At 39.3% G+C, this 72,089-nt stretch overlaps 1 protein-coding gene across 3 annotated transcripts; it reads left to right on the top strand.

Annotated features, from left to right (window-relative positions):
- Positions 1–22,177: 22,177 nt before the first annotated feature.
- On the top strand, positions 22,178–53,787 carry SCCPDH (saccharopine dehydrogenase (putative); the record flags this gene model as incomplete). 3 transcript variants are annotated; one of them, XM_080699459.1, is made up of 12 exons in its annotated part: positions 22,178–22,367; positions 24,622–24,734; positions 33,515–33,595; positions 35,980–36,109; positions 38,730–38,779; positions 41,160–41,290; positions 42,259–42,376; positions 43,584–43,703; positions 43,802–43,858; positions 48,588–48,699; positions 52,117–52,198; positions 53,682–53,787. In XM_080699459.1, the coding sequence occupies 12 exons, from the start codon at positions 22,178–22,180 to the stop codon at positions 53,785–53,787; spliced, it is 1,290 nt and encodes a 429-aa protein (XP_080555585.1). The 3 variants fall into 3 exon arrangements, with proteins under 3 accessions (XP_080555585.1, XP_080555586.1, XP_080555587.1); XM_080699460.1 differs by lacking the exon at positions 43,802–43,858; XM_080699461.1 differs by lacking the exons at positions 43,584–43,703; positions 43,802–43,858.
- Between the last annotated feature and the right edge of the window lie 18,302 nt (positions 53,788–72,089).

A 72,089-nucleotide genomic window follows, 5' to 3' on the forward strand; every position in this document is an offset into this window, starting at 1 on the left:
CTAATCCCAATACTTCACAATTTGTTCCAGGAAATTGAAAGAGATGGAATTTTCCCAAATTCCTTCTACAATGCCAGTATCACATTAATACCAAAACCAAATAAACATACATCAAGAAAAGAAAATTAAAGACTAAAAGCATTGTTGAAATTAGATGTAAAAATTCTAAACAAAATATTAGATATACACATTCAAAACTATATCAAGAGAATTGTACACCACAACCAAGTTGCATTCATCCCAGAAAAGCAAGGCTAGTTAAACATATGCAAACCAATACATGGTATTCACCACATAAATATAACTGGGAAAAAAACCCACATGATCATATCAATAGATGTTAAAAAAGCATTTGAAAAATCCAACACCATTCATGTTAAAAACACTACAGAAAATTGGAATAGAAGAAACATATTTTGATATCATTAAGGCAACAATAAACCCAAAGCCAACATCATATTGAATGGGGAAAAACTGCAAGAATTTTTTCTAAAAACAGGAACAGAACTTCCAGAAAGATGGCGCCCAAGAAAAGCAGTGTTTCCAAATCCTGCTAACACTCGATCTCTATTGCCACAAAATCAGCACTTTTCATAGCCAGAAAACATTACCAGCAGAGAAATAAAAACTGTAAATACAAGGGACAGAGAAAAAGAAGACTAGAAGAACAACCAGAGACCAGAAAAGAAACCAGCCGCATTGCAGCAGAAGATGCCACACCTGCACCATCTTCCCTCACTGTGCCAGGCTCCTGAGAAGAAAGGTAAACAAGGAACTGAAGTGAGCAGCTGCAGATCATTCGGGTGTAATTTAGCAGTTTTTTCAGCGCAAAGAATGTCTAAAACTCCCAGAGGCTACGCTCATGACACCCTCCAGGGACTCAGAACAGAGCTCAAAAACAGAAAAGAAATACGCCAGCCTCATGCCTAAGGTCGTGGCAGCAGTGCCATATTGCAAGTGGCAGCAGCAAGTTCTCCATGCCCATGACAGCTCTAGATCAGCACACGCAACAACCATAAGTGAAATTCCAGCCCCTAAAGGAGAAATCCCAGCACTGCACCCCCAGGGACTTGCACAGCTTTGATAATTTCCCTGAGTCTGAGATTTGCAGTCCAGCCCAGTGAAGGAGTAGCATAGGCAGAGATACCACACCCTCGTCAAAGCTCCCCAAGTGAAAATACCCAGCCTGGCACACACACATGTCTCGAGCAGCCTTGATTAACTCCCTAAGTCTAAGACCAAATGGACCTGTTGGACACATATAGAATATTTCACCCAACTACAGAGGAGTTTACATTTTTCTCAGCTGCTCGCGGAACCTTCTCCAAAATAGATCACATCCTGGGATATAAAATGAGAACTAGCAAATTCAAAAAATATTACATACTATCCTGTGTGTGTCATTTCAGACCATAATAGAATGAAACTAGAAATCAACTATAAGAAGACCCAGAGAAACAACATAAACATGTGGAGACTGAACACCACACTTCTGAATGAAGAATGGGTCATAGAAGGTGTAAGAGGTGGAATCAATATTCTCTGGTAAGAAAGAAAGCAAAAAGAAATATTGAAATGTTATCTTTAAGTCATCAAAAGCTTGGTATCAGACAAATGAAACTGTTATGTGAGATTATCATTTTTAATTTTGGATAAATTGCTATAATACTAGATGTCAACCACTAAGCCAAGCAGGGGAAGGAGGAATGGGGAGAGAATGGGGTGGGGATCGGGTGGGGGCTGACTGGGCGATGTGTGCATGTATGTCTACTAAAGTTTGTATCCCACTATGATGTATGAATACAGTGCACCAATAAAAAAAAGAATTTTTTAGAAACAAATGAAAATAAAGATACAACATATCAAAACCTCTGGGACACTTTGAAGGCAGTATCGAGAGGAAAATTTATAGCACTGAGTGCTCACATAAGAAAAACAGAAAATCTTTAAATAAATAACCTAACGACTCTTCAGTTTCTGTGACTGCCTAATCTCACTTAGCATAGTGTTCTCCAGATCCATGAATTTTCCTACAAATGACATTATTTTGTTCTTTTTTATGGCTGAGTATAATTCCATTGTGTGTGTGTGTGTATATATATATATATATGGTCTCATAAGTTGTAGAGGGCCTCACTGAGTATCTGAGGCTGGCCACAAACCTGCAATCCTATCTCAGCCTACCAAGTACTGGGATTACAAGCGTGTGCCACCACACCCAGCTTGTTTGACTTCTTGATGATTACCATTCCGTTTGTGATTAGATGGAATCTCAGTGTAGTTTTGATTTACATCTCCCTGACTGCTAATGATGTTGAACAATTTTTGATGTATTTATTGGCCATTTCTGTCTCTTCTTTTGAGAAGTGTCTATTTAGTTCAATTGCCCATTTCTTGATTGGATTGTTTCTTGTTTGTTTTGTTTGTTTTTAGTGCTGAGTCTTTCTTTTTTTTTTTTTTTTTTTTTTTTGGTGGTACTGGGGTTCCTAAAAACCCTTCTACCTCCGGGTTACAATCCCAGACTTTTTTTTTTTTTTTTTTTTTTGAAACAGGGTCTCTTAGGCCAGCGTGGCTAGCTTCGAACCTCTGCGATCCTCCTGTCTCCGCCTCCCAAATGCTGGGATTACAAGCGTGCCCCACCACGCCCGGCTAGCCAAGTGATTTTAAACAAACATCTCAAACACATATATTGGAGAAAAGACAGCCTTTTCAACAAACGGAGTTGGGAAAACTGGTTATCCATTTTTAGAAAAATAGAATTAAATCCTTACCTCTCATCCTGTACAAGAGTCAATTTGAGATGAACCAAAGACCTAGAAATAAGACCATAGACTTTGAATTTACTACAGGTAACTTCACAAATAGGTCCAACACTTCAACATATTGGCACAGCTAGAAACTTCCTCAATAAAACCCCAAAGATCAAGAAATTAAAACAAGAATTAATAAATGATATGGTATTAAACAAACAAGCTTCTGCTCATCAAAAGAAACCATCAAGGGTCTAAAAAGAGATCCTACAGAATAATAGGACTAATATATAAAATATTTAAAAGACTCAACACAGACGGGCATGGTGGCGCATGCTTGTAATCCCCACACTTACATTGGTCTACATTCCATTGGTCTATGTGTTTGTTTTGTGCAATATCATGCAGTTTTTATTATTGTAGCTCTGTAGCATAACATGAAGTCAGGAATTGTGATGCCTCCTGCATGGTTTTCATTGCTAAGAACTACTATGGCTATTCTAGGGCTTTTGTTTCATTTCATATGAAATTTATGATGGAATTTTCTAGGTTTGTGAAGAATGACATTGGTATCTTTATATGGATTCCATTGACTCTGTAGATCACTTTTGATAAAATGGCCATTTGGATAATATGTATTCTCCCTATCTAAGAGCAAAGTATATCTTTCCATCTTCTAAGATCATCTTCAATTTTCTTCTTTAGTATTTTATTATTTTAATTATAGAGATCTTTTGTCTCCTTGGTTAGAATTATTCCAAGGTATTTTATTGTTTTTGAGGTTATTGTGGATGAAATTTTTTCTGTATTTCTTTCTCAGTGGATGCATGGTTGGCATACAAAAAAGATACTGATTTATTTAGATTTATTTTGCATCCAACTACTTTTCTGAATTTGTTAATCAGTTCTGGAAATCTTTTAGTTGAGGGATTTTGGGGCCTTCTAAATATAGAATCATGTCATCTGCAAATAGATTTAATTTCAGTTCTTCTTTTCCTATGTGAATTCCTTAGATATCCTTCTCCTCCCTTATTGCTATGGCAAGAGTCTTGAGAGCTATTTTGGGAGGAAAGTGTGATAGTGGGCATCCTTATCCTGTTTCTGATTTTAAAGGCATTTCCTCCAGTTTTTCCCCATTCAATATGATGTTGGCTTTGGGTTTTTTGTATATTGTATTTATGATATTGAGATAAGTTTCTTTTATTCCAATTTTTGTAGTTTTTTTTAATATGAATACTTGTTGGATTTTGTCAAATGCTATCTCAGCATCTATTGAGATGATGATGTAATGTTTGTCCAATTATATAATTCAATTTATGCAGTAAATAACACACCTTTATTTATATGTATTGAAACAATCTTGCATCCCCAGGATAAAACCAACCTAGTCATGTTGTACAATTTTCTTTCTTTTTTTTTTTTATTGTCGCATTGTAGTCATACATCTTAATGGGGTTCAAGATGGGAGAAGCATACATGCACATAGAAAAACCATAGATGAGCAAATAAGGTGACCTGAGCAGGATGGGAGGGGGAAGAGGAAAATTCCCTCATGTACATGATGTACATTTACAAACATATCAAGGGCTAAATGAGTGCACAATTTTCTTGATCTGGTTTTGAATGTGTATCCGAATTATTTGTTTAGAATTTTTGCATCTGTGTTTATCATTATTATGTTCTGTAATTTTATTAAGGAATCTTCATTTTGTTTTGTTATTAAGGTGATACAGATCTCATACAAGGACTTTGAAAGGATTCCATCTCTGTTGGTTTATAACTTGTGAAGTTTGGGTTTAGTTCTTTTTTTTTTTTTTTTTTTTTTTTTTTTGCGGTACTGGGAATGGAACCCAGGGACATTCTACCTCCAATCTACACTCCCATACCTATTTTTTATTTTGAAACAGTATCTCATTGAGTTGCAAAGAGCCTCACTAAATAGCTGAGGCTGGCCACAAACCACAATCCTCCTGTCTCAGCCTCCCAAATGTTGGCATTACAAGTGTGTGCTACCATGCCTGGCTCTGAGTTTAATTTTTCCATAAAGGTTTTATAGAATTCAGCTGAGAATCTGTGTGTACCTGGAGTTCCTTTGGTGGAAGGTTTTTTGGGGTTGTTTTTTTTGTTTTGTTTTGTTTTTGCTATTTTAATCTATTTGCTTGCTTTTAGTCAGTTTGTTTTCCACATCTTGGTTCAATTTAGGTAGGTTGTATGTGTCTAGAAACCTGTCAATTTTTTCTATATTTTCTAGTTTATAGGATTATAAATTTTCAAAATAGTTTCTGATGATCCCCTGGATTTCCCACTCTCTCTGGGTTGTCTCCTTTTTTATTTTTTTTAATAATTTGGCTTGATTGTCTTTTTCTTTTAAATAGGTTGGCTAAGGTTTTATCTCAATCTCATTAATCTTTTCAAAAACCAGGTGGGGGTTTTTTTGCTGGTCTTTTGTATTGTTCTCTTATTCTCTATTTCATTAATTTCTGCTCGATTATAATTATCCCCTGCCTTCTACTGGCTTTGCAATAAGACTGTTCCTGTTTCCCAGTGTGTAATTATATTGTTTATTTGGAAATTTTTGGTTTTTCTCATGTGGATGCTCAGTGCTATAAATTTTCCTCTTAAAACTGACTTCAAGTGCAGAACGTGGTGGTGCATACTTGTAATCCCCACGCTTGGGAGGCAGAGACAGGAGGTTCGAAGCCAGCCATGCTGGCTTAAGAGACCCTGTTTCCAAAAATAAAATAGGTCTGGGAGTGTATCCCAGAGGTAGAAGGGTTTCCAGGAACCCCAGTACCACAAAAAAAAAAAAAAAAAAAAAAAAACTGACTTCAAGAGCCCAGCATGGTGGTGCACACTTGTAATCCAAGTATTTGGGAGGCTGAGATAGGAGGTATGCAACTTAGTGAGACCCTGTTTCAAAATAAAATAATAAAAAGTAGGGTTGGAGAATGTAGCTTGAAGGTAGGATGCCCCTGAGTTAAATCCCCAGTATCACACACACACACACACACACACACACACACACACACACACAGTGTCCCATACATTTTGGTATGTTTGTCCCTATTTTTGCTTAATTCTAGAAAATTTTTATTTCTCTTATTTCATCTGTTCCAGTCCTCATTAAAAAGCATATCATTCAGTCTCCATGTATTTATGTAATTTATTTTGATCTTCCCATTGCTGACTTCTACTTTTATTTCATTATTATCTGAATAGATGCAGGGACTTATATTATTGTTTCTGATGTTGCTTGCTTTGAATGATTTCTTTTTGGAATGGTACTTATTTTGTGGCAAAGGTACTTATTTTTGTGACCTATTTTGGAGAAGTTTCCATGATCATCTGAGAAGAATGTATATTCACCTGTTGTTGGTTGGAATATTCTGTACATGTCTATTAAGTCAATTTTGTTTATAATGTTCTTTAGAGATAAAGAGTCTACTCATATTTTGCCTGAAAGATTGATCTAGTGGTATGAGCAGTTGTTGAAGTCTGCCAATATTATTGTATTTGGGTCTATTTGAGACCTAATGTCCCAAAAAGTTTGTTTTATGAAAATGAGTGCAAACACATATGGGGTGTAAATATTTACTATTATTACATCTTCTTGTTGAGTCGTTCCTTTTATTAGTAAGATATGGTCTGCTTTGGCTCTTCTGATATGCTTTAGCTAAAAGTCTGTTTTGTCAGATATGAGCTTTGCTACCTCTGCCTGTTTTCAGTCTCCATCATAGTATATCTTTTTATCATCCTTTCACCATTAGCCTGGAAATATCTCTGTCCATAAGCTGAACTTTTTGCATGCAGGATATAGTTGAATTATGTTATTTTATCCATATTGCCAGTCTGAACCCTTTATTTGTAGAGTTTAGACCTTTGACATTAGGTATATTATTGAGAAATGATCTTTGTTCCTGTTATTTTGAGTTATATTTTCTATTTGCTATAATGTTTCTACTTCACTATTTGCCCATTTGGTGGAATTCAACCCTTCTCTATTCTGATATTTGCTTCCTTTTTCTTCTTTGTATGTGGGTGTGGGTGGGTGTTGTTGTTGTTATTGTTTCTTTAAGAATTTCCTCTAGTACCAGCTCAGTAATGATAAAATTTTTTGCTTATCTTAGAAGAATTTTATTTCTCCATCAATTTTGAATGATGTCTTTGCTGAATTTAGCAATCTTGGTTGAAAGTTGTTTTATTTCAAGGTCTGGAGTATATCATACCTGCCCCTCCTGGCTTTCATGACTTCAATTAAAAAGTCTAGAGTGATTCTTATTGTTTTACCCCTGAATATCACCCGTTCTTTTGTTCTCAGTATTTTAAAGATTCTGTTTTTGGCCTCTATGATAGTAATTTTGATTATTATGTGAGTGGGGAAGTTCCTCTTTGAATTTGTCTTGTTGTGTTGAATGTCTTCTGTATGTGGATGTCCAAGTGTTTTTCTATATTTAGAAATTTCTCTGATACACTAGGTTTGTGTGTGTGTGTGTGTGTGTGTGTGTGTGTGTGAGAGAGAGAGAGAGAGAGAGAGAGAGAGAGAGAGAGAGAGAGAGAGAGAGAATGACTGGGGATGGAACCAGGGGCATCGTACCTCCAAGCTATACCCTCAGCCCTATTTTTTTTTTTAATTTTGAAATAGGGTCTCACCAAATTGCAAAGGGCATCCCTAAGTAGCTGAGGCTGTCCACAAACCACGATCCTCTGGTCTCAGCCTCCTGAATGCTGGGGTTACAAGCATGTGCCACCACACCCTGCCCATATTAGGTTTCTAATAAATCTTGTGTTTCTAGTCCTTCCTAAATGTCTAATATTCATAAGTTAAGTCATTACATATTGTCCAATATTTCTCGGATGTTCTGGTCAGATTATTGTATTGTCTTCTCTATATTGTTGACTGTATTGTCAGTTTTGAATGAGTTGTCATCCAAGAATGAGATTATATTTTCAATGTGGTCCATCATGGTGTCTGTTAGTTGAATTCACCTGTAGTTGACTTCTAAAGGCTACTATGGAGGTGGGTACCTCACTTTCTCTTCCCAGAGATTACTGACACAAATTCTGGCTCAATACATAACCACACACACATTTTCAAATCTTTCTCCATGGTTGAGTCATAGAGCAAGAAAGACACATGAGCAGAGACAGATGAACTAGAACCAGACTTTATATACATTAAGTGAGGAAAGATAAGAAACATTAAGGCAAATGGGTGAATGAAAAGAGAACATGTATAAATTGTAGTAGGCCTCCTGCCAGGTCTCAGGCTAAAGAAAATGGCCCTGAGTATTATTTACCAGCCAGTAGTCAAGCCAGAGTGGGTAATTAAGGGTCTACTCTGGGGTGTCTTAAATTCAGCACAGTTTTGATGGGACTCTAGACTTGGGCCTGAGTTCAGGGAATGGGCATGTCAAATCCAATATTCTCTCTGTTCATGGGAACTGCTGAGCCCTGTAGCACCAGAGGACTCAGAGAAGTTCTGGCACCCAGTTAGGTGCTATTCTCAGAACCTATCATCCTGGGGACAAGTCCAAGTCCAAAAGTGGTGGCTGTAGCTATTTGTGAAACACCGAGGGTCTTAGCAAAGGCTGGCTGAGTGTTGAATGGTGAATCACATGTGGACCATGGTGACCTCACACACACATCTTGCCTGTGCTAGGCTGCCACATAGAGGTGTGGAGGTAGAAGAAGTTAGGTCCAATAACCTGTGCTGGAGTTCCCAGGTGCCAGAAATAGAGACAGTTGTCCTGATGTTGGGCAGTAGGAACAGATAGATTCATAGCTGATACTGGAGTTCCCAGGTAATGAAGAGAGAGAGAGAATTGTCTTGGTGCTAGGAAGTAGAAGAGGTTTGATTCATAACTGTTGCTGGGGCCCTGGGGTATAGCAAAGAGACAGAGATATCCTTTTTCTGTTGATGAGAAGCCCTCAGGGTGGGCTGGTGAGGAGTTCATATTGACAGTATGGTATGGTTTGGGGGCAGATTGTGCTTCAAGCACAATGGGAGGGCATCCCAGATCTTGCCTCCTTCTTGAGACCTCTCCTGTGCCTCCATGCCATATGCATTGCAGGACACTTTTGCCTTGACCTACAGGTGGTGCCAGCTGTGCCTGTGTTTTGAGGAAGTGTCCCAGTGCCCTCACTTGACAGGATCCCCCAACTCACAACATCTCTTCCAGGCAGGCCAGTTCTATTCAATTCTTTTCTTGCATTTGATAAAACAGCACTGAAGCCCAACACCTTCCTGAGATCACTGTCATTGTAGTGGCCCAGAAGATATAGGGCTTTGGTGGCTAGAAGATCTCCATCCCTCCATCTCTTTTCCAATGGAGCCCTGCAGCCCAGGCTCTAGTGTGAAGGAACCAAATATATAAAGATTATATTCTAGATCAATTTGGGCTCATGCTGAAAGAAAATCAGCAGTTTATTTTTCCATATGGACAAGAAATATATTCCTGGAATATGTCTAGATCCCAAATATAGTATTAACTTTCAAGTTAATTGGAGAACAATGTTTTAAAGTAAAATGATCAAAATGTGGTCATTGTGAGCATGCTGACTGGAGCAACTCTTCCTTGTCCATTTCTGTCACCCTAACTAAGTTTAGCTATCCTTACATCCAAGAGATGAAACATTCTCTAGGTGTCAAGACAATGGAAACATGAATTGTTATCCAGGAGTCAGAAACTTCAGTAGGATGAGAAAGATTCGAAAAACCCTACACATGATTTTATCAAGTTCAAACCTTGTTTCTTTAGCTTCTTTGATTGGAGTGTTTTTTTGTCTCATGTGACATATCAGCCAAATATGGCAGGAGAAGATTCAGAACCAAAAATCCTAGATGTCAGTAAAATATTTCATATATATTTTTAAATGATATTTGGCACATTTTATATGTTGCAAAATTTGTGCCCTCTGCTCCTGATATTCCTTTCATAGTGTGTCAGAAAAAAATTTGGAATTCCATTCCCATCAGACTTTAGCATTGGTAGGACACAAAAGTTTTGTGCAAACCCAAATTCTGTTTAAAAAGAGGCGATTCATTATAAACCTCTTTTAATTTCTCAAGGAACCAAAATGATTTACATGTATGGCATTTAACCATAGTTCCTTGATATCACTTGAAGAGAATTCAATAAGGGACAAGATTTTTTTAGATTCTTTGAACAGAAATACATTATTACAAATTTAGGACAAAAATTTCATATAGGAATTCTGAAAATATGATTGTATGTCAGATTTACTTAAAACTACAAATTACAATTGTGTTATTCCCATTATTTTTTACAAGAAAAATTCACTATTTGATATATGTTGGGGCTTCAAGACAATGAAAGGATATTTGGAAAAGAGTATCCCAGAAAATTTCAACTGTTGAATTTTCTTGTCAAAAAGGAATAGACGAACAAAATGATGTTTGTTTGTTTGTTTGTTTGTAATATGAAATATTCTCCAGTACTTGCAAAGCAAAACAGTGTTGGTGGCATGCAATTATTCTAAGATAATTTGTCATTGTAGAAGCAACAATGTTAAGGTGAAATTTGTCAAGGCAAGATATTTATAAATAAATTTACTAATTAGGATAAATATTGTATTGATGACAATTTATACTTGCCAGGTTATAGTAATAATCATTTTTAAACACCAATCTCCACCATATCAATTGAGTCTGGGGGAGGCACATATTGGACAGAGCTGTGGTTATCAGAGTAAACCATACTGGACAACCTGTATTGAGTGCTTTTGCTCCATTTTTTTTCTTCATCACCAATCACCCATTGTAAGTCCTACAGTGTGGGGACACACAGAAATCCATGAAACCCATTAAATGAACTCTTTCTCCTAACAAGATTTTATCTCTCTATTTTATGTATCTCTTTCCTCTCCCTCCCTTTATTATAACCAGGTTTCAGCAAAGAAAACCTGGCTTTGTGTTGCATCTTCTAAATTATTTTGTCCATCACCTCTCCATCCCACTTGCTATTTGGATGTGATTTCAATAATTTCTTGCTTTTATTGATCTCCTAATTTTGATATTATCCCCACAGTTATTAATATACAGTCTCATGGGGAATACATAAGTCCATCTGTGTTCCTGGTCTATCATCTTGAAATAAAATTCTCTATTGATTCTAGAATCCAGTGTTTCCATAGAAAAAATACCAACCTTGCCATTAACAAATGTTAATGTTCAACTTTTCTTGAACAATCACTTAGGATTTAGGAATGGTAAGTTCTAATAGGGAAATTAGTCTTATCCCATGGCTCAAATGAATATGCTTTGTGAAGTATGCAGCTCTATAGAAAATAAAAAGGCTTTATATCATCAATTTGCTATGAAGTCATAGTTAACTCATAGTTATTTGTAATGTTCTTCACGTGAGAAAGTGCCTTTTGGTTTACTGTTTGTTCAACTTTTATAAGTCACACTACTTTTTAGAAGCTCTTTGGAAATGGCCTTGTTTGTGAAGGTTCTAGATGAAGCCCTGGGTACCCATTGCTTCCCAATATTTTCATCTCTAATTATGTATTCATTTTTTCAATGTTGTTGAGGACCTACTATCACTCAGGATATTTTACTCTGGGGATTGGGAAGCTGTTTCCTATATTTAACTTTTTAGGTTTTTTGAGCCATATAAAGTTTCTGAAGCTGTTTCTTTTTTAGGTGTGTGTGTGTGTGTGTGTGTGTGTGTGTGTGTGTGTGTGTGTCTGTGAGAGAGAGAGAGAGAGAGAGAGAGAGAGAGAGAGAGAGAGAGAGAGAGAGAGAGAGAGAGAGAGAGAGAGAGAGAGAGAGAGAGAGAGAGAGAGAGAGAGAGAGAGAGAAAACTTACTTGGGATTCATTGCAGGGAATTCTGCCTCTATGTTATGCCTCCAGCCTTTTAACCCATTTATGTATGTATGTATGTATGTATGTATGTATGTATGTTTGTATGTGTTTTAGTCGGGGTCCTGGGGTTTGAACCCAGGTAAAATTACTTCTGAACTACAGGGTCTCACTGGCTGCTGAAGGTTTGCTCAGTTACTGTGGGTGGCCTCGAACCTGTTATCCTCCTGTCTCAGCCTCCCAGATACTGTAAATACAGTAGGGTCACTGTGCCTAACATCCTCTGCTTTTTCTTCCACCCTTCCAAACTTAGCTCACAGGTCATGCCAAAAGAGGCTAAGAGAAGACTAATTTGATCTGTGGGTCATTCTGTTACCCATTATTGCTCTGTCTCTGCATACAATACAAGTTATACATTTAAATAAATCACTTATTTTAACCAATTATTGGCCTTCACAATTATGTTCTTATTTTTTCACAGACAAACCAATTTTATTTTCTTTTTTTATTGGTGCACTGTATTTATACATCATAATGAGATTTTTTTTTAAAAACTTGTGTAGACATACATGCACTCATCGCCCAGTTAGCCCCAACCCAATCCCCACCTAATTCCCTCCCCATCCCTCCTTCCCATGCTTGGCTTAGTGGTTGACATAGATATATTTAAGTACATCATGTGCTTTAAAGAGTTTTCCTCATCCCTCCTACCATCAGCTCAGTTAGCTGATGCCTTATTTGTTTCTCTATAGGATCTGCTTTTTCATCCAGAGTTCTTCCTATGACTCATTTCTCCTTAGCTTTCACATATTGGGGAAAGCATCCAATTTCTTATTTTTTTTGTGACTGACTAATCTGACTTAAAATAATGTCCTCCAGATGCATCCATTTCCCTGAAAATGATGTAATTGAGTTATTTTTTAATGGCTGAGTAAAATTCCATTGTGTACATATCCCACAGTTTTGTAATCCATTCATCTGTTGATGGACATCTTGGCTGTTTCCATAATTTGGCAATGGTGAATTGTGCAGCTATGAACATAGATACACATGCATTAGTTTGGTAGTTTGGCTTCCTTTCTTTTGGGTAGATACCCAGAGGTTGTATTGATGGATCCAATGGTAGATTTGTTCCCATTCTTCTGAGGATTCTCCATACTGTTTTCCAAAGTGGTTGCACTAATTTGCAATCCCACCAACAATGTTTTAGAGTTCCCACTTCTCCACATCCTTGCCAGCATCTGTTGTTGTTTGTGTTTTGAATGATTGCCATTCTAGTTGGAGTTAGGTGAAATCTCAGGGTAGTTTTGATTTGCATCTCTCTGATTGCCAATGATGTTGAGCAGTTTTTCATGAATTCATTGGCCATTTGAATTTCTTCTTTCTTGAAGTGTCTATTTAATTCACTTGCCCATTTTTATTGGATTATTTGGTTTTATAGTGTTGAGTTTCATTAGTTCTCTGTATATTCTAGATATTAGTCCTCTATAGGAGGAGTAGCTAGCAAAAATCTTCTCCCATTCCATTGGCTCTCAATTGAGTTCTTGACAGTTTCCTTTGCTGAACAGAAGCTCTTCAGTTTCATGCAATCCCAAATGTTGATTCACCATTTACTTTCTTGTGCCTTTGGGGTCTTGTTGAGAATGTTTTTATCTGTTCGTATGTGTTGAAGTGTTGGACATATGCCCACTTCAAGGAGCTTCAAGGTCTCTGGTCTAATTTCCAAGTCTTTGATCCATCTTGAATTGACTCTTGTGCAGGGTGAGAAAGTGGGATTTATTTCCATTTTTCTGCATGTGGTTAACCAGTTTTGCCAACACCATTTGTTGAACAGACTATCTTTCTTCCAGCTTATGTTTTCAGCCCCTTTGTCAAAAATCAATTGGCAATAAGTGTGTGGATTTGTTTCTGAGTCTTCTATTCTGCTTCATTGGTCTGTGTTTCTGTTTTTGTGCCAGTACCATGCCATTTTTGTTACAATGGCTTTGTAGTATAGTTTAAAGTCAGGTATTGTGATTCCTCCTGCATGGTTTTTGTTGCTGAGAACTACTTTGGCTATTCTGGGCTTTTTGTTGTTCCAAATGAATTTAAGGACAGATTTTTCTATGTCTATGAGGAATGATCTTGGTAATTTAATGGGTATTGCATTGAATCTGTAGATCATTTTTGGAAGTATGGTCATTTTGATAATATTTATTCTGCCTATCCATGTGCATGGAAGATCTTTCCATATTCTAAGACCTTCCTTAATTTCTTTTACCAATGTTTTATAATTTTCTTTACAGAGGTCTTTTACCTCCTTGGTTAAAGAAATAAAGGAAATCCTGAGTGGAAGTGTTTTCTAAATTTTTCAGTGGATTTATGGTTGGTGTACAGAAAAGCTTCTGATGGTTTAAGATTAATTTTATATACAGACACTTTGCTTAATTTTTTGATCGGTTCTGTAAGTCTTTTGGTTGAGTTTGTTGGGTCTTCTAAGTATAGTATCATGTCACCTGCAAATAGTAAAAGTTTGAGTTCTTCTTTCCCTATTTGTACTCCTTTAATTTCCTTTTCTTGCCTTATTGCTCTGGCTAGGGTCTCAAGTACTATATTGAAAAGAAGTGGTGATAATGGACATCCTTGTCTTGTTTCTGTTTTTAGGGGGAATTTTCAAAGTTTTTCCCCATTTAATATGATGGTTGTTGTGGGCATATTGTAGACTTCCTTTGTGATGTTGAGGTATGTTTCTTCTATTCCAATTATCTGCAGTACTTTTAGAATAAATGGATGTTGGATTTTATCAAATGCTTTTTCAGTGTCAATTGAAATGATCATGTGATTTTTGTCTTTGGTTCTATTTATATAATGAATTACATGGATTGATTTTCATATGTTGAACCAGCCTTGCATCCCTGGGATAAATCCCACCTGATCATGGTGTATGATTTTCTTGATGTGGTTTTGGTTTTTTGGTTTTTTTGGGGGGGTTGTTTTTTGATTTTTGGTTTTTGGTGAGGGTTTTTGTTTTGTTTTGGTGGTACTGGGGATGGAACCCAGAGGCTTTCTACCTCCAGGCTACACTCCTAGACCTATTTTATATTTAATTTGGAAACAGGGTCTCTTAAGCCAGCTAAGGCTGGCTTCAAACCTGCACCATCCTCCTGTCTCAGCCTCCCAAGCATGGGGATTACTAGCATGCACCACCACACCCAGCTTGATGTGGTTTTGAATATGTGTTGCTAGTATTTTGTTTAGCAATTTTGTATCCAAGTTCATCAAAGATATAAGCCTGTAGTTTTCCTTCCTCGAACTTTATTTTGTTTGGTATTAATGTGACGTTGGTTTCATAAAATGTATGTGGGAGAGTTCCATTTCTCTCTGTTTTGCAAAACAGATTGAGGAGTACTGGGATTAGGTCTTCTATAAAGGTTTTATAAAATTCACTTGGGAAGCCATCTGGTCCTGGGCTTTTCTTTTATGGTAAGCTCTTTATTGCTGTTTCAATCTCTTTGGTTTCTATTGGTTGCTCTAAATTTTCTATGTCTTCTTGACTCCGTTTAGGAAGGTTGTATTCATCTACAAAGTTCTCAGTTTTCTCTAGATTTTCCATTATATTGGTGTATAGTTTTTCAAAGTAGTTTCTGATAATCCTCTGGATTTCTGCACTGTCAGTAGTGATATATCCTTTTTCATCTCTTATCTTCATAATTTGGGTTGATTTTCTTTTTTTTAGTTAAGTTGGCTAGTGGTTTATCTATCTTGTTAATTTTTTTGAGGAAACAGCTCTTGGTTTTGTTGATTTTCTGTATTGTTATTTTATTCTATACTTCATTAATTTCTGCTCTGATTTTAATAATTTCCTGTCTTCTACTGGCTTTGAGGTAAGATTGTTTCTGTTTTTCAAGGGCTTTGAGGTGTGTCATTGGGTTATTTTGTTTTTCTTATGTGACCACTCAGTGGTATAAATTTTCCTCTTAATACTGCCTTCAGAGTGTCCCAGAGGTTTTGATATGTAGTATCTCTATTTTCATTTGTTTCTAGAAATTTATTGATTTTACCCTTCACTTTTTCTATGACCCATTCTTCATTTAGAAGTGTGGTGTTCAGTCTCCACACGTTTATGTGGTTTCTCTGAGTCTTCTTATAGTTGATTTCTAATTTCATTGCATTATGATCTGAAAATACACATTGTATATCACATTTCTTGAATTTGCTAGTGCTCACTTTGTGGTGAAGGATATGATCTATTTTGGAGAAGGTTCCATGAGCAGCTGAGAAAAATGTGAACTCTGCTGTATCTGGGTGAAATATTCTATATGTTTCTAACATCCCTGATAAGAGGGATGGAACAACTTAAACACTGAACAACTTAATTTAAGCACTTTTCTGTTTTTTATTACACAGCCCTGGTCAAAGGTCAGACTGTCTATAGGCCGGGGCTGGAAAGCTGAAATTAACTGCCTGGACCATCAGGCTGATTAAAGAGACTCACTTCCACCTATCAGCCTCCCATGCTTTCTTAGTCTGTGAAATCTGGCAACCCAGACTAGCTAAAGACAGGAGTCTTTCTATCTCCATGAGTTTTTCATACTCCATTACCAGCCATCTCATTGTAAAAATTGTGCCCCTCTTATGTCCTCCTCCTTAGTGCTCCCATCCCCTTGGCCTAGAGTCTAGGATCCAATCCCACCTGTTTCCCTGCCCACACCTGGTGCTGAGCCTCAACCTTGCCTCTGTATCACCTTTTCCTAAAGGAGTTTTTAAATGGCCTGGTGGCCTGGGTTCTGTTCCCAGTTAGAGATTCAATATACTTAAAGGGGTAAATTCCAGAACTAGTTTTCTTATGCAAGCCTTTATACAAATTTACAGCAAGATATAGCTTTTATCACGGGAAATATGGCCATTTTCACTCTTTTAGAGCTCATAGATGTTTCCAAATATAATGTTCATTGCTTTTAAAGGTTTTTCTTTAGCACTGGAAATATACAGTACTGTGATAATCCTTCCTACCACATTGACCTGCCTTGGGTAAAGTTTTACCAAATCTGCATATCTAGGGGCTATAACGGTTTAGATATTTGTGTTCCAAAAATGTACAGGCCTAATTACACTATAACCATCATCTTTCCTAGTAATTCTGCTTTGTATTTTTCCAAAAGAGCTATATAATTGTTCTGTCACCTGTAAGCCAACTTAAAAGTCCTGATGAAACTGACCTTCTGGGTCTTCAAACTGAGACTTATGAAACAATCTGGAAATAAAGGACTAAAGAAAAACACCAATATTTTGCCCTTAGTCCTCTAAGGTCAAATGCAACCCAGGGAATAGATGATGGGACTTCTAAGGGCTTTGTAAATTCTGGAAAAGTCACCCAATCCCCCCAAAAGGGAGATTGTGGAGACCCCAGAGAGAGCTACCAACCTATGCTCTGCAAAGGGAAGGTTATAAGAGAAGAAAAAGTCCTCTATACTTCAAGTGTAGCCAAGTGGTCAGCAGTACCATGATATGACCTGTCCTGACAGATGGCATGACTGATAGAGGTGAAGCCTCACCAAGTCTCTAAGCAACCCTAAGGAGACTTAACTGAACTTAATAGCAAAATTATTAAAAACATATGTTTGCCCAGCTTGGCCTTGAATTCCCAGGAAAACAGTATAACCAGAGGCAAATATGCTATTTCAAGGGTGACAAATAGGCTCTGTACTAAAGCCATTTATACCTGTTCCCCTCAATACTCTCATCCAAATTTGCTTCTTTTCACCTTGATGTTTTGTCCATTGTCCATATTTAACAGATAAAATAAGGCAATGATAACCTGCTCTTACTCCATCATTTGGGATGTCAGAAATGTCCTGGGGTGTGTTGTTTTAATATTACTGATAATTCAAAAGCATAATTAGCTTAATATATGATATGTAAAAACAACTGGACAATACTTACCAATCAAGTGAAATCTCTGTATATGGTTCCTCCTGGACAGTGTGGCTCTTACTCTAACTCCTTATTCCTCCTTATCCTACTCTTTGGGCCATGCATAATCAGATGCATGATGATCAGATCGCAAACCTCACTAACTGCTCTGTTAAGGAAGTTCTTCTCTTGCAGACCAAAGGCCAACACATCTCCCAAATGTGCAGGACCTCTGAAGACCCTCACAATGCCTACAACACAGCTCCTAGCCTTTGTTCTATCTTTATCCCATTGCCATGCAGGAAGTAGCCAGAGAAAATCCAGCTGCCCAGTTCCCAATATAAATATTATAAAACCTCTGGAATGTGGGCACTGTGAGGTATGGCTGTGAGCCCTGGCCAGAGGAGGTGGAAAATAAAGAACTCCAGCAGTGGTGGGAAAGAGACCCTAACCAACTCCCTGCCCCCAGCCCAGAAACCTATCTGCTGGGCCCCTGTCAAGACCACCAATGGGAATTTTAAAGTATTCTTTCCTCTCCACTCTTGCCCTCTGTTCTGTACTGCTTTCTGTCAAGTCCTCCTTGACTCAAAACTTCCCAGGGAAAGACAAGGTCTCTGTCTCCATCCCCATATCCCCCATATCCACACTCCCAAAACCTCTCCTCTGCTCTAAACATTCCATGGCACTTTCACATCCATTATCACTCTTAATCCTCAGGTAAAGTTGAAAGGACTAATAAAACTCTCAAAGACATTCTTAATAAGCTTTCTCTGAAACTCCACCTTGATTGGGTAAAGTTACTCCTTCCTGAGCTCTTTCGACTACGAATTCTTTCAAAAAAAAAAAAAAACATTCTTTGCTGTCCCCTTTTGAGATCATGTTCAGGCATCTGGCCCTCCCACCTGGAATTGCCCCAGTTAAAGGGTTCTTGTCAAAAGAAGGTTTCTCTTGCTCCAAAGTGGATAGGCCATCTCCAAGTGATGATGTGCACCCTTACCACTGCTAAGCTGTGTAAACCCTCTGGAACCCTAACATCCTAGATTCATATCTCCAGACTTAAGCCTACTGAGAGGAACAATTCAGCCCCCCCTAAATATCCCTCACCCCGCCCCTCTCACTTTACCTGTATACCCTCTCTCGATAATCCCCTTAAATGTCACTTCTTCCGTGTTCCCGCCTCCTCCAATCCCAGAAGAAACATGATTCTACCTTTTCTTGGCCTCTTTCTCCTGCCGTTTCTACCTCAACTACTTTGCTCAGTACCCAGTTGTACTGTACCCTCTTGCCAATACGTTTTTGAAGTCTGGAAATTAGATAACAGGTGAAGACAAATCCATCTCCTTGATCAGAAAGCATGCCCATTTGATAATTGCCCAAATATTCTCCTCACGTTTGATGTAGTCTCCACATGTGCTCATCAGTGCCTGCCACAATCTAAGAGAGCAAGAGGACCAAATGGATAAAACTTGCAAAGATCCTGGAGGATAGGGGTGATGCCCACATTGGAAATGCAGGTACCACTGGTCCTACTCAATTATAGGAACAACTAAAACCTAGGGAATTACACCAACCCAGTTACAGTAAGAAAGCGGCGAAAATAATGTTACTTTCAAAATCAACAACCCTGCTACCTGGCAGAGCTGCACTGCAGCTGCAGTATTTGATAATCATGATTACTTCCATTGCCAAGAAAAAAATTGGAATTAAAAAAAAAGATCCAAGATTCTCACACAACCAAGGCTCTGGAAGTCCTCAACATCACTGGACAACAGATAGTGGCTCTTCTCAAACACTTACATATCACCCTTTCCTTCTCATGGGACACAATTCTCTCTCTCTCCCTATCCTTATTGGCTAACTTCTCAAACGTCAGTCCTTCAGCCTGTTTCCTATGTGTGCCACTCCACAGGTCTTTGCTAATTCCCATCCCAGTGATGCCCTTTAATGTTACGCCCACCCCAACCTGTTCAGGGAGACCCTTACTCAGCTCCTCCCTTCCCCCAATTCCCTCTTTTCTCAAACTTTCTGCTGGGCCAGAAACAGTTCCTTATGCCCACCTTTGACCCAATGGATTCCACTAAATGAGAGTTCAATTACCTTTTCCCCAGGCATGCTATTTCTGTGTTCCTCTCAAGTCTTCCCTTTTCTTGGGCCCACCACCACAGGGCCCTATCATTCAGTTACTCCAATTCCCAGCCTGACCCTCTATAATAAGACCAAGGTCACTGACCTGCTCACCACCAATCTGCTCACCTCTCCCATGGCTGACAACTCCTTCCCAGGACTTAACCACGACTTATCCAGTACACATGACAGGCAGCTACCCTAGCTGTCCTCGTAGGGGTTAGTTTAGTTACAGCAGTTACAGCTACAGGACTGGCAGCAGGGTCCAGGCACAATCCTTCTGACAGGAACTTTTAGACCTCAATTAAAACCTTACTATCACAGCCAAGGCCTCTGCGCAATCCATACCGGCACTCCAATAACAACTTTCCTTCTTAGCTTCAGAATAGGAGAGCCCTTGACCTGCTTAGTGCAGAAAAAAGGGGGCACTTGGCTTTTCATAGGAGAGGAATGTTGCTATTATGTCAATCAATAAGGTCAGGTGGAATATAACCTACAGCGCCTTAAGGGAATAGTACAAGATCTAAAGGTTTGGACCTCATGGCACTAAGAGGCCTCCTGGGGAATATGGGAGGGGATGGCCCCATTGTTACAACCACTCTTGGGCCCTTTCCTCACCTTAGGCCTGATCCTAATAATAACCCCCTGCATCATCCAATGCCTCCAACACCGAATCACCCAGATTTCTAATCAAACATTCAACCAGCTTCTTCTCAAGGTTTATCAGCTGCTCCTGACAACGACACCAGAAGACTGCTCATCTGGAGAAGCAGTCACCTCAATATAAAGTCTCGAGATCCAAACAGACACCAACTCGCTACCTCCTCGACCCGCCCATCATTGGCCTTGCCCACTCTTACCTCTTCACTCAGGTTGAGATACAGCATTCATGGGTCCTGTGTTAACTTCTTTTGAACGGTGCTCTAACCCCTGGATTTGGGGGTTTAACATCCCCCTAATTCTTGTCCTCTTTGTTGGACTATGTTCTGCTAGTCCACAGGACAGGACAAGAGCAGAGCGCCTCCTACTGTCAGTTTGTTACATCTTCATCTCCTTTTCCTTGGTATTTTTTGTTGAATGTGATAATTTTTTACTTTCCTGATAGATGCTAACAGATGCTACCTTTGACATGGCAGGGCTTACTATTCCTATATAGGCTCCAACAGGACAGCTGGCTGATTACTCCTGTTGGCTCAGTTGCTGATTGGGCCACCGCCCTTGAAGATTTGTGGCTATAAGAAACCTTTTCTGAATTTATTCCTTTCGAAATGTTTGCCTTTGGCGCAGGGTCCTTGGACTCCTAGTCACTATGAGACTGGACTTTCTTCATGCTTACTTCTCCCTAAGCCCCCAAGTCGCCCCCGTTCAGCTCGAAGAAGCCAGAACGATAAACAACATCCCATATCCACAACCAAAAGAAAAAGGTAGGAATGTTAGATGAATTTTCTATTATAGAAACGCCCCATGAGCTAAGTGTCTGTCTCCTGAGAAGCCCTGGTCAACCAGATAAGTCACCATCCCCCCTCCAGCCTGACCTGGTCAGTTACCAGGAGGACATGCACTCTCCTGATTCGCCTTGGCCAATCAGTGAAAAGGACATTCCCCACTGACCCAGGCCCAATCACCTGGCCACACAACCCTCCTGTGGGACCCCAGCCAATTAGTTCAAAAGGCATTTGTTCTAGCCTATTAGCTCCCAACACCAGGAGCCAGTTTATAATCCTGACCCTGGTCTCTCTCTTTTTTGCTCTTCTATCTCTCCCCCTCTCGCTTTCTTCTTGCTTGCTTGCTCTCTGATTCTTCTTTTCGTGCCGGCCCCTCCAATAAATCTCTTGGCTACAAGGCAGTGTGATCAAACTTTGTCCCTTCAACAACTTGAAATCAACATTTATATCCCTTGAGAAAAATAATTATGGAAATTTCTGGAATGTTTCCACAGTTTCTTCAGGTGTTGGCTGGAAAACCGGTAAATTCTTTTGACAACTTTGAGCTTGCTTTAAGCGGGTCCAGAACTAACCTAGGGAAGGGGCCTTGCGCTGTTGGAGAGCACGCAGGAGCTGGGCCCTGGTTCTCGGCTGCCCTCTTACCCCGGGCTTCGGCGCCCTCGGCCCACGAACTGAAAGGTTAAAAGTTCTGGGCGTGGGCGTCGCCCTCCGCGCTTGGGGTTTCTAGAACTCGCTTTGCGCAACGCCCTGGAGCAACGAGAAGAACCGGCCACCGCCGCCCCCGGCCTCGGGAAAGATGAGAAGAATCGCCGCTGCAGCGGTCAGAGCAGCGCCGGGCACCGCCATGGGCCGCCGACCGCTCCTGTCCGCCCCTGAGGCCGAGGCTCCGGCAGCTCCCGCGGCCGCCGCGCGGCCCCGGCCGTCCGAGCGCGAGGCCCCGCGGCGGCGCGCAGAGCGCGAGGCGGCGGGGGCGTGGCCGTGGGCGTGGCCCTGGCGCGGGGGCGCGCGCGGCGGGGCGGGAGCGCGGCGCGCTGGCGGCGGCGGCGGCGGCGGTTGCTGCGCCCGGTACTGGGGTCGCGGCCTGAGGCGCAGGCGCGGTGGACTCAGCCCGCCCCGGGCCTCGGCTCGCCGCGGACTCGTCATGGCGACGGAGCAGAGGCCTTTCCACCTGGTGGTGTTCGGCGCCTCTGGCTTCACCGGCCAGTTCGTGACCGAGGAGGTGGCGCGGGAGCAGGTGGCCCCCGAGCGGAGCGCCCGCCTGCCCTGGGCGGTGGCGGGCCGCTCCCGGGAGAAGCTGCAGCGAGTGCTGGAGCGGGCCGCGCTGAAGCTGGGTAAAGGGCGGGCCGCGGGCGGCGCCCGCGCTGGGGGGCCTTGTTCCGCCCCCTAAGTCTAAGGAGAAAAATTTCAGAAATTTACTCCCCCACCGCTTTCGGATTTCTCCCTTAGTGTGGGGAGCCCCGCTGTCGAAACAGTCAGGAACTTTAGTTCCCTTCTCCTCTCTATTCTACAGCAGGGTGCTGGAGGAGTCAAGGTTTCTTGATACTTGGTTGGATAGGTAAATAGGGCATCGGTTTCTTTAAAAAAATTATTTTCTCCCTTTGTGTTTTGGGGATGATGAGAGAGAAAGCTTAAGAGTTTTACTGATTGTTGTGCTTCTTTTTTTTTTTTTTTTTTGGTGCTGGGGTTTGAACCACTCCTGTCCTCTGGGTATGACAAGAAAACGCCCTGTTCCCAGTCGTGTGTGTGCGCCACCACGAATTTTTATTTTTGTTTTATGGGGGAGGTGTTGTTTGGATTGGGGGTTTTGTGTGTGTGCTTTTAAGACTCCTCTAGCAGTCTTATTCTTCACCAAAAGTTGTTTTTGTTTTTCCGCAGTTTGGACGTTTGTTATTCTTTCAGCCCCTTCAACATATATGTTGAATGATCTTTCCTGTGCTAGGTCCTAGGTGTTGCTGACACACGGGGGACAGAAAAAAGAAATACACTCAGATCCTGACTTCATAGTTACTGGAGACACCTAACTTAGGATCTGATAGCCTAGAAACTAGGCTCTTAATTCTCCATCCTAGACTTGCCATAAACAAGTACCACTTGTAGAGTTATGGTACTACATGCTTTCTGATTAAATATGTAATTCCACATAAAGCTCTGCTTGTAGTGAGAATATTCTCTTTTGTTCGTAATTACGTATGGAAGATAGCATGTACGCTAGACTCTCCTGCAATCCAGGGCTGCAACTAAAAAAAAAAATTTAAGCAAAGAGCCTTTGATATTTATTTTGCAAAAGAAATAATTGCGTTGTTAAAATGTTTTCTTCCAGCTGGGCGTGGTGTCGCACGCTTGTAATCCCCGCACTTGGGAAGCAGAGACAGGAGGATCGCGCAGGTTCGAAGCCAGCCGCGCGCGCCGGCTTAGGAGACCCTGTTTCCAAATAAAAAAAAAAATGTAAAAATAGGTCTGGGAGTGTAGCCCGGAGGTAGAAGGGCTTCCAGGAACCCCAGTATCACCAAAAAAAGAAAAAAAAAAAATGTTTTCTTCCATTTCTTTTCCTCTTCAGCAAGACCATGCATGTACAGCCTACTTACCTACCATTTATAATGCCCAAATCAAGTTTTTATGTGGAATATACATAGACTCATTAAAACTTGCCATTGCCCCGTTGTATCTCTTTTTTTTCTTTTCCTTTTTTTTTTTTTTTTTTTTTTTTTTTTTTGTGGTACTGAGGGTGGAACCCAGAGGCTTTCTACCTCCGGGCTCTACTCCCAGACCCATTTTATATTTTATTTGGAAACAGGGTCTCACTAAGTTGCTTAGAGCCTAAGTAGCTGAGGCTGGCTTCCAACCTGCGCGGTCCTCCTGTCTCAGCCTCCCAAGCACGGGGATCACAAACGTGCGCCATCACGCCCGGCTCGTGTTGTATCTTTTAATTCCATTTTTTTCCTTATTATAAAGCTGGGTGACTTTGTATAGACTGGACTATTTAAAACTCCCTCCATGCACTATAGTTGGTTCATAGTTGATGTAAAGCTTTCTAATGCAAAATTTTTGGTGGAGAAAGGATAATTATTGACTCAGTGTCCAGATTTGACTAAAATTTTTATGTTACTAAGTTGTCATTTACACATTGCTTATAGATGGGTTTTTAAAGATTAGTAATTTTTTTTTAGTAATCCTTAGTATAATTACACTTTTTTCATAGCCTTTTCCTTTTTATTACCTGATTAAAGCCAGTTTTATCTTTAATTTGAGGAGAGTGAGCTTTTAGTATATATTATGTTTAGTGAGTTTGCTTTTATGATTACAATTTTTAAAAATGACCTGAAGCTGGGTGTGGTGGCGCACGCTTGTAATCCCCGCGCTTGGGAGGCTGAGACAGAAGGATCGCACAGGTTCGAAGCCAGACTCAGCTAGCTTAAGAGACCCTGTTTTCAAATGAAATATAAAAAGTAAGTCTGGGTGTGTAGCCCAGAAGTAGCCCCTGGGTTCCATCCCCAGTACCACCAAAAAAAAAAAAAAAAAAAAATGACCTGAAGACCTAATACTATACTGGGATTGCTTTAAAAGTTTTTTTTTTTTTAATTTTAGGAAGACCAACACTATCATCTGAAGTTGGAATAATAATTTGTGATATCACTAATCCAGCCTCACTTGATGAAATGGCTAAACAGGCAACACTTGTCCTCAATTGTGTGGGACCTGTAAGTAATCAGCCTTTTTTCTTTTTCTTTTTTTTTTTTTTTTTTTTTTGGTATCAGAACAAACAACCCATTCATTGCTAGCAAAAGCTGGTATTTTATATTCTAGAGGAATATATATTATATTCTAGAGTCATAAGGGCAGAGGAAAGAAGAATTGGTTGAAGCCTTTAACCCCATATGGGGAGTTTTTTCTTTTTGTAAAAAGCAAAGGGACATGACTAGAGTTTCATGAGTAAGAGAATGATAGGCTCTCGGTGACATGTGCTCAAGAGTGTGTACCAGTTTGTTTATTGGTTACAGCTACGAGGGCCATTTTTTTATTTTTACTGGCCCTTCTGTAAAAAAAAAAAAAAAAAAAAAAATGGGGCTTGTACCCTCAAATGTATTTATTATCCTTGTATTGTAGAAATACATGTTTAGCCGGGCATGGTGGCACACGATTGTAATCCCCGCACTTAGGAGGCGGAGACAGGAGGATCGCACAGGTTTGAAGCCAGCCAGGCTGGCTTAAGAGACCCTGTTTCCAAATAAAAAATATAAAAATGGCTCTGGGAGTGTAGCCTGGAGGTATAAGGGTTTCTAGGAACCTCAGTACCACCAAAAAAAAAAAAAAAAAAGTTTAAAAACATACAGAAGATATAAACTAAAAAAGGATTCATTCATTTATTCAGTAAATATTTACCAAATGCTTATTCTATGTAAAATACACTATTTTAGGTAACTGGGACAGTGGTTAGTAAAACAGAAAATCTGCTGCAGAACTTAACATTCTTTGATTAATGCTTTGAGTCAAAATAAAGCAAGGAGTTAAAGAAATTGGCCCATCTGTCTCTTTTAGGTGGATGGTCAGGGAAGATCTCTGTGATTAAAATGAGGTGAATTATTTGATTTATGTGGTTATTTGAGAAGTATGTTCTAGGGAGATCAAGTACAAAGGTCCTGAGAAAAGAGTGTGCATAACAAGAATGAGGATGTAAGAGGAGACACTGGCTGGCCAAGGCTGGGAGCAGGGCAGAGAAGTTAAAGGTAGATTAGAGTGGTATCTAAGCTGGTCATGTAGAATCTTAGAGCCATGGTTAGGATTTGGATTTTTCTCTTAAAGTGTGGCCAAAAGTCATTGAACAGTTAAAAGAAAATATATGATCTGATGTAATGTTGAAATTCTTTGTGTGTGTGTGTGTGTGTTACTGGGGATGGAACCCAGGGGCATTCTAGCCCTATTTTTTAGTCCTTTTTATGTTTGAAACAGGGTCTCACTGAGTTGTGAAGAGCCTCACTAAGTAAACTGAGGATGTCCTCAAACCATAATCCTCCCGTTTCTTCCTCCCAAATGCTGGTGTTAGAAGCGTGTGCCACCACGCCCACTTGTTTTTTGTATCTTGGGTACTGGAGGTTGAATCCAGGGGCATTCTACCTCTGAGTTATACTCCCAACCTTATTTCATTTTTTATTTAGAAATAGATTCTTGCTAAGTCGCTAAGGGTGTTGCTGAAGCTAGCCTTAAACCTGCGATCCTCCTGTCTCAGCCTCCCAAATACTGAAACTACTGGTATGCATCACAACACCTGGCTTTAATTTTGAAGTTTTTTGATATCTGAGAGGAAAAATAGATAAAGGACCAACAGTGGAATGGTGCAAGCAACATGAGTACCAGGATAGTAATAGTAGAGGTGGTGAGAAGTGGTTGGGTTCAGAGTATGTTTTGAAAGAACAACGTTTGCTATTTTACTGGATATGCAAGAATGATGCCTAGACTTCTGACTGGTAACAAGGTGAGTGTTGGAAGTAGCCCTCACAATTGGCAAGACATTTGAAAGCTAAGCATCTAAACTGTTAATGATTTTTTAAATTAAAAGCAAAAAAATGTTTTTGTATTAGTAAATATGTACTTGAAATAGTGTTTATTCAGATTTATCTCCTGAAATGGTGTTTATTCAGATTTTATCTCATTTTTTCCCTTCTATACTGGGGATGGAACCCAGGGGCATTTCTACCTCCAAGCTACACCCCCAGCCCTATTTTTTAGTCTTTATTTTGAAACAGGGTCACACTGAGTTACAAAGGCTCTCACTAAGTAGCTGAGGCTGTCTGTGAACCATGACCCTCCTATCTCAGCCTCCCAAATGCTAGAATTACAAGCCTGCACTACCACGCCCGGCTCAGATTTATCTCATTCTTAACTAGCTTAGTTTCCATCTCTTAGGTCCAATGCTATAATTACTCTGTAGCCAGCTCCCTTTCCCTTCTCTCCTCAGTACTCTGGAAAAAACCCACTGTCGTTATTCTCTTCTTCACTGAACATGAGAAACCCAGTGTGGCTGGAGAAAAACATTCCATGCTGACTGATCTTGCTTCAAATACATGGTTACAAGCATGTATGGGTCTCTCTGCTCTAGCAACTCAACATTTCCATTGGCTTTTCTCCCTCCTCTCTGAAGCAGCAGTTTTGCAGCTTTTTTTTCCCCACAAACTTTGGCATCTCATCTCTTTCCCCTCACTGTAATCTGATGACTTTATTTTTACTATGAAAATATAAGCTATCAGTATAAAATTCTACATCTTTACACCACCACATATACCTACCTTCCTATGTACATTGTACCTCTGTTTTCTTCTTTACCTCTTGTTACAAGGAAAAACTGCTCCTGTTTTTATTTGGCACTGAATTCCAATGTTTTATGTTTATAATTACACATTTTCTCATCTTTATTATATTACTTAATCAAATTTTCCATCTTTGTTGTGTTATTTATATCAGCACTTAAGAATTTTATATCTCTTCATCTTAAATTTTCCTTGAATCCATATATCCCTCCTACTCCTTTTAATTTATTTGTGTGTCTGTGTGTGTCCATGCGTCCCTTTTAAAGCAAAACTTCTTGAAGGTATTCTCATTTCTTACTATCCCTGCTTTCTTACCTTCTATTTTATCTTAAACTACCCTTTTCAGGCTTTTATCCTCTCCATTCCTCTGAGTAGGGAGTCCCATCTTCTACATCTAATCATCAGTTCTTAAACTCCTCGGCATTTTATCTAGTTGATTATTTTCTTTCCTTTTTTAAATTTTTACTTATTTCTGTTTGTGGTATTAGGGATTGAACCCAGGGGTATTCTAACTCTAAGCTACACCCCCAACCCTCTTTTTGTTATTTGTTTGTAAACAGGGTCTCCCTGGGTTGCTGAGAGTCTTACTGTGTTGCTAACTTTGGCCTCAAACCTTCAATCCTCCTGTCTCAGTCTCCCAAGTACTGGGATTACAGGTGTTTGTCACCATGCCCCGCTCGTTCCCTTCCTTTCTTCATTTTTTTTCATTCTCAAGTTCTTCTGTCCACCGCTTTAATCAGTCTCTTTTGTATCCTCTTATCCTCCTCCCTCTAAATGAGGCCTCAGAGCTCAAACCTTAGAAACTCTTTTTGTTGGGCATGTGTAAGCAAGCATTAGATTACAATATGCTAAAGTGACTAAATAAATGAGGGGGTTGCTGTTTTCCTCTCGTATTGAAGACCTTTCACGTCCCCCTGCCATATCCTATTTTCAGAACTTGACCACTTGACACAGTCAAGGGAATGTGCTATATTCCATCCATATATTAACTATTAATAAAACTTTATTTTCTTTGTGTTTTCTATAAATATTAGCTTGAATAAGGGTTCTGATATTTACTTCAACAATCGATGGATCATTTTGTGTGCCCCTTGGGGAAGGCATACCTGCCTGGGAAACTGCTGGGTTAGAATAGGAACCACCAGGAGTAGGATTGCAATTTTGACCTCTAATGTCTGCTCTGAAATAAGGATGGCTACTCTTTCTCCACTTCCCTCATATAGGCACAGGGTACTAAGTAAGAAAAATTATTATAATAAAATAGGGGTAAGTTAATGGGAAGTCAGCCTCAGATCCTCTGGAGTTTCTAGAAGTCAAGGATGGGCAGATGGGGGCAAATAGGAAAATGCATACTCTTTCCATTAGGGAATACTAGTATTTTTTAAATGTTCATTAATGCTTTGTGGCGTGTCAGTGCTTGCAGATCAACTGACTAGAGAAGGGCTGTGGCTCACCTGCTGAGACATGAGAAGTGAACACTGAGCCCAGGTGAGCTGGGACTTAGCCAGGCAGGGGATAATGTTCCAGGTAGCAGAAGCAAACACATCAAGTGTGAAGCAGCATGTCAAAGGATTCCTGAGAGTTTACAACTGCCAGAACAGGGTTTTGAGGAGCTGGGATACACCATGATGTATGAGAACTTTGTCATGCTAAGAAGTGTGGACTTAACATTCTGATATAGTCATTAGAGAGTGAAGGGTTTTAAGAGTAGATACATTGTAGGCAAAAGGAAAAGTGACTACAGATTTTTAATTTGAAATAGCAGTTTAGTATTTCCTGGGAAATGGGCTAGATTGGCTATAGTGAAACCAGCCAATAATGGGCTATTTGTAGTAAATTATATGAAAGGTGATAGGAACTAAGATTTGGATGTGTAGAAGCAGGTGACTGATTATAGATATATTTAGGAGACTACAGCGAACTTCCAGGAGAGGTAGATTAAAAGACAACTTTCAGGTCTCTAACTTGAAAATTATGTAGAAAATGAATGCCATTAATAATAATACTGAATGCTGTATTCCTGGCACTATGCTAAGCCCTTTACATTCATCATCAGAATAATTCAATGAGGTAGGTGGTATTACTGCTTTGTTTGTTTGTTTGTTTGTTTGTTTGTTTGTTTGGCAGAGAGAATGAAGCTCAGAGAAATTAAGTGACTTGCCCAGGGTCACAGAGCTAATGATTGTAGAGCCTGGATTTAAATCTGGTCTGACTGTAAAATTTATACTCTACCCATGCTATTTAGCCATTTGCACTTTCATTGTTTTGGTACAAGGGATTGAACCCAGAGGTGTTCTCTTAGCTGTACCTCCAACCCTTGTTATTTGTTATTTTGTGGGACTAGGAATTGAACCCAGGGGCATTCTACCCCCAAGCTACACTCCCAGCCCTGTTTTTATTTATTTATTTATTTTTATTTATTTGTTTATTTTTTTTTGGTGGTACTGGGGGTGAAACCCAGAGGCTTTCTACCTCCGGGCTATACTCCCAGACCCATTTTATATTGTATTTGGAAACAGGGTCTCACTAAGTTGCTGAGAGCCTCACTAAGTTGCTAAGGCTGGCTTCAAACCTGCGCGATCCTCCTGTCTCAGCCTCCCAAGCGCGGGGATTACCAGCGTGCGCCACCATGCCCGGCCCAGCCCTATTTTTTAATTCTTTATTTGAAACAAGGTCTCTCTAAGTTGTGAAGGACCTCACTAAGTAGCTGATGCTGGCCAAGAACCTGCGATCCTCCTGTCTCAGCCTCCCAAATACTTGGATTACAAGGGTGTGCCACCAGGCCCTGTCATATTGAAGCAAAGACTTGCTAAGTTACCTTGCTGAACTTGAACTTGCAGTTCTCTTATCTCAGCCTCCCAAGGATTGAGACCATTTGCAAAATTTTGTCTTGAGTCTTATGTGGTTCTGTACATGAAAAAAAGGCGTTAGGAGAAGGACCCAATCAGACTAGTAGAGCTTCCTTCACTCCACTCTGAAGCATGTGCTCAGAATGGAGGAGAACCAGTTTAGAGACAAAGATAATGGATTCTGTTTTAGACTTTTTTGAAAATGGGATGTCTCTATATACCTTAATTTGAGACAGGAAACACACTTGGTAGAGCATTTTTTTAAGTAAATGAGGTAGTCAGGGTCAAGAGAAAATAAAGGAGGGAAAAATGTACCCAAAGTGCAATTAGTTTATGCTTGAATTGTGCTATATATTTCGTGCTTTTGCAGATCTTGATCTTTCTAACAGAAACCACAGGTGAAAAAACCTCACCAGTGGGCAGGTCTGGAGATAGAGGTTGGAATTTCCCATAACAATACACATGTTGTCATGGGAGTCAGAAGATGGGTGAGAATTCTAGGAGAAGGTCAAGGGCAGTGATTCTCTATCTTCAAAGTACACAGAATCACCTGTGAGCCTTATTTGAGTTACCAAGCATAAAAGTGCACACCTGTATCCCTAGTATGTGGGAAAATGAGACAGGAGGATCACAGGTTCAAGGACAGTCTCCCCAACTTAGCAAGGCCCTCAGCAACTTATTGAGACTTTGTTTTAAAAAAAAAATAGGTCTGAGTGTTCAGAAGTAGAATGCCCCAGATTTCAATCCCATTACTAGGGGGGAAAAAATTAAAGCTAAATGGTAGTTACCCAAGTCTACATCAGCCTAAGCAGGAGGTCCAGGGTAGGATTGAGTAACCAGCATGACCCAGATGATTCTAAAGCAGGTGGACTGCTGTTCAACTTGAGAAACTTGGGGGTAAAACAACCAAGCACTAAACTCAAAAAAAAAAAAAAAAGCCTTAAATGCATTGTAAAGTGAGTAGCTGCAGAACTCCAGGGCTACTCAAAATGATCCACTGGATGCAGAAAGAATATCGAGCTTTGACTTTTTAAATCTCAACTTTCTATGTTTATGTATGTTTAAAGTGTGTGTGTGTGTGTGTGTGTGTGTGTGTGTGTGTGTGTTCTTTTGGGGGTTTTTTGATGTTTGGGTTTTTTTTTCTTTTTTTTTTTTTTGTTGCTGTTTTTTGCAGTACTGAGGATTAAAACCAGTGGCATTCTACCTCTGAGATATGCCCCTAGCCCTATTTTTTATTCTCTATTTTGAAACAGGGTCTCACTAAATTGTGGAGGGCCTCAGTAAATAGCTGAGGTTGTCTGAGAATCATGATCCTTGTCTCAGCCTCCCAAATACTGGAATTATAAGCATGCACCACCATGTCTGGCTAAATTGTATATTTTATTAATATACCATGTAAGTGATGTGTAAGTAAACTCAGATAGCTAATAAATGGTGGACTCATGGTATAAACTTGCCTTGAAAGCCCTTATTTGTTCCATTTTCACATTTCTTTGGAAGTTAATTTCTTTAGTAATTTTACCTGGTTAATGAATGGCAGAAGACCTAGAATGGGGTACGCTTCTCCCAGTTCAGTAATTCCAGTGTTAACAAACAAGAGGATCGGGATGTGACAGTGAAGCTAAGGAGTTAGGCAAAGACATTTTTATAAAGATCAGTCCTTGCAGTGTCCCATCTTTTAAGTGTCCTTTTGTTTCAATGGTGTTCCTCCATCTTTAGCTGCCAGAAATGAGAAAAGTAGAGGCATTTGAGCTTCTTACCCTATCTTCACAAAGGGAGGGATTTGTCATGCTGCTTTTAAATGAATTGAATCCTCACAAATCCTTACTAATGTCTAGTAACATTTTAATTTTAATTCCTTGAATTTGAGCAACAAGTAATTTTGGAAGATATAATATACAGTTGCAGAGTACCTAACTGTCCAACATTAAACTTACCCTCTTCAAAACTTCCCTTCCTTCTATTTTTTTATTTAGTTTGCTAATAGCACCACTGGCCATTAGCCCCCATGTCCACCCAGCTAATCAGGAAATCTAATAATTTCTACCTTTTAGTATATCTTATCCTTAGTACAGTCTGTCACTTCTTTGCCTACTTCCAGCTCTATTTTCCAGTACCACAGACAGGGTAAGATGTCTTTTGCTTTAAATAATAAAACACTATCTTATTTAAAATCCTCTAGGAGAATCTGCTAACCTAGTAATAAATTTCAAACTACTTAGCATGGCATTTATGGTCTTTTCTGTGCATGCACACTTGTATGTTACTGGGGATTAATCCCAGGGCCCAGGGGCATTCTACCTCTGAGCTATACCCCCAGCCCTATTTTATTTTTCTTCTGAAACAGGCTCTCTCTAGGTTGATTAGAGTCTCACTATTTGCTGAGGCTGTCTTCCAACCTACTGACCTCCTGTGTCAGCCTCCCAAGTGCTAGAATTACAGTCATGGGATACCACACCCAACTCTGGCCCTATTTTTTTTTTTCCCCCCAGATCTGGGGATGGAACCCAGAGGCATTTGACCTCGAGCTACACCCCCTGCCCTGTTCTTTATTCCTTATTTTGAAACAGAGTCCCACTAAGTTGCGGAGGGCCTCACTAAGTAGCTGAGGCTGTCCACGAACCGCGATCCTCTGGTCTTAGCCTCCTGAATGCTGGGATTACAAGCATGAGCGACCACAACTGGCTCTGGCCCTACTGTTTCTTTCCTGACTCATTTCTTGTTGCTTCCTATGTTACTACCTTGTGTTTCAGATGGCAAGAACAGCCTTCTTTTTTTATAACTTTACATATATTTTTTCTTTTATATGGGTTTTTCTCTTACCTGGCAAATCATTTTTCTTCAGTATTCAACTCATTATTTCTATAAAATGTTCCATTTTGTCTTCAAAGGTAAGCATGTATTCCTCTAATTCCACCATGCCTTTCTTAATTTATACTTCTGAGAAGTGGTATAGAGATCTTATTTTCCCAGTGAATCTTTTTTTCCCCCAGTACTGGAGATTGAACGCAAGGACATTCTACCTCGGAGCTACACCCCCAGTCCTATTTTTTATTCTTTATTTTGAAACAAGGTCTCACTAAATTGCAGATGGCCTCACTAAGTAGCTAAGTCTAGCCAGGAACCTGCAATCCTCCTTGTCTCAGCCTCTCAAGTACTAGGATTACAAGCATGCACCACCATGCCTGGTTTTTTTCAGTGTATCTTAGACTACTTTACTCACATTGATTTTCTGATAACCATGACTGTTCTTCCGATATTAAATGGCATTTATTTAATTAAGCTTGCTAAGTAGTAGTAACCAGTTTGTTTTGTTTATTCCCCTAGTATCGATTTTATGGAGAACCTATAGTAAAAGCATGTATTGAAAATGGAGCCAGTTGTATCGACATCTGTGGAGAACCCGAGGTATGTAAAATTAAAAGGAAAAAAATTAACCACACATGATTTTCTGTTTAATAAAATTGAGAATAATTAGTGCAATTTTGTAGTCATGTTTTGAAGCTGATGGCTCTTTTCTTATATTTACAAATTCTATTTGTGATGTTCCATTGGTATCTAGGAGCAGAGTACTGATAGTTAAGTTCTTCTGTTTTCTCTCTTTTATTCTTTCTTTCTCTTTCTTATGGTACTGGGAATTGATCCTTCTGTCTTAGCCTCCCAAGTTCTGGCATTACAGGTGTCTACCACCATGCCTGACTATGTTACATAATTATTTTAGCATAGTGTCAGGAATATGGCAAACATTTAATAAATACAAACATTTAATAGGTGTGTGTGTGCACACTGGAAATTGAATCCAAGGCCACACACATGCTAATCACATGCTTTACCACTGAGCTACACCCTCAGACCCTAATTTAAAATTTTAGGTTGAAGCCAGGCATGGTGGTGCACACTTGTAATTCCAGCATTTGGGAGGTTGAGACAGGAGGATCGCAGTTCTTGGACAGCATCAGCTACTTAGTGAGGCCCTTTGCAACTTAGTGAGATCCTGTTTCAAAATAAAGAATAAAAAGTTGGCCTGGGGGTATAGCTCAGAGGTAGAATGCCTCTGGATTCAATTCCCAGTACTACACACACACACACACACACGAATAAAATTTTAGGTTGAGGGAATTTTATATTTAATTCCTGTAATGTTGTACAGGCACCTGACTTCAAATAGAGAATTCATAATGAAGAGGGTATAAAAGTGAAGTTCTGAGAATTACATATAGTACACTGTTTTAATTAACTCAGCTTACAGGGTTCATTAACTGTAAAAGTCAATACATCCTATACAACAGAAACATGAGATTGTAGAGGAAGAAAAAGTTCAGAAAACTGAAGCCAGGTGTGGTGGTGCATACCTGTAATCCCAGTACTTGGGAGGTGAAGACAGGAAGATCACAGATTCAAGAAGACAAACTTAGCAAAGTAGTGAGACTCTCAACCTAGTGAGACCTTGTTTCAAAGAATAAAAATAAAACAGGGCTAGGAAAAGTATAGCTAATCCTGTAGTCTTCCTCCCGAAACCTATAACTCCAGTTGTTGTTGTTTGGGGGGGGGGGGTGTTGTTTGTATTTTGTGCAGTACTGGGGATGGAACCCAGAGGCATTTGACCTCCAAGCTACACCCCAAGCCCTATTTTTTATTCTTTATTTTGAAACAGGATCTCACTGCGTTGCAAAGGGCCTCACTAAGTAGCTGAGGCTGTCTGCGAACCTCAGTCCTATCTCAGCCTCCCAAATGCTGGGGTTACAAGCGTGCGCCACCATGCTCGGCTTTATACAAGCGTGCACCCCATGCTCGGCTTTATAACCCCAGTTTAATCATGTTCGGAAAAACTGACCAGTAAGTACTCTTCAAAAGTGTCGAGGTCATAAAAACAAGGACAGTGTGAGAAACTGCCATAGCCAAGAGGAGCCTAAGGAGATATAACACTAAATGTAATGTAAATCCTGGAACACAAATACTAGGTAAGAACTAAGAAAATTGTAATTAACTATGGGCTTTACTACTACTAATGTATCAGTATTGGTCCATTAATTCTAACAAATTTTTTTTGGTGGTACTGGGGTTCCTGGAAGCCCTTCAACCTCCAGGCTACACTCCTTATTTTATATTTTTATTTGGAAACAGGGTCTCCTAAACCAGCGTGCGCGGCTGGCTTCGGACCTGCGCGATCCTCCTGTCTCTGCCTCCCAAGCACGGGGATTACAAGCATGCACCACCATGCCCAGCTAATTCTAACAAATGTTAATGAAAATACATCAATAATAGGGGAAACTCAGTTTCAGGTATAGCTAGGTTTCTTTACAGTTCAACTTTTTTGTAAGTCATACTATTATAAAAAACTTTTTAGAAGCAGGCAAAGAATTTCAGTAGACATTATTTTCCTAACTCCTCTATCATCTCCTTTTCTACCACTGTCTAACTGTAATATAGATACATGTTTATCTATAGTTTAGATACATGTCTATAGTGATGTTGATGTTCATCTGGGGAATACAATTTAGGGTTACTTTTTTTTTGCTTTCTATGCTTTCAGTTCTACACTTAATTTTTTTTATAATAGATGGTATTACTTTTATATTTAATTCTAAAAAAATTAGTGGTGTCATTTTATTACATGAGCATATTGTTCATAATCACCTGGCATATGGTCAGTAATTGCCAAATAAGTTAAAAAACATTTTGACAATATTTTGCTACAGATCCATATTGATTATTATTTTTAGTTAATTATCCTTAAGTATTGGTCTTGGTGTTCTAGCAACTGATTCAGATTCTTGTCCTGGATTTTTTAGTTTCTGGAACTAATGTATTGGAAGTATCATGAGAAAGCTGCTGAAAAGGGGGTTTATATCATTGGAAGCAGTGGCTTTGACTCCATTCCAGCAGATCTGGGAATTATATATACCAGAAATAAAATGAACGGTAATTATTGATCAATAAGCAGTATTTGAATTTAACAGGAGAAATGCTTTATGATTGTAATTATGATGAACTGAAATCCAGTCGAGGGAAAAATAGCTAAATGGACAATATTAAAACATAGGCTTTGTTTTTAATATTTCCATACTCTTAATAAAATGCTACTAACACTATTAGTAAGACATGTATAGTACTATGAATGTTCCAAAATGAGAAAATTATTTATTGCCTCTTTAGTTATGATTAGAGCTATAAAATTATTAGGAAAAACTTTTGGTAGCTATTATAAATTCAGGCTTGCTTTGTTGAAGAATTAACACATTTTAAAGTATAATTTATACATAAAATTAAGAGGTTTTTGGACTGGAGGTAATAGCTCAGTGGTAGAGTGCTTGTCTAATGTGTGCAAGGTCCCGGGTTTCATCTCTAGCATTAAAGAAATGTTTTAAAGCCGAGCACAGTAGTATATGCCTGTGATTCCAGTATTTGGGAGACTGAAACAGGAGCATCCCAGGTTCAAGGACAGCCTCAGCAACTATTAAGACTCTCATTAACCTAGCAAAATCTTGTTTCAAAGTAAAATAATAATTCGGATATAGAATCCCCCTGGTTCAGTCCCCAGTATCACATACTCACACATAAAGAAAAAAGTTTTAAAATTTTAACCACCAAAGCTAGAAAATATTGAAAATAAAATTTGAGCATGGTAGTGCATGCCTATAATTCCATTCCCTGGAAGGATGAGACAGGAGTGTCAAAGGTTTGAAGCCAGCCTCAGCAAGTAATGAGACTGAGCAACTAGTGAGACTGGATTCTAAAAATTAAACACGGCTGGGGTGGAGGTATAGTTCAGATGTAGAATGTCCCTGGGTTCAATCTCTAGTATCACAAAAGAGGGAGAGGGAAGAGGAGGAGGAGGAGGAGGAGGAGGAGGAGGAGGAGGAGGAGGAGGCGGCGGCGGCAGCGGCAGCTGCTATGTGGTGCTGGGAACCTGAAGGCATTCTGCCTCCAAACCACACCTCCATCTATATTTTAGTTTTTATTTTTAAACAGGGTCTCACTAAGTTCCAGAGAACTTCACTGAATTGCTGAGGCTGGTCTGGAACCTGTGATCCTTTTGTCTCAGCCTCCCAAGTACTGGGGTATAAGTGTGTACCACCATGCCTGACTAGAAGTCAGCATTTTAACAAATGTCCCAGCTGATATTTGTCACGGGTAGTCCATATATTATTATATACTGCCCTAGGTGGTCCATATTCTTCCTGTGGATTAAGGTTAGATCACAGAACATATGCCTGGCCACAGTCTCTTAGCATCCCTCAGAAACATCTTCAGTAACTTATACTCTAACGATGTAGTCTTGGTTTTTATCAGTAACCAAGCTAGCAATGTCTCTGTGACTGTAGTTCTGTTCTGCTGTAACATCTTTGCTGATGGCTTGGTTATTCTTGAGCAGTGTCAACTTTGGAAAGCCCAGTGTTTAATTTTCTCTTGAAATTAAAACCAAGGATGGAGCTGGACGTGGTGGCGCGTGCTTGTAATCTCCACGCTAGGGAGGCTGAGACAGGAGGATCACACAGGTTCAAACCCAGCCACTTAGTGAGGCTCTCAGCAACTTAGCGAGACCCTGTTTCCAAATAAAATATAAAATAGGTCTGGGAGTGTAGCCTGGAGGTATAAGGCCCCTGGGTTCCATCGCCAGGACCACCAAAAAAAAAAAAAAAAAAAAAAAAAGTGTTTCTTTTTCTTAAGTAATATATATTTCATTTTGTTAAATTTTGAGAATTAGCCCTTTTTGATTTTGTTTTCGTTTTTGTTTTACCTTAGTATTCTCTAGAAACTCAAATATTAGATAATCACTGTACCTATATCTTAGTCTTCATGGTTAATACAGTTGATTTCTCCCTTTTTCCAATTTCACTTTCCAGTTTTTATTTTATACTTATTTAACAGCCTTTTTAAAAATATTTTATAAACTGGGCATGGTGGCACACATCTGTAACCTAGTACTTGGAAGGCTGAGAAAGGATCATAGGTTTAAGGACAGCCTCAGCAAGTAGTGAGACTCTCAGCAACCTCACAAGACTCTGTTTCAAAACAGAAATTAAAAGGTCTGGGGGTGTAACTCAGGTAGAATGCCCCCTGGGTTAAATTTTAGTACCCAAAAATAAATAAATGTTTTTATAAGCATCACAAAGAGTGTATTGGAAACCACTAATGATAATAAGCCAGCCTTGGAAGCTGTTGTATTTGAACCAGAATAATTCCTATAGATTTGATTTTGAAGACATTGCAATGGGCATTCCAGAATGAGTGAGTTCATTTTTTTTTTTTTTTGCTACTGGGGAAGATTCTTAGTGTTGTCAGCTTTAAGTGCTATGAGAAATTATATCAGTACTAGCAGTTAGAGTTTATTCTGAATGCCTCTTTCTGATGGTTTACTTGGGCTTAACTGCTTCTTAAATATTTTTATAACATAACTTATCTGTAGCAGATTTTCTGACTTTATTATCTATAGGCTAAGTAAAAGTGGTTCCTAAGTACATAGGGATACTTTACTACTTGTGGCTGAATCATTTAGATTGTATCTGACTTGACTTTTACCATTTTCCTGATCTTTTAGGTACTTTGACTTCTGTGGAAAGTTTCCTGACCATACATTCAGGACCTGAGGTTAGCTTTTCTGTTTGTCAAGTGTTTTTTCAAGTTAATACCAACATCAACTCCAAAATGATGCTTGTTTAAAAAAAAAAAAAAAAAAAAAAGATTTGGACTAAATTTTATATGTATTTATAATTTTTTAAAATTTTAATATAATTTAAAATGTAAAGTTTAAGTTTAAAAAAGCGAATTTAATTTTAAAAAGTAAAGATACTAAATCATTTTGACTTAAAATATTATTTGTTTTTGAAACAACAGTACATATCATTATATTAAAATGAATTACCATGACCCCAACACTAAAGCAATAATCATTTATTGTATAGTAAGATTATCCATCATGAAAACTGTCAACTTGGACTGGGCATGGTAGCACATGCTTGTAATCCCAGTGTTTGGGATGTTGGGCAGGAGGATTGCAGATTCAAGACCAGCCTCAGCAACTTAGACTCTTAGCAACCTAGCGAAACCCTGTTTCAAAACAAAAAGTAAAAAGGGCTGGTTCAATCCCCAGTACCCCCCCCAAAAAAAATCTTGTGACAAGCCAGGCATGGTAGCACACACCTATGATCTCAGTACTTGGGAAACTAAGACAGGAGGATCACAGGTTTGAGGCCAGTCTTAGGAACTCAGACCCTCAGCATATTAGCAAAACCTTGTTTCAAAATAAAAAATAAAATAGGGCATGCTACCTCAGAGCTCAACCTCCAGTAACAACAAAATCTTGTTAAAACGATAAAAGTTAGTTTTCAATTTTTCTCAATGACTTTGTTCGTTTAAAGAAAGCAAACCATATAGAAGGAAGACATTATATAATTATGGATAATCAAAATAGTGCATGAAGTTTAAAATATTTATGTAATTGAGAATTGTAAGACCCTCCTAGAAACTCTGTTAAGCAGGGTCGGCACTGTGAGCTTCCCTTCAGCAGGGTTCTCCCTTCATCCTCTCCTGTGCTCTCCTTTGTGCCATTCATCTTATTGGTGTCGCATGTCAAGGTGGAAGGTGTCCCTGTATTGGAAGAATGGAAGGCATGGAGAACTAAGAGCAATGAAAGGGGGGAAAAATGGATGAATGAGAGTCTGGATAAGACCAAGCAAATACTAAGGAGTCAGTACCAAAAAGAAGCAAAAGGACATAAATATAAATCACATTAAGGAACCTTACATTCTTTTACTAGCTGGGTGTGGTGGTGCATGTAATCCTAGTACTTGGAAGGCTTAAACAGGAGAATTGCCAGTTTGAGGCCAGCCTCGACAATTCAGAGAGACCCCGTCTCAAAAATAAAAAAGACTGGGGGAGTGAAGCTTAGAAGTAGAATGTCCCTGGGTCAGCCTTCAGGACATACGTATGTACGTGTGCGTGTGCGTGTGCGTGTGCGTGTGTGTGTGTGTGTGTGTGTGTGTGTGTGTGTGTGTGTGGCACATACAAACATTAAGGGTTTTTTTCAAACTTATTTTAAGAAGACTTATTTGGGGTGGTAGGTTTATAACTTGGGCTAGAATAAGGCATTAGAGGTAAATGGTGAACTGTGTACAACAGGATGGATAGATGGATGGTATGTTGTGTGTGTTGCATAAGTGTGCATGTTAATGTAAGCTGAAATTTTAAGGAATCAGCATAGAATATAGGGATAGGATCTGAGAGGCTACTGTTAAGAAAAATGATAAAAGTGTCAGTAAGTGACATTTCTTTCTTTTTTTTTTTTGTTTTTGGTACTGGGGATGGAACCCAAGGGCTTTCTATTTCTGGGCTACATTCTCAGACCTACTTTTAATTTTATGGAAACAGGATCTCACTAGTTTGCTGAGGCTGGCTTCGAGCCTGTGTGATCCTCCTGTCTCAGCCTCCCAAGCGCTAGGGTTACAAGTGTGCACCACCATACCCAGCCTTAAGTGACTTATTTCTAAGAGCATGAATAATAAATGGTAGGAGGAAGGAAGAAAGGGCTTATATTGGTATGACTATTGAATATGACTAAGCTAATGAGCATTACTGCTGCCCAGCTGGTCATGAAAATCCATCTCAAGATTATTTGTGTAAGCCGGGCGTGGTGGCACACGATTGTAATCCCCGCGCTTGGGAGGCTGAGACAGGAGGATCATACAGTTCGAAGCCAGCCTCAGCTACTTAGGCTCTCAGCAACTTAGTGAGACCCTGTTTCCAAATAAAATATAAAATAGGTCTGGGAAGATAGCCCAGAAGTAGAAAGCCCCTGGGTCCCACCCCCAGTACCATAAAAAAAAAAAAAGAAAAAAAGATTATGTGTGTAAGACAATTCCTATTTCATAAGGGTGAAATGCTATTTGTGATGATTATATGTTACTTGGTTTTATCTTTTAGTAATTACCCCTTCAGACATGTTTCTTTAACTCTTCAAATATTTTATTAGGGGTTGTGTATTCATGATGGTACCTGGAAGTCAGCAGTTTATGGTTTTGGATCTCAGAGTAGTTTGAAAAAACTACGAAGTGCATCAAATCTGAAACCTGTCCCATTCGTTGGTCCAAAATTGAAAAAAAGGTATATCAATTAAAAATATAATCTCTAGTATATCTAGTCTAAATATATTGTTGTTGGGTTGGCTGTTAATAAAGTATGTTACTAAGAAAAGCTTGGAGAGCTAGGCATGATGGCTCATGCTTGTAATCCTTGTACTGGGGAGGCTGAGATAAGAGATTTGAGGCCAGCCTCAGCAATTTAGTGAGACTCTAAGCAACCTAGAGAGAGCCTGTTTCAAAATAAAATATAAGGGCCAGTGATATAGCTCAGCATTAGAATGCCCCTGGATTCAGCCTTCAGTTCAGAATTATTTTCAAAGATAAAATATAATTAAAGCATTATCCTAAGCTTAATGTAATAGTTTTAAAAAGTGAATTTTCTGATTATATCTCATTATCAAAATTAAATGTCAGAGCTGGACATGGTGGCACAATCTGTAGTTGGGAGGCTAAGACAGGAGGATCCAAGATTCAAGGCCAGCCTCAGCAATTTAGTGTGAGATCCTCAGCAACTTAATGAGGCCCAGTTTCAAATAAAAAACAAAATAGGGCTGGAGGTGTAGCTCAAAGGCAGAACACCCCAGGGTTCAGTCCCCAGCACCATACACACAAAAAATCAGTTTTCTGTAGTAAAACCATATCTTAAAATATGCTGACCTTAACATGAATTAATCAGTCTCATTAGTAGCAATTACATGTGAAAATATGAGCAGATATGAATTTAGGGCTGGGCTGTCAAAATGAGTGTTTTCTAAATCAATGTCTAGGAAAATTGGTGAGGTAAAACAGTTACACTGTTTTACTTGTTACTTGATAGGGTGTAAGAAAGGAAGAACTACCAAAATAATTTTTAACTAAAAGTATACTTCCTCATTGTTATTAAATGCCTCGAGAAAAGTTACTAATTTTTTTATTCAGAAACTTACCAACTGAAGCTGTGGTCTACTGTATTCAGAAGAAATGCAAAATATTCATGGGTCTATCTTGCAGGTGGCCAGTCTCTTATTGTAGAGAACTCAACACATATTCCATTCCTTTCTTGGGATCTGACATGTCTGTTGTGAGGCGGACTCAGCGTTACATGCATGAAGTTTTAGAGGAATCACCAGTAAGTAAATAATCCCTTATTGCTGGGAGTGTTAGCCGAGAAGCCTCAGCAGCTTAGCAAGACCCCATTTGAAAATTAAAGTGGGAGGGCTGGGATATAGTTGGAGGTAGAATACCCCTGGATTCCATCCCTAGTACCAATAAGATAAAATAAAAATAATGCCTCATCTATTGATGAAGAGTATTCTGTGTTTGTTATAGTTCTCCTATTTAATGAAGGATTTTTGTATTTATAAAGTAAAAAGAAAGTTAAATAATGCATATTTCAGGTTCTGGAAATGTACAGAATCGCAAGGGTTGAACATTTTTGCATTTGATGGGGGTACGTAGTCATGCTACATGATTCTAATCCGGCCTACTGCCACTTTTTTTTTTTTTTTTTTTTTTTTTGGTGGTACTGGGGATGGAACCCTTCTACCTCCAGGCTACACTCCCAGACCTATTTTATATATTTTATTTGGAAACAGGGTCTCTTAAGCCAGCAAGGCTGGCTTCGATCCAGCACGTTCCTCCTTTCCCTGCCTCCCACCAAGCACGCGGATTACAAGCGTGCACCACCACACCCGGCGTCTACTACCACTTTTTATGTAATATAAGAGCAGCAAATTTAGTACAGGAAATCCTGGTGTCATAAACTTGAAGCGGTCCCTACTCTGTGTTTAAGCTGTTAGAGCATGTAATACCTGTGGAGAGGTCTGGAACCCCCATCTCTCTCTGGCTCCTCCTGGAGTGCCATTATACTCCTGTTGGTGAGATAGTCATTGCTCTACTGCTGAGACTTCAACCTTACCTCAGGTTAAAAGGTTGAAGGTATTTTCTCATAGTTGTTGGTGGAGTTCTCATTCTATAATGTATTTTTATAACAAAATTCAGATAGTTGTGGATTATGTGGCCTTTGTACCCAAGTAGAGGATGCTAATTACATTTGTTAACAATTTCTTTAAAAAAATAAAGCATCCAGTATTGGGGTGATTCAGTAGTAAAGTGCTTGCCAGTATTCATGAGGCCTGGATTCAATACCTAGTACCCCAAGAGAAAAAAAAGGAAGGTTCCCAATGTCTGGTTTCTGAACAAACTTTCCTGGTATAATACACTTATAAGTGGGGACTTTATAAATAAGTGCTCCTTATTTGTGACAAGAGATTACTTGAAAAGTAGCTAATGTTCTCCTATTCCTTGGACATTCTCATTTTGTGTTCTCCATCTAGGTTCAGTACGCTGCTTATGTAACTGTAGGAGGTATCACTTCTGTTATTAAGCTGATGTTTGCAGGACTCTTCTTTTTATTCTTTGTGAGGTTTGGCATTGGAAGACAACTTCTCATAAAAGTAAGTAAGGTATTATGAAATTAGATCTTTAAAAGTATTTCTCATGAATTTTTATAAAAATGTCACTGAAGTCTTATTTTTTCTTTGTTTTTCTTTAGTTTCCATGGCTCTTCTCCTTTGGTTACTTTTCCAAACAAGGTCCAACACAAAAACAGGTAATCGGTTTTTTAGTATCCAGATCTCCAAAATAATATTTTTTTACTTTTTCTTAATGCAATGACACTGGCATCTAAGGTGTAGATTCTCAAACTCACTGGTTTACTGCCCCTTTTCAGAAAGAAAGAATTACTCAGTATCCCTGGACACTTTTACTGCCCCCTTATTTCTGGTCTGCTCCCCATTTGAACCCAAGGCTACCACCACCCCTCTGGATCGTTCCCACACTTTCCCAAGGAAGGGGGCCAGCACTGTTGCTAGCTTCAGGAATTATTTTAAGACATGGAGAGGCACTTTCTATATTTCAGATACTTTTTAAAATTCTTTACATAAATGAGATCACTTAATCTTTTCTTACTCCCTTAGAAGTAGATACTATTGTTGCCTTTATTTTACAGATGAGGAAAGTAAGGCACCAAAAAGCTGAGACCTTGCCTATGGTTCTACAGCTCATAAAAGGCTAGGCTGACATAAGAACCCAGTGTCTGGCTCTAGAATTTGTATTCTCTTTATTTCATAGAGATCTTGAACATTTTTACTTCTACATTTCTTTTTTCTTTTTCTTTTTTTTTTCCTTTTTAAGGTACTGGGGATTGAACCCAGGGGCATTCTACCTCCAAGCTACACCCCCAGCCTTATTTTTTATTCTTTATTTTGAAACAGAGTCTCACTGAGTTACAAGGGGCCTCATTAAGTAGTTGAGGCTGTCCATGAACCACAATCCTCCTATCTCAGCCTCTCAAATGCTGGGATTACAAGTGTGCACCACCATGCCCAGCACTCTTTTTATTTTGTTGTTTGCCTCTTCCCCTCAGGTTTCACTTCTGCACATCCTAGATTTAGTGTGATAAGGTGAATTACCATGTGACCAGTACCCTCATGGATAGGGCTGCCCTGTTTTCTACCATTTGCTTTGCAAATCCCAATTCCAAGTTAGACCTTGGGTTGTTTAGCCTTCATCTTTCTTACACCAGGCACTTATGGGGAAAATTTCCCTCTGAGTAGCTCGTGGCACCACAAATTCAAGTGCCTTCACCCCCAGGGGAATTCTAGCATCACTTGCACTTTTTCTTACTTTTCATTAGAGACTTTTTTCAAACAACTACTCAAACCTATTTCCTATCTGCAAATTATCCTGACTTCCACTTAAGTAAAAGGTTAGCATCTGATATATTCTCCCTCGAAGTCTACCCTCAGACCTGACATTGCTTCTGTTGTCACCTCTATTCCCATTTCTGGAGAAAAAAATATATATTCTCCTGTACTCTACGTTCTAACAACATTAGCAGCACTGAAATACGTGATTTCTTTCTCTGCCTTCCAGCAGCCATTAAGGTAAAGGTATCATTATCATTCATTTTTCACAGTTGAAGAAATAGAGTATTATTTGCCTAAGTTCACATAGCTAGACTATGGTAGATCCTAAATTCAGACTAGCCTGAGTTTAGCCATACTATTACTTTTGATTAAATTCCCTCCTTTTCTCTCCTCTAGAGTCTACTTCCTGCCTCTATACTGGTTCTTTCTCCTCATTCTGTGTCTTTTTCAACCTATGAAAGAGTCCTTTACCCTTCCTTATCCTCTTGCTAAAATTACTATTGACTTTATATGCCAAATGCATTGACTGTTTTTTAGTTTTGATTTAGTGTGTTAGTATCTTCCTCTGAAATAATCAGACTACTTCCTTTGGCTTCTGAGTTCATTGCTCTTTTATGTTTCTCTTCTCCTCCTTAACTCCCTTCCACTCCCTAATTGTTGATCATCCCCAGGGCTTGGTCTGTGGCCCACTTCTCACTCAGGTTAAGTGATCTCAGGAGGACTCTTTAACAGGTACCTTTATCTCTCCAGATTGGCATATCCAGCTGTTTACTAAACTAACATCCCACAGACACATTAGAGTCTGAACATCTTTCCCACAAACCCTCTTCATCCTGCCATATTTTCCATCTCAGTCGGTGGCACTAGCATCTGTCCAACCAAAAACAGGCATCATTCTGAATAATTCTCCAAACTCATCATAGTTCCCTTGTTTTAGGCCCTTATCTCTTTTTCTAATTGTGTTAAAATGCAGAAAACATAAACTTTACCACCTTAACTATTTTGAAGAGTTAAATGGTATTAAGGACTTTTATATCTTTGTTAACTGTCACTACCATTCATCTCCAGAACATTTTTGTCTTGCAAAACTGAAATACTCATAATAACTCTCATTGCCTCCTTTCTGCACCCTGGCAACCACAGATTCTACTTGCTATTGCTATGATGAATGGAGTCACAGGTTTTTGTCCTTTTGTGTCTGGCATATTTCACTTTGCTTATGTCCTCAAGGTCCATCTGTGTTGTAGCATATATCAGAATTTCCTTCATTTTCAAAGCTGAATGATATTCCACTGTAATCTATACCACATTGTCTTTATTGGACATTTGGGTTGTTTCCAGCATTTGGCTATTGTGAATCATGCTCTTAGGAACATGAGTGTATGAATATTTCTTCAACACCCTACTCTAGATTCTTTTAGGTGTATGCCCTAAATGGAATTGGTGAATCATATGTTAAGTGCTATTTTTAATTTTTTGAGGAACTGTAAAACTGTTTTTCATAGTGGCTAGTTTTTCCACCTCCTCACCAACATTTGTTTTTGTTTTTGTTTTTTAATGGCCATCCTGATGAGTGTGATATCTTATGGTGGTTTTGATTTGCATTTTTATAATGATTGGTGATCTTGACCATATTTTCCTGTGTTTATTGGCCATTTTAATGTCTTCTTTGGAGAAATGTCTATTTAAGACAATCTGCCCAGTTTTTAATTGGGTAGTTTGATTTTGTTTAATTTTAGGAGTTTTCTATGTATTCTAGATATGAAGTTAATAAATTAATAAAATTTTTTAAATTTATTAATAAATTAATATGAAATTAACACACTTCTGTTAAGATGTGTGTGTGAGCCAGGAATTGTGGAGCATGCACAACTCATTTCCATCAGTACTTGGAAAGCTGAGACAGGAGAATTGCAGGTTCGAATCCAGCTTAAGCCACCTAGCAAAGCCTTCAGCAATTTAGCAAGACCCGGTTTCAAATTAAATATATATATAGGGATGGAGATGTAGGACCTCAGAGGTCCTAAATGCCTCTAGATTCAATTCCCAGTACCAGACACACATACACACATATATATATACATATATGTGTGTGTGTTGTGTGTGTGTGTGTGTGTGTGTGTGTGTGTGTATTTGTGTATATCTCCCTCAATAAATTGCAAACTCCAAGAAAGGAAAGGACTGTATTTTATTTACATTTGGGGGCCTAATATATTTATTGACCCTTGGTTGATTCTAATAAAAAATTGCTTGATCGTGACTTAATTCTTTGTTGTTACCTTATTCCTAAATTTAGTGATTGTAAAAATACTAGCATAAGTCCTCTAGAATTTAATTTTTGAATAAAATGTTTACCTCTTAAAGTGGTGCAGTTATATGTGTCTCAGGCCCCTGTTTCAATTACTTGCCTCTTATTTTTGTCTGTCACCTCAAATAGATACCTAAAACAGATATCCATGGTCTCCCTCCAATAAAAACTTCCTCCGGCTTTTTCTCTGCTTGTATTAATGGTGCTGTCATTTTTTAAGCTACAACTTAGGAATCATCTTTATCTCATCCTTATTACTCATCACCTCTTCCCCCTCATCACACCAGTCATTAAAACTTATAACTTCAAAGCCGAGCATTGTGGCGCACGCTTGTAATCCCAGCATTCGAGAGGCGAAGACCTGAGGATCATGGTTTCAGGACAGCCTCAGCTACTTAGCAAGGCCCTTCACAACTCAGTGAGACCCTGTTTCAAAAATTAAAAAACTAGCCGGGCGTGGTGGTGCACGCTTGTAATCCCCGCGCTTGGGAGGCAGAGACAGGAGGATCACGCAGGTTCGAAGCCAGCCATGCGCGCTGGCTTAGGAGACCCTGTTTCCAAATAAAAATGTTAAAATAGGTCTGGGAGTGTAGCCTGGAGGTAGAAGGGCTTCCAGGAACCCCAGTACCACCAAAAAAAAAAAAAAAAAAAAAAAAAAAAAATTAAAAAACTAAAAAATTAGGGCTGGGGGTGTAGCTCGAAGGTGGAATGCCCCTGAGTTCCATCCCCAATATTGCCAATATATGTGTGTGTGTGTGTGTGTGTGTATAGCTTCAGCCTTGTATGGTAGCACCACCTGTAATTCTAGTATTTGGAAGGCTGAAAAAGAGGATCACAGGTTCAAGGCCAGCCTTAGCAACTTAGCAGCAACTTAGCAATGCCACTGCATTCAATCCCCATATATGTATGTATGTATGTATGAATTAATTTTTGTTCCATGCTTAAAGAATTACAAGATATTATGGAAAACAAAATGTTGATTTTTTTATATATATATATTTTAGTGTGGGTAGTTTACTAGGGATTGAACTCAGAAGCTTTCTACCCCTGAGCTACAAACCCACACCTATTTTACTTTTTTGAAACAGGGTCTCACTAGTCTGTTGAGAGTCTTCCTAAATTGCTGAGGCTATCCTCAAACCTGAGGTCCTCCTGTCTAGCCTCCTAAGTATGGGGGATTATAGGCATGTGTCATCATGTCCAGCTAAATATTTTTTTTAATTATTGAAAATGTTTCATGTGAAGTAGAGTAGTAGGTTTTATTATGTTCCCAGAGGAAATGACATGTTTTCTAAATGAGCCCTTTGCTTTCTCTTGCACAGATGGATGGTTCATCATTCACAATGACGTTCTTTGGTCAAGGATACAGCAGAGGCCTTAGTATTGATAAGAATAAACCAAATATCAAAATTTGTACTCAGGTGAAAGGACCAGGTATTTTTCATATGAATTAAGAATGCATGACTGTCTTAAGCTATAAAGTGGTGTGTTATTACAATATATTCTTTTTAAAGCTTGTTTTAGAAATATATTACATGGCTGGGTGTGTTGGCGCATGCTTGTAATCCCAACGCTTGGGAGGCTGAGACAGGAGGATCGCACAAGTTCGAAGCCAGCCTCAGCTACTTAGTGAGGCTCTCAGCAACATAGTGAGACCCTGTTTCCAAATAAAATATAAAATAGGTCTAGGAGTATAGCCAAGAGGTAGAAAAAAGAAAAAGCCCAGAGATAGAAAATAAAAAGCCCCTGGGTTCCACCCCAGTACCACAAATAAAAAAAGAAATATTACATGAAGTACTTAAGTAATTTAAGTTTATTCTGTCAATATAAGGATTGAAATTATTAACTTAGACCAATTTTGTTAGTGCATTCTTCCCCCTGGTTTTCTTTTTTCAGTGCCATCCAATAATTCAGAATACCAAATTTTAATTATTATTAATAAGAAAAAAGCCAGGCATGGTGGCACATGCTATAATACCAGTATTTAGGAGGCTGAGACAGGAGGACTGCAGGTTTGAAGCTAGTTTCAGCAACTTAGATCATCAACAACTTAGCAAGACCCTGTTTCAAAATAAAAAAAATATAAGAGAACTAGGGGTGTATGTAGCTCAAAGGTAAAATGCCCCTGGGCTCAATCCCCAGTGACACAAAAATAATTTTTAAAAATGTTTGGAGATTATATATATATATATATATAAATGTATATATATACATACACACACACATACATACATACATGCATGCATACATACATACTCAACAGTAAAACAAAAAACATGCAAAATAAGGAAAAAAGAAAGTACCATCAAGAAAAGGAAAAAGCCGGGCGTGGTGGCGCACGCTTGTAATGCGCACGCTTGTAATCCCCGCGCTTGGGAGGCGGAGACAGGAGGATCGCGCAGGTTCGAAGCCAGCCGCGCTGGCGTAAGAGACCCTGTTTCAAAAATATAAAATAGGTCTGGGAGCGTAGCCCGGAGGTAGAAGGGCTTCCAGGAACCCTAGTACCACCAAAAAAAAAAAAAAAGGAAAGGAAAAAAGGAGCCAGGTGTGGTGGCGCACACTTGTAATCCCCGCACTTGGGAGGCTGAAACAGGAGGATCGCACAGGTTCGAAGCGAGCCTAAGCTACTTAGTAAGGCTCTTGGCAATTGAATGAGACCTCTTTCCAAATAAAATATATTTTTTTAAAAAATAGGCCTGGGAGTATAGCTCAGAGGTAGAAAGCCTCTGGGTTCTAACCCCAGATACTAGGCATGTTGGTACACACTTGTGATCCCAGCATTTAGGAGGTTGAGACAGGAGGATCACGGTTCACAGACAACGTCAGCTACTTAGTGAGGCTCTTTGCAACTCAGCAAGACCCTTTTTCAAAATAAAGAATTAAAAAATGGGGCTAGGAGTGTAGCTCGGAGGCAGAATATCCCTGGGTTCCATCCCTAGTACCACACACAAAAAAAAAGGCTAATTGATTTACCTATTTTAACCTCTACTTGAACAATATAATTATAACATGAATCAAAGCTGTGTCTGAGGTTTCTTAGGAGTCTCTCCACACCCTGACATTATTTGTTAAATATGTGTCCATGTATGCATTTTTCAGAGGAGAGTAGTGGCTTTTGAAATATTTTTAAAAGAATCTATTGCCCAATAAACTGTTGAAAAACTCTAAATTTTAGACAACTTTGCAGAGATAGCTCACTTATGTATTATAGTATAAGTTTAATTACCATCATCACAGGGGTTTTAATCAAACCAGATGTCATTGTATTGAAATTTCTGACTTTTTAAGATAAGTTAATTATGTTCTTATTATTTGACAATATAAATGCTAATGCCCCACTTACAGACTTTTTACATTATCCAGATTTAATCACTTTTTTCCTTAGGATATTGAGAATTTTTTTTTATGTGAAGTATGTAAATGCAGATGGGTCAATTTAGTTTATTAATAGAGAAACAAAACACTGAGGATCATTAGCTTCAGTTATCATCAAGAAGCAGTGCATTGTAATGGATAGGAATGGACTCTGGAGTTAGCTGCCTGGGTATGATTCTGGCTCAGCTATTGCCTAACTTTGTGAGTTTGGACAAAGTTAAATGAGTATATCTCCATTTTCTCATCTGTAAATGGGGTTAAAAATAGTACTAACCACATAAAATTGTTGTGAAAATTTAGTTGTTTTAAAGCATTTGATATGTATAGTTCCTAACAATAAATACATGTTGAGCCTATAATCCCACTACTTGGAAAGCTGAGACAGAAAAACTGAAGTTCAAGGCCAGCCTTAACAATTAGCAAGACCTTGTTTCAAAAGTAAATTAAAAGAGCTGAGGATGTAGCTCAATGATAGAGCACTCCTGGATTTGATCCCTGGTACTACAAAATAAATAAAAAAATATAGGCTGAGCATCCTTAATCTGAAAATCCAAAATTATTTTACAGAATCAAGCTGGGCATAGTAGTACATGCCTATAATCTCAGCACTTGAGAAGCTAAGACAAGAGGATCACAGGTTGGACACCAGCCTCAGCAACTTAGGAAGGACCTCCATAACTTAGTGAGATCTTGATTATGCCCCTAGGTTCAATACTCCAGTAAAAGAGGGGGGGAAGGAGGGAGAGAGGTAGAGAAGAAAAGGAAGGGGGAAGGAAAAGAGAAGGGAGGATGGAAGTATCCAAAAACCAAACCTTGAGTGCCAACATGACACCACAAGAGAAATTCCACACCTGACTTCATGTGATGTATCAAGGTCAAAATGTAGGCATACTAAAAATATTTTTTTTTAATTACCTTAAGAGCCAGGCATGGTGTTGCATGCTTATAATTCCAATACTCAGAAGGCTGACACATGAGGATCGCAGGTTCACGTCCAGCCTCAGCTACCTAGTGAGACCCTTAGAAACTTGTTCAAAATAAAGACTATTTCAAAATAAAGAATAAAAATAGGGTTGGGGTATAGCTTGGAGGTAGAATGCCCCTTGGTTTGATCCCCAGTACCACAAAAAAAGGAAGAAAAAAATTACCTTAAGGCTATATCTATGAGGTTATTTGAAACATTAATTTCATGGTTGGGCTTTGTCTCATCCCGAAGATAGCTCATTCTATATATATGCAAATATTCAAAAATCTGAAGAAACCTAAAATCTAGAAGACAGAGGTCCCATGCATTTTTGATAAGGAATATTCTTTACTACATAAATGTTCATTGTTATTTTTAAGTGATCAGAGTGGCTATTGAAAAAGTTTCTGTAAACCTAGAGTTGGTATAAAATCTACCTTTTTATTTTGGGGTATTATTGAATGTAAACTTCATGAGTACTTTCTTTTTCCTTGATCAACCCTTTTCTGCAGAGGCTGGCTATGTGGCTACCCCCATAGCCATGGTTCAGGCAGCCTTGACTCTTCTAAATGATGTCTCTGATCTTCCTAAGGCGTAAGTTTGGTTTTCTTCTAATTAAAAGATATCTTCTTCACCTAAGTTATATTTTAGCTTATTTTGGCTTGATTTTCAGACTTTGGGTCTGCACATAAGCATTTGTAGTTTCTTTGGTTCAAAGATAGAGATTAATTAAAATAATAAGAAAGATACTTTTTTACCAGCCTTTGGAAATAACTGCAGAGGTAAATTAGAGGAGACAGGTCATTTTGAGACTCGTGTAAGTTGGCTTCCAGAGTTCCTTATAAAAGTAGCTCAGATCTAGAGTTAGCCACTCAGAAAAGTTCCCTGTTGCTAAGTAGTAGGAGGAGGAGGAGGAGTCTCTAATCAGTGCTGAGCAATACTCAGCTGGCAGGGGGAACCCTAACTTGACAACAAGTATAAACTGAGTCATGGCATCTTGGCTAGATGGTTATCAAATGAACTGTCTTTCTGAAGCCATAAGCTTTTACTCTAAAACTAGGCTAACTTTACAAATAAACATAGAACTGTAGCTAGGGAGTACACCAGGCATCATCTAAAGTAATATTAAAAGCCGGGCGTGGTGGCACACGCTTGTAATCCCGGCATTTGGGAGGCTGAGACAGGAGGATCGTAGTTCGAGGACAGCCTCAGCTACTTAGTGAAGCCCTTTGCAACTCAGTGAGACCCTGTTTCAAAATAAAGAATAAAAAATAGGTCTGGGGGTTTAGCTGGGAGGTAGAATGCCCTTGGGTTCAATCCTCAGTACCCACAAAAAAGTAATATTTAATAGTAAAAATTAAGCCGGGCGTGGTGGCGCACGCTTGTAATCCCAGCATTTGGGAGGCTGAGACAGGAGGATTGTAGTTTGAGGAGAGCTTCAGCTACTTAGTGAAGCCCTTTGCAACTCAGTGAGACCTGGTTTCAAAATAAAAAATAGGGCAGGGGGTGTAGCTCAGAGGTCAAATGTCCCTGGGTTCCATCCCCAGACCCGCAAAAAATAAATTAATTAAATAAATAAATAAATAAATAAATAGTCAAAATTAAATTTGTTTATAGTAAAACCTAAGTAAATTTTTTTCAAGTAGTATATATCCTTTGGAAATATTTCTTGTTTTACAAATAATAGCCATCATACTTAAAGAGGCATTTTTATGCAGTTTAATTCTTGTTAAAAATTGTGATTCTCTAAGTTTATTTCACCGAAGTCTTCATTTAATTATCCTGAGTCCAAAGACTGCCTTTACAAAAGCGGCATTTCTGCAGGTTAGACACAGTCTGCCCCATTACCGTGCAGGGAGAAGGAAACAGCCTCACCAGAAATTGAACCCATCTCCATGGGGTTGATTTTGCCACTAGTTTCTTTTAAATAACAGCTGTTTGCTGATGCAGCTGATTTTAGGAATGGAACCAAAGTAGCAGGATAGAAGGAAGACTGGTTTTCAGGAGTGCTGCAATGATTTGCTAACTAGTCCCATAAGGAGGGCATGCACTGTTTTCTCTTTTTACTGTTTTACAGGGGCGGGGTCTTCACACCTGGAGCAGCTTTCTCCAGAACAAAGTTGATTGACAGACTCAACCAGCGCGGTATTGAATTTAGTGTCATTAGCAGCTCTGAAGTCTAAGCATTTGAAGGATTAACCGGATCATAAAATGCATGAATTAACAGCTTCTGTCTTTGATATTTGAAATTCTTCTGTAAGCCTATCTGACTGTATGTGGAAAAGATTGTCAGATCTAAAATGTCTACACATTAAAAGCAAGAAATATACTAGCCTACCCCAAACTTCAAATCTCAGCTGATTTTATGATTTTATTGCTTGTGAGAGAAAACTAACAATTGACTTACTTTTCATTGACGTGTCCCTGGTAAGTTTTTATAAACAACCTGGCAGGCATCCCTATCTGAGCTGCTAAAGGCATTCCTGGGTGAACTGCTGCATCCAGTCAGGGGAGGAACCACTACCTTCCTGGCCAGGGTGCTGAATGAGTTTCTCTGCATATTGTGTGAGCTTTTGCTAAATGAAATTGCCCTTTTTGTATTTTAGCCTAGTTTTTCACCCATCTACAACTGACTGATTTGGGACGGTTTACCTACGTTTAATAATAAAGGGTTGTCAATTGAATGATTGCTTTTTCTTTGGATCTGCCTTATTTATTTATATAGTGGTAGAATGTGCTGCTTAAAGTGGCCTGGCTTGTTCACTGCCCATAATTGAACTTGTCATTCTTTCTTTCCCTGGTTATATACTTGTAATTAGTTTTAGTTTTGATTTTGATACTAGGGATGAACCCCGGGGCATTTTACCTCTGAGCTGTATCCCCAGCCCTTTTTACAGGGTGTCACTAAGTTGCTGAAGGGCTGACTGAGTTTCTGAGGGTGCCTCAAACCTGTGGCCCTCCTGTCTCAGCCTCCCAAGGACTGGGATTACAGGCCTGCACCACCATGCCTTGCTTGTGATTAGTTTAAAGAATAGTTTATAAGTTTCTTTTGATCTTCACTACTTAAGTAGACTTTTTCTCTAATTTACCTTTTATATTTTAATTTTATTAACCTTTTATTTTAATTTACCTTTTTGTATTTTAACTAATACAGAAAAAGTCTGCTTTAGTGCAAAAACTAGTTAGTGCAAAAACTTTTTGCACTAAAGCCCTAAAATAAGGCAAAGAAATTTTCCTTTTATAACCACATAATAAACATACATAACGTGTTGTCTACTGTGTAAAGGAAACAGCCACCCCATTATGGAATTTCTACTCTTGTGGTATGGGGTGCACAGGGAATTGACTTCAGGGGCATTCTACCTCTGAGTTACACCCTATTTTTTTATTTTGGAACATGGTCTTGCTAGGCTGCTGAGAGTTTTGCATGTTGCTGAAGCTATCCTCGAACCTTCAATTTTTCTGTCTCAGCCTCCCAAGTATTGGGACTATAGGTGTGCCCCAACAAACCTAACTATAATTTCTACTCTTTGAGAAGCATAACATATGTAGGAGTATTACTCATGTTGAGAGACCCTTCTGTGTTGTCTTTACAAAAGAAGGGAAGTTATCTTTCTTCAAGAGGAGATGCTTTCTTTTTTTAATTTATTTTAAATTTAAAATATTTTTGTTTTGTTTTTTAAAAACAATTGTTTTTACATTTTCTTTCTTTGTGGTACTAGGGGTTGAACTCAAAGGCATTCTACCTCCATGTTACACCCCCAGCCCTATTTGTTTTTTATTTTGAAACAGTCTCACTACATTGCTGAGGGTCTTCCTAAGTTGCTAAGGCTGGCCTCAGACCTGCAATTCTCCCAACTCCAGAGTACTGGGATTACAAGCATGCACCACCACACCTATCATTTATTTTATTTTTAATTAAAAATTAATATATTTAATAGCTGGGTGTGGTGGCACACCCTTGTAATCTGTGCGCTTGAGAGGCTGGGACAGGAGGATTGGGCAGGTTTGAAGCCAGCCTTAGCTGGCTTTAGAGACCCTGTTTCCAAATAGGTCTGGGAGTGTAGCCCACTTCAGGGTACTGGGGGAAAAAATTAATTATATTTAAATTAATATATTAATATATATTATATATTAATAAAAAATATATTTATGAGGTATGAAATAATATTTTGATACATGTATACATTATAGAATGATTGAATCAGTAATTAGCATATCTATCACTTCAAATAGTTATAATTTTTTTTGTGGTGAGAATTTTTTTTTTTTTTTCGTGGTCCTGGGGATTTAACTCAGGGCCATTCCCTTTTGAGATATACCCCAGCCTTAGTTTTTAATTCTTAATTTTGATATAGGGTCTCACTAAGTTGTGGAGGGCCTCACTAAATAGCTGTGGCTGGCCACGAACCTTCAATCCTTCTGTCTCAGCCTCCCAAGTCCTGGGATTGCAAGTGTACCATCACACCTCGCTGTGATGAGACCATTTAAAATCTTCTATTTTAGTTATTACATTAATAACTATAGTTAGTTTACTGTGGGATACAACACCCAAACTTCCTTCTAACCATAACTTTGTGCCCAGTGACTCATGCCTGTTTTCTTTCTTCATGTCCTCCCCTCCCCAAGACCATTTTCCTTTTCTTCTACTATTAATACAACTACTGCTTTTTCCTTTTTTCTTTGTGGTACTCAGGACAGAACCCAAGGACATTCTATCTCTGAGTTATACCCCAAGCCCTTTTTATTTTTTTGTTTTGAAACAGAGTCTCAATAGGTTCCTGAGGGTTTTACTATTTGCTGAAACTGTCCTTGAACTTGCAATCCTATCTCAGCCTCCCAAGTACTGGGATTACAGAAATTCATCACCATGCCCTCCTCTCTACTTCTGTCAGTCCTTTTTCAGATTCCATATATGAGATCTTATGGTATTTAACTGTGTCTGGCTTATTTCACTTAAAATAATGTTCTCTAGGTTCATCTATATTCTCACAAGTGACAGAATATAGCTAGGCATGGTGGCACATTCCCATAATCTCAGTACTTGGGAGGCTAAAATAGGATATTAGGTTCGAGGACAGCTTCAGCAATGTAGCAAGACTCAGCAACCTAGTGAAACTTGGTTTGAAACAAAAAAGAAGCCAGTTGTGATAGAAATAGGATAGGTGGGAAATCTATGGGTTAAGCTTCTTAGCTATGCAAATGGGCTTCACAACACAAAGCCCCAGTGTTGGCAGTTTTCAGTTTATGTATCTTCATTGTTTGATATATAGCAAATAATCTTTTTTTTTTTTTCACTACAAGAGCGACATCATTTTTCAGCTTCCACAAGCTGGATTTCAAACAGATTCCCAAAATCTTTTAACATCTGTGACTGCTGATGTACCAGTGGTTGAAGTATTTGATCATCTTCCTTAAAAAAAGAAAAAAAAGTAAAAGAAATTATAGTGGATCTCATATCATTAGAGTAAAAAATAGTTATGTGTGATGAGTGCCTAGTAAGTTCTCCCTTTGGTTTAGAAAGCTATATTTGAAATGACTGGCAGAGGCAGGAAGTCACCTAGAATCATCCTGGTTTGAGGAAGGCTGCCTGAATTGCCCTTTAGTTACTGCCAGTAGGGAAATAGATAATGAAATGACTCAAATATTTCATATTAAAATGCTATGTTGTTTTGTTGTTTGATTGTTTTAGTACTAGGGAATGGAACCCCAGGGGGACTCTACCTCTGAGCAATATGCCCAGCCCTTTTTTTGTTGTTTTATTTTTAAACAGGGTCTTAATATGTTGCTGAGGCTAATCAAACCCGCATTCCTCCTGTCAGCCTCCCAAGTACTGGGATTACAGTCATGCACCACCACACCCAGCTCTATGTATTCTTTTTTTTGTTGGCGCATTGTAATTATACATCATAGTGGGGTTCAGTGGTAAGTACATACATACATGTACACATATATCTTCCAGTACCCTGAAGATAACCATCTTCTGATGAATAGTTTATCATGGTGCCTCATCATGGTATCAATTAGTATTTCCCAAACTGTGATCTTAGGCACTTTTTCTATTGACCTTTGAGTTCCTCATTTGTGAGCTCCTGTTAAAATATTTTTTCTTGCCATTTTCTTCTGCTGAGTTGTCTACCTCTGGTTTTCTTTCTGTTTTGTGATATTTTTTATTTTGGATATTATACGTTAAATATGTTTCAAATAACTCTTCCCATCCCTTTTGGCTTTCATTTTTAATGTCTTGATGGACCAAAGTTGCCAATTGAGTGAATTTATCAATCTCTTTATTTAAAGCTAACTTTTTTGTCATGTGTAAGAAATCCTTTTTCACTGTGAGATCATGAAACAGTCTCCTAAAGTATCTTCTAAATATGTTAGGGTTGAGCCTTTCGCATTTAGGTCTTTAATTCTCACCTAAAATGGATTTCTGAGTATAGCATTAGAACTTAATTCAGTTTCAGTTTTTGAGATTTGAGTAAATGTAATGTGCTTAGAAAGTATCATAAATGTATGCTCTTACTCCAGGTGTGGTGGCACACACCTTTAATCCCAGTACTTGGGAGGCCGAGGCAGAAGGATTGCAGGTTTGAGGACAGCCTCAGCAAGTAGTGAGACTCTCATCAACCTAGCAAGACCCTGTTTCAAAATGAAAATAAAATAGATCTGGAGGTATGTCTCAAAGGCAGAATGCCTCTGGGTTTAATCCCTAGTATCACAAAAAAAATTAAAATTAAAAATGTATACTCTTGCCAGGTGTGGTACTACATACTTGTAATCCCAGTACTTGGGAGGCTGAGACAGAAGTACAGATTGGAGGCCAGCCTCAGCCACTTAGACCATCAGCAACTTAGTGAGACCCTATTTCAAAATAAAAAATAGGACGATTCAAAATGACTGTGAGACGCAACACATCTCAGTAGCTGAAACAAAGTTTGACTACCAAGAAGACAGTGTCTTGACAACTAAAACTCACAAACCAAAACAGAACCAGGAACCACAGTGGAAGGAATCCAGTACTCTGAACTGCGAGATTCACTGCAAAAAGCCCAAGCACACCACTGACCTGTGCAGATGCAGCCTGGCCACCAGTGCCATTGAGGGCCACTGGCCCAAACCACAAGTCCTGGCTCTAGCTGACATGGCAGCCCCAAGAATTCCAGAAAAATAATCCAAGAACTTGAAAGGGCCACAGAGCTCCAACATCATAAACGAACAGCATAGGGACATGTCAGGGATGCAGAATAAGATCCAAAAGACCATGCACTCACCAGAGGTGGCACCTGCAGCAGTGCAGCAAGCTTTTCAGAGACCTGGTGGCAGCAGGTCAACCAGGTAACTGCTTGGTTACTCAGTACTCAGTGGAAGAACACCCAGAGCAGCCATGGGACCCAGTGGGCTAGTCCAGTTAGAACCTACAGGACCTGCACAGTGTCACAGGGGCTTGCTCCAATACTACACTGGATGCCCTCCACCAGTGTGGATAGGGAAGCACAGGCACAGAGCAGAGAGCCTTAGCCCAGAGTGGAGAGCGCAGAGGCCTGAGAGCATGCAGAGCTCTGGGAGGAAAAACAGAACCCTGGATTTAATGGAACTCTTTAACAGTGACATCTGACACCTAAACACAAAGCTGTCAAAGGCAAGTGGGGAGCACAAACACTCAAGAGAATGGGTTCAAAAGCTGATAATAGGTTATGGAGCAATGTACTCCAGAATCTACCACAGTGAACAGACATACAGATATTATATGGGCCCAGCCCTATATATGTAAATTAGTAGGACTGTTGTTTTTTGTTTGTATTTTTTGGGGTTTTTTTTGTTTATTTTGCTTTGTTTTTCTCTCTCACTGTCACTAGTTCTCTTATTTTTGTGATTTTTTTTTACCTCATTCCTTTTTTTCTTGTTTTTATTTTCTTTGATTTATAATTGTTAGTTTTTATAACTTGTTTTGTTGCTTTATTTGTGTGTGGTTGCTCCTTCCCCTCATTCCTTTTATACAAACTTCCTCATGCTAGCCTGGTTACTTTATTCTCTCAAAACTTTTCTTTTTCCCTTACTGTATCTCCTTGTTTTATATTCAAGGAATTTCATACCTCTATACTTAAATACTCTACAAGAGTCCTGTCTCTCATTCTCAACCAGATACTACCTTATTGTACTTAAATTCTTATTCAATCATACCTTCTACTTTACCTGACTCCTGTACCCATCACCCCAGCTCCAACCCCCCATTACCCAACTCTCACCATTGAAAAAGGTATTGCTTACCTGCTGACACCTCTAAATTCCAACTACTAAGATTGGATCAGACATAATATCCCTGAAAGACAAGATGCCAAGACATCAGAAAACAAGCATGAGAACCATGAAATATGAGAACTAGGAACACTGAAGAAATAACAAATCACGAATACTGACCAACAAGAAATGTAAGGAGAATTCTGAATCCTGATCTTCAATATGATGAAAGCCCTCAAAGCAAGTGTACAGAAAAAGAGGAAATGGAGACACTAAGAAAGAATCATAGGCCTGGAATGAAGTGAAAGAGTCAATAAATGAACATAGCAGTTGAAATTCTGGAAGATTAGATGAAAAGGAAAATAGAATATCACTTAAAATACAGTTCATGCAAAACTGAAAGCATAGTCAGCAGCATTCAGAAGTCATTACAGTAAAAAAAAAAAAAAAAAAAAAAAAAAAAAACATCCAACAACTATGGGATGACATGAAACATCCTAACATGGATAAAAGGCATTGAAGAAGGGAAAGAGGTACAGACAAAGGGTATTCATAACCTTTTCAGAAAAATAATTTCAGGGAACTTTCCAAACATGAAAAGAGACTTAGACTTACACATTCAGGAGACATACAGAACACCATTAAGATCAAAAAAGGAGCCAGGCGTGGTGGCACACGCTTGTAATCCCAGTGCTTGGGAGGCAGAGACAGGAGGATCGTGCAGGTTCGAAGCCAGCTGCGCTGGCTTAAGAGACCCTGCATCCAAATATTAAAAAGGTCTGGGAGTGTAGCCCAGAGGTAGAAGGGTTTCCAGGAACCCCAGTACCACCCAAAAAAAAAAAAAAAAAAAAAAATCAAAGAAGGACCTCCCCATGTCATGTAATAATCAAAATGACCAACATAGAAGCCAAGAAAAGACTCTTAAAAGCAGTGAGAACAAAAGAACAGGTGACACATAGAGACAAAACAATAAAAATTACCCCAGACTATACAACCCAAGTCATAAATGCCAGGAGAGACTGGTATGATGTGATCTAGACACTGGAAGAAAACTGCTTCTAACCAAAACTGCTATCCAGCAAGTTATTCAAAATTGATGGAGAAACAAAAGTGTTTCAAGATAAGCAGAATCTCACAAAAATTCATGAATTCAAAGCCAACACTAGAGAAAATACTTTAAAAAAAAAACATAAAGAAGAGAGCCGGGCGTGGTGGCACAAGCTTGAAATCCCAGCATTCGGGAGGCTGAAACTGGAGGATCGCGGTTCACAGACAGCCTCAGCTACTTAGTGAGACTCTCTGCAACTTAGACCCTGTTTCAAATAAAGAATATAAAAAATAGGGCAGGGGATGTAGCTCAGAGGTCAAATGCCTCGGTTCCATCCCCAGACACACACACACACACACACACACACACACACACACACACACACAAAGCAAATTTCAGAACCAGAGAAGTGATGAAGTTGGTCATGGGGCATCTAAGCAAAGAAAAAATAACATTATACCAAACAGAAGATAGAACACAAAATGACAGGAAACAAAAATCATATTTCAATAACTCTGTATGTCAAAGGACTTAACTCACATTTAAGCAATGTGGATTAAAAATCATAACCCAAATATATGCTGTCTGCAAGAAACACAACAGCCAAAGACATTTATAGACTGAAAGGATGGAGAAAAAAATATATGATGCTAATGGAGACCAAAAATGGCCAGGGGTATCAATGCTGATATCCAAAAAAACAGACTAAGCTAAACACATCAGAAGAGACAAAGTGGGGCACTTTGTAAAACCCTTTAGGACATCAGATCTCAAATAGACCAAAATACAATATTATTGGGAGATTTCAACACACTTCTCACATCACTAGATTGATCTTTAAGTCAAAAGATGAGTAAAGACTCTTCAGAATAAAGAAAACTATAAACCAAATGGGCCTAATAGACATATACAGAATATTTCAACCAGGAACAGCAGAATATACATTCTTCACAGCAGCCCATGAAACCTTCTCCAAAATAGATCACATCCTGGGTCACAAAGGAAGCACCACTAAATTCAAAAGATGTAATATGATTCCCTGCATCATCATCATCTTTTTAGACCACAATGGAATAAAAGTAGAAATCAACAGGAAGACCAGAAGAAACTATTTACATGGAGATTTAATAATACATTTTTTTTTCCTGGGGTTCCTGGAAACCCTTCTACCTCCGGACTACACTCCCAGACCTATTTTATACTTTTTTTATTTGGAAACAGGGTCTCTTAAGCCAGCAAGGCTGGCTTCAAATCTGCCCTATCCTCCTGTCTCCGCCTCCCAAGCGCGGGGATTACAAGCATGCGCCATCACAGCAAGCAAATGATACACTTTTTTTTTTTTTTTTTTTGCGGGTCTGGGGATGGAACCCAGGGGCATTCGACCTCCGAGCTACACCCCCTGCCCTATTTTTTTATTCTTTATTTTGAAACCGGGTCTCACTGAGTTGCAGAGGGCCTCACTAAGTAGCTGAAGCTGTCCATGAACCATGATCCTTTGGTCTCAGCCTCCCGAATGCTGGGATTACAAACGTGTACCACCACACCTGGCAAATGATACACTATTAAATGATAAGAGGGTAAGATCAGAAATAAGGAGAAATAAATAAATTTCTGGAATTAAATGAAAATAGAGACACAACTTACCAAAATCTATGGGACACTTTGAAGGCAGTATTAAGAAGAAAGTTTATAGCATTTAGTGCCCACATAAGAACAGAGAGTCGCCAAGTAAAGACACATCTCAAGGACCTAGAAAGACTGCAACAGTCTAATCCAAAGCCAGCAGGAGGCAGGAAATTATTAAAATCAGAGCAGAAATAGAGAACAAAAAAAAATAACAATTCAAAGAATCAGTAAAACAAAAAGCTGGTTCTTTGAAAAGATTAATAAGATTGACAAACCCCTGGCCAACCTAACAAAAAAAGAATCAACTAAAATTATTAAAATCAGAAATGAAAAAGGAGACATCAAAACAGTGGGGAAATTCAGAGGATTATCGAAAACTATTTTGAAAATGTGTACTCCAATACACTGGAAAACATGGAAGAAATAGATACATTTCTAAGCACAAATAACCTACCTAAATTGAACCAAGAGGACATAGCAAGCCTAAACCAACCAATAGCAAGCAAAGAAATGAAACAGCAATAAAAATTCTGCCATCAAAGAAAAGCCCAGGCTCTGGCGGGTTTCCAGTTGAATTCTACAAAACTGTCAGTGAAGAACTAATCCAAATACTTCACAACTTGTTCCGGGAAATTGAAATAAGTGGAATTCTCCCAAATTCCTTCTAGTAGGCCAGTATCACAGTAATACCAAAACCAAATAAAGGTACTTCAAGAAAAGAAAATGACAGACCAGTATTCTTGATGAACATAGATGCAAAAATTCTAAACAAAATACTAGCTATATGCATTCAAAACCATATCAAGAGAATTGTACACCACAATCAAGTTGGTTTCATCCCAGAAAAGCAAGGCTGGTTCAACATACACAAATCAATACACGTTATTCACCACATAAATAGAACTGAGGACAAATACCATATCATATCAATAGATGCTGGAAAAGCATCTGACAAAGTCCAACACCTATTCATGTTAAAAACACTGCAAAAAAATTGGAATGGAAGGTACTTCAACATCATTAAGGCAATGTACAATAAACCCACATCATATTGAATGAGGAAAAACTGCAAGAATTTCCTCTAAAATCAGGAACAAGACACAGATGCCCACTATCACCACTACTTTTCAGTATAGTCCTTGAGACTCTTACCACAGCAATAAGACAAGAGGATATCAAAGGAATTCAAATAGGAAGAGAGGACTTAAAATTATCCCTGTTTGCAGATGACATGATCCTTTATCTAGAAGACCCAAAGAACTCAACCAAAAGACTACTGGAGCTGATTAACCAATTCAGCAAAGTTGCAGGATACAAAATCAGTCTAAATCAGTTGCTTTTCTATATGCCAACAATGAATCCACAATGAAAGAAATAAAACAATTCCATTCACCATAACTTCAAAACCAACAAAATACCTAGGAGTAAACCTAACCAAAGATGTAAAAGACCTCTATAGTGAAAACTATAAAACATTAAAGAAAGAAATTGAAGAAGACCTTGGAAGATGGAAAGATCTCCCTTTCTCATGGATAGGCAGAATAAATATCAAAATGGCCATTCTGCCAAAAGTAATCTACAGATTCAATGCAATTCCTATCAACATACCAATGGCATTCTTTGACCTAGAAGAATCAGTCATGAATTTTATATGGAGAAAGAAAAGACCCAGAGTAGCCAAAGCAATTCTTAACAATAAGAACCATGCAGGAACAATCCCTGACTTCAAATTGTACTATAGAGCAATAGTAAAAACAGCATAGTATTGGCACAACAACAGGCATACTGACCAATGGAACATAATAGAAGATACAGAAACAAACCCACACACCTACTGTCAATTTATCTTTGACAAAAGGGCCCGACTCAGATGCTGGAGAAAAGACAGCCTTTTAAACAAATGGTGCTGGGAGAACTGGCTATTTGTAGAGAGATGGAACTAAATCATTACCTCTCTCCGTGCACAGGAATCAACTCAAGATGGATCAAAGACTTAGAAATTAGGCCAGTCACAATAACAGATATACTGACAGTGGATTAGAATAGAAGATACAGAAACAAACCCACACATCTTTAGTCAATTAATCTTTGACAAAGGGGCCAAACACATACGCTGGAGAAAAGACAGCCTTTCCAACAAGTGGTGCTGGGAGAACTAGCTAACCATTTGTAAAAAGATGAATCTAAACCCCTATATCTCACCAAACAAAGGAATCAACTCAAGATGGATCAAAGACTTAGAAATTAGACCTGAGACTGTGAAGTTAGTAGAGGAGAGCATAGGTTCAACACTACAACATATTGGCACAGGCAGTAACTTTCTCAACAAAACCCCCAAAGCTCAGGAAATTAAAGCAAAAATAAACAAGTGGGATAACATCAAACTAAAAAGTTTCTTCTCATCAAAGGAAACTATCAATAACCTAAAGAGGAAGCCTACAGAATGGGAAAGGATCTTTACCAGCCACCATTCTGATAGGGGAGCTAATATCCAGAATATACAAAGAGCTCAAAAGACTCTACACTAGCAAAACAAACAACCCAATCAAGAAATGGGCAAATGAACTGAATAGACACTTCACAAAAGAAGAGATACAAAGGGCCAATAGATACATGAAAAGATGTTCTTCATCACTGGCCATCAGGGAGATGCAAATCAAAACTACACTGAGATTCCATCTAACCCCAGTCAGAGTGGCAAGCAAAGAAATCAAACAACAACAAATGCTGGTGAGGATGTGGGGAAAGAGGAACTCTTTCACACTGTTGGTGGGAATGCAAACTAGTTCAACCACTATGGAGATCTCTGTGGAGATTCCTAAGAAAGGTGGGAATAGATCCACCATATGATCCAGCTATACCACTTCTGGGTATCTTTCCAAAGGGGTTGAATTCAGAGAAATACAGCAACATATGCATACCTATGTTCATAGCAGCACAATTTGTAATAGCCAACCCAGACCACCATCAACAGATGAATGGATAGAAAAACTGTGGGAAATATACACAATGGAATTCTTTTCAGCCATAAAGAAGAACAAAATTATATCATTTGCAAGAAGATGGAAAGCCCTGGAGAACATTATGTTAAGTGAGATCAGCCAAGCACAGAAGGAGAAGGTACATATGTTTCCTCTAATATGCCCAAACTAGGAAACACAAAGGATACCAGTGGGACTCCAGATAATGGAGGGGAAATACCAGCAAAGTTTGAATGGAAAGATAGGAGAGGAGGAAGGCTGATCTTGATTAATGAGGGTCTACATCTGAACATGTGTAAAATTATGAATAAGACATGGTTAACCTAGACAACCATTGGTGGGAGGGGGAAAGGGAAAACAGGGGCGGGGGGGAGAGGGCACCAAATATAGTTTAAATGTATACTATTTATATTCAATAAAAAATTGTTAAAAAAAGAAATTAGGCCAGAAACTGTGAAGTTATTAGAGGAGGGCATAGACTCAACACAACATATAGACACAAGCAGTAACTTTCTCAACAAGACCTTCAAAGTGCAGGAAATTAAAACAATAATTCACAAGTGGGATGGCATCAAACTAATGTTTCTGCTCATCAAAGGAAACCATCAAGAACCTAAAGAGAAAGCCTACAGAATGGGAGAATATCTTTACCAGCCACCACTCTGAAAAAAGGCTAATATCCAGAATATACAAAGAGCTCAAAAGACTCTACACTAGCAAAGCAAATAACCCAATCAAGAAATGAGCAACTGAATTGAATAGACACTTCACAAAAGAAGAGATACAAATGGCCAATAGGTACTTGAAAAGATGTTCAACATCATTAGCCATTAGGGAGATGCAAATCAGAGCTATGCTGAGATTCCATCTAACCCCAATCAGAGTGGCAAACATAAGAAATCAAATAACAAATGCTGGTGAGGATGTGAGCAAAGAGGAACTCTTTTACACTGTTGGTGGGAATGCAAACTAGTTCAGCCGCTATGGAGATCAGTGTGGATATTCCTTAGAAAACTGGGAATAGATCCACCATATGATCTGGCTATACCACTCCTGGGTATCTTTCCAAAGGGGTTGAAATCAGAGAATTACAGTAATATATGGATACCCATGTTCATAGCAGCCCAATTTGTAATAGCCAAAATATAGAACCAACCTAGGTCTCCATCAACAGATGAATAGATTGCAAAATTATGGGAATTCTATTCAGCTATAAAAAAAAAGGAACAAAATCATGTCATTCGCAAGAAGATGGAAAGACCTGGAGAACATTATGTTAAGTGAAGTCAGCCAAGCACCAAAAGAGAAAGGTCATGTTTTCTCTAATATGCCTAAACTAGGGAGTATTAGGAATACCAGAGGGACACTAGATAATGAATGGGAAATCTCAGCAAAGCTGAAATGGAAGGGTAGGAGAGAAAGAAGGCTGGGGTTGATTAATGGAGGAGCTACAAAAAATGTGTAAAAGTATGAATGTAGCATGGTTAACCTGGACACTCATTGTTGGGAGGTGGGGAAGGGAAAGTGAAGGGGGGAGGGCACCAAGCACAATCTGAATGTATGCCATTTTCAATATGATCCATATAAAAAAATATTTTTAAATAGTGCTGAAGATGCAGCTCAGATGTAGAATTCCCCTGAGTTAGTCTGCATGGCCATACACACCAAGGAATGTATGCTATTATTTTTTTGTATGCTATTATTGCAAATCTTTTCATTCTCACACTGTGTGTTGTACTGGCTAAAGCCTGAAGTGCAGCTGTGACCTAGCCAGCATGCCTAACTGCTTCCTGCTCTGAAGGGAGCAGTCAGCAACCTATCACTGACCCTTTGCCTTGCTGTGTGATCACCTCTATGAGATCAAAGATATCCATTTTAATTCCTAGTTTTAATAAATTTTAATTTAGTCCTAGTTTGACATGAATTTTATCTTAATTTATTCTTCATAAGCTCATACGCTTCTGTAGCTATTGAAATCATATTATATTTGGTTTTAATGGAGGCTGCACACTGTGGTGGGGAGTTGACCAAAGTTAGATTTCTGGGATAGTCTACATGCTGTAAAGTCAGTGACTATCAATCCTGAAGGAGCCTTGGCTCCCCAGAGCCAGCCAGATACTCATGAAAATTGGAAGGCCAGAGCAAAGGCAAATGGAACTGGAGAGAGCAGAGGAGCTATGTTTCTAAGACATCACTCTGTGCCTCTGCATGGACACACATGTCCCACACTGAGGAAAGTAGTCAAAGCAAATGTCTAAATTGAATGGGAAGAGGTTTTTTGCCTCCCAGATACTGGTTACTTATGTGAGGTTTATACTGCCTGAGCAGCCATGTTCACACTTTGGTAGAACCCATTAAGCGCTTTGGTGAGCTATTTTACAGCTAACTTGCTAACTTGCATTTGATTGCTTTCTGGCTGATGGCAATTGTGCCATCATCCCAGTTATCTTCAAGGCATTGGAAGGCTTATTTTATCTAGGTATCTCTACTTCTTTATTTTGGTGACATTCTTCTATATCTGCATTTATCAGCATATTTGTGGCACCAGCCTGAACCCATGTAGAAAGTCTCATAAGGCAGAAACAACAACAAAAAAATCTGCATTTTTTGTTTATGGTTCAAGATACGGATTAAAGCATTAAAAAGCCCATGTCTATCTGAGCACAATAGTGCACACCTGTATTCTCAGTGACTTGGGAAACTGAGGCTGGAGTACTGCAAAGATAGGCCAGCCTGGACAACTTCAAGAGACCCTGTCTCAAAATAAAAAATTCAAATGAGGGTGTGGCTCCTACACTTGTGTGTAGTCCTCTACACATAAGTAGAGCACTTGCCTAGCACATGAGAGGCCTTGGGTTTGATTCCAGCACTGCAAAAAAAATTTTTTTCATGTCTTAGAAAGGTGATAAATGTCCCAAATATAGGAGTTTGGGGATAAGCACAACCAATCTCTTCACCTTATTAACCAGAACCAGTTTTCTTCAGCAATTCCTGGCAAATATGTTTTCTTCTCTGATGGCTCTGTTAATGTTTCTGAGCAGTTCTGTCTCCTGCTCTAACTTTCAGATACAGGTTTGATGTTTGCTGTGATGCGGTCTACCAAAGGTATATCAGGCCTGCATATTCTTTGCGACTGTCAGGTTTTGCCACTTTGTGCAAACCAAATGAATGGAGAGGTGGCGAGCAGGGTTTCAGCCTTTCAAACTGAGGATACTCAGGAGTACATCAAGAAAACTTGTAGCTGGGTGAAAAAGTGGCACACACTTGTAATCCTGCTACTTGGGAGGCTGAGGCAGGAGGATCACAAGTTTGAGGTCAGCCTGGGCAATTTAGGGAGACCATTTCTCAAAAAGTAAAAAGGGCGGGGGATGTAATTCAATAGTAAAGTGCCCCTGGGATCATCCCCAGTACTGAAAGAAAATATAAAACTTTTAAAGGGAAGGAAAACTGATGCTCTTCAGATGTCTGTCACCTGAGATTATTTTCTAGTCACCTGTGATGCCCATTTTAATGTCACTTATACACACCTGGCTCATATTCACACCAGAAATCTTCCTGGTGTCCGCCATGATGTGACCTTCACCTGTGACCAAGTTCACAAAGTCTGAAACCTATAAAATAGAATGCCACTTCACTAATTTGCAGTAAAACCATCCAGCAGCATTGAAGGCCAAGGCAGCCAAATAACTAGAGAGTTGCTTGGAGTCCCAGTAGAGGCCCTGACTTGCTCAATCTGTTCTCTTGGCCACAGAACCTCAAGGTTCTTCTCCCTTCCTGAGTCAGTTTTCTCTTGAGCAATTGCAGTGGGTGCTGCAAGAGCACTAGCATCAAACCAGGCCCCTCGGCCAGCCTCTGCCTATGATCTGAAGAGAAAAAGAGGTGAGACAGTCAGAGACAATGGTAAAAAGTAACATTGCCAGGCTCAGGACAGATCTAAGAGCATTAAGCAAAGCTTGTGCCCATACAAGTTCAGAAAATAGCACAGAAGGAGGCTAGGAGAAGCCCCTACCTTGAGAAAATAACAGCCCCCTACTTAGGAGAAAAAGGGGCAAGCAGGAATGCCTGCTTTCTGATGTGGTGTTAGGGGATCAATAGCAGGACAGGGTACAGTCTGGGAAGTACACTGCGTGTGGCAGATGCCAGACCTCACAGGTGCCAGGAGAGGGCACCTGAGGGCCAGCTTAGGTCTTTTGGTTCTTGTCTAAGCTCCTTCTACTACATCTGCCTCTTTGTGGGGTGTCTTCCTCATTTCTTGGGTTCCCTGGGGCAGTGCTACTGGGCATTCCAGGTCAGCTGCCATGTCAAAGTCATATTCAGAGATGCTAAATCATAAATGCATAAGCTTATTCTCATGAGAGACTACTTTAAGTACTGAGTTGACCCCGGCTCCAGAACTCAAGCTTCCTCTGAATTTTCCATGTGTGAATGACCCAGGACTGGGGATAGAGAAGACACCCATTGTCCTGTTGGACATAGGGGGTGATGTTAATGTAGTAGGCAAGTGACTGAATCCAGATGTGGGCCGAGCCCAAGTGGACCACCTCAACAGGATCCCAGAAGGGGTCATCCTCCTGAGTCACACAACTGTCCTCTATCTAGAAAGTGCCAATAAAGTTCCTCCATAAGGAATTTCCTATTGATAAACTTTTTTTATCAAATCCACACCTGGAAACACAAAGGTAGGTCACCAATGTTTGATTTCATCTGCAGCCTTAATGGTTCATTTCCCTGATTTTTTCCCCCAGAGTGTTTCCTCCAATAGGCTGACTTTTGATACCCAAGACTACTCTCACCAAACTTAGATTTCCTGAGTCCCTTCAAGAATGCCATATTCACCCTGGGGCTGTCCCTCAAGCCTGGGAAATGGCTTAGAGGAAATGATGATGAAATCAGAAAACAGACCCTCTTAGGGGAAACGAAGGATCTCAAAGATGCCCATATCCTAATCCCTGGAGTCTGTGAATATGTCACCTCACGTGGTAAAGGGAGATTAAGGTTGCCAGTGGAGTTAAATTTGCTATCAACTGACTTAAAATGGAGTTAGCCCGATTATCTAGTTGGGCCCAGTGTCATCCAAGGGCCTTAAATGTGGGAGAGGGACACAGAAGATGGTCACAGAAAGAGATATAGTAACCAAAGCAGAGTCAAAGAGATTTTAAATGGCTAACTTGAGATGAAAGAAGGCAGCCATGAGCCTAGGAATGCTGGTAACCCTTAGAAGCAGGGAAAGGCCAGTCATGGTGGTGCACACTTGTAATCCCAGCATTTGGAAGGCTGAGACCAGAGGACTGCCATTCGCGGACAGCCTCAGCTACTTAGCGAGGCCCTTCACAACTCAGACTCTTTTTCAAAAAATAAATAGACTTCCGGGAAGATGGCGACCGAGAAAAGCGGGGCTTAAGAGCCCCGCTAACAACAAATCTCCATTACTACAAAATCAGTGCCTTTCAAAGCCAGAAAACAACATCACCAGGAAAACAAAAAAAATCACCAGGCTCCAGAGAGAAAGCGGACTGAGAACAGAGCCACAGAGGAGATCCTCACGCCCGAGGAAGCGGCTTCAGGCCCGAGGATGCGGCAGCAGGCATACTGCCGGCGGCACCGGCGAGTTCACGGGAAGGCCACAACAAGCCGAGGGGAGCCGCTGTGGAACAGCCAGGCGGGATTTCTCGGCGCAGGAAGCATCTAAAGCTCGCAGTGGCTGAGCTCAGCACACGCTGCAGGGATTCAGAGTGGAAATCAAAACCAAGAAAAAAAAAAAACGCCAGCCCGACAGCCGAGGGTGTAGCAGCGGCGCCATATTGCCACCGGCGGCAGCAGCAGAGGATTCACCGAATCCAGTACAGCTACATCTGCGTACTCAAGAACAGTGAGTCAAATTGCGGGCTCCAGAGGAGAAATCCCAGTACTGTACTCACTGGGACTTGACCCAGCGGGAGAAGGGCGGTGGCAGTGATATCACACCATAGGAGAACGTGCAACCAGGCACCCCCCACAGTCTAAAGCAGCCTCTATCGACTCTCTGGGTCGGAGACTCTGTGATACAACCCAGTAAAGGAGTAGTGGGGTCTGAGATACTACAGACTCGAGATCCAGAGCACCTTAAGTGAAGTCATAGTGACCCAAGGGAAGAACCCAGAGAAGGCACAAACTTCCGAAATCATGGGAAAGAGGAATAATACTAGAGCAATCAATGCTCACAACCCCACAACATCAGAACCCGATAAAACTGAAAATCAGAGATTTCTAGAAGATCAAATCAGGAAAATAACTGTAGAAATAATAGAGGTGCTTCGAAAAGAACTCAGAGAGAGCCAAAAAGAGATAAAGGATGCAATTAATGAAGTAAAGGCCTCAATTCAAAGCACAAACAACCGATTAGAACACATGGAGAACAGAATCTCGCTCTTAGAAGATAATCATTCCAAAAATGAACGCATAGTTTCTAATCTAGAAAAAAATATCCGACAGCAGGAATCTGATATTGAAGAAATATGGGCCCATTTTAAGAGAGCTAATCTAAGAATAATTGGAATAGAGGAGGGAAAAGAAAGTGAAACCAAAGGGATCAACAATCTCTTCAAGGAAGTAA

The sequence above is a fragment of the Muscardinus avellanarius genome (genome assembly GCF_963383645.1).
Source record: "Muscardinus avellanarius genome assembly, chromosome: 7".
Classification (NCBI taxonomy): Eukaryota; Metazoa; Chordata; class Mammalia; order Rodentia; family Gliridae; genus Muscardinus; species Muscardinus avellanarius.